This window comes from Schistocerca americana, unplaced genomic scaffold (assembly GCF_021461395.2).
Source record: "Schistocerca americana isolate TAMUIC-IGC-003095 unplaced genomic scaffold, iqSchAmer2.1 HiC_scaffold_117, whole genome shotgun sequence".
NCBI classification, from domain to species: Eukaryota; Metazoa; Arthropoda; class Insecta; order Orthoptera; family Acrididae; genus Schistocerca; species Schistocerca americana.
The window spans coordinates 3,626-75,714 of record NW_025725231.1 but is presented as its reverse complement, the minus strand read 5'-3'; the positions used below and the strand labels follow the sequence as shown (position 1 = coordinate 75,714).

The following is a 72,089-nucleotide window of genomic DNA, read 5'->3' as shown; positions in this document are numbered from 1 at the left end:
GCCGGTCATTCCACGCGTTACATATGCGGCTGAAATTAACGGATGTATAAAACAATCTTACCTATGGCGAAATGTCAGTACATTACGTCTTAACACAAAGATACGTGTTCAACTGCAAAACGACCCATTGGCACTATCATTCTCCGAGCAATTGCACAACATTGGAAATTGAACAATACCACTGCATGGAGACACACAATGCATCAAATTGCCAGACGATTTCTGGAACATGGTAAATACGAAAGATGCTTTGATTGAAAGCATATTTCCAGATTTACAAGCTAATTATGTTAATCATGCGTGGCTTCGTGAACGAGCTATTTTAGCCGCAAAAAATATCGATGTTGTCACTATTAACTTCAAAATACAACAGATATTGTTCAAATCGATCGACACTGTTACCGATCCTGAAGAACCAGTCAACTATTCTGTTGAATTTTTGAAGTCGCTGGATTTACCAGGAATGCCATCACATAACTTGCGATTAAAAATTGGCTCACCTATCATTTTGTTTCGGAATTTAAATGAACCTAAGCTATGCCACAGTACAAGATTAGTCATAAAAAAAGTTATGGGCATTGTTCTTGAAGTTACAATTTTGAATGGCAAATTTGAAGGTGAAGTTGTTCTCTTGCCACGAATCCCAATGATCCCGTCAGACTCTTCCATTCCATTCAGACGACTGCAACTTACAATTTGCTTGGCATTTGCCATGATTATTAATAAGTCACAAGGTCAAACAATGTCGATTTGTGGGTTGGATCTAGAAAATCCGGTCTTTTCACATGGTCAATTATATGTAGCGTGTTCTCGCGTTGGAAAACCGTCAAGTTTATTCATTTGTATTCCTCAGAATTGACTAAAAGTATTGTTCATCAACTCGCATTAAGATAAAATTAAACAAATATTATTGATTATAACGAACTGTTTTTATAAAAATTGATGATATTTCAAAATAAAGAATAATGATATTATTATATTATTTTTCTTTCTTTTCATACTTTGTTTAATATCCCAATCGCTTTAAATATCATGCAGGACAGCGTCTGTCGGGTCCGGTAATTAATAAATAAAATAAATGCCTTGATAAAGCGTAGTGCTCTGGTAAAGTACTACACATATGGATGCCGTGTCAGGAATGTAAAGGGAAGCTCACACGGCTGCAGAGCAGCATACGTCACGGTATAGAGACGAATGTAACAAGTTATGTCTCATTTAAATCGGAGGAGTATATTGTTGTGTACTCTCTTCTTGGTGGGTTTCAAGCAGAGGGGAGCGTGCATTCTGCGTCTATTCTGCAAGCATTAAAAGTCAAACAGAACGTTTATTAGGGTGCGTCAAATAGGAGTCTCACATCGTCTGTAAGGACGACCTTGTTTGATGGTTGTTCAGCTTGGAAGAGCATATTTAGTAAATATTACCAATTTAGTAGTATTCAGTATTTGCTACATACATGGATTTGCGTTCTTTTAGAAAACTTTCTGCGTAGTTGATGGTTCTGTCAACACCTTCACAGTAGACTTATTCCCTAAGGGAGTTTGTTATCAGCGATTAACAACAGTCTGGAAGCAACAGAAACCTTCATGAATGTAATAGTAGGATGTGGAATGACTTACACTGTCCGTCATCTAGTGACACTGCAAGGGGTGAGCTACTCAGACGAACAGACCTTGAGTGAAGAAAAACAAATGTAGACACTGGAATGAGCTCCATACACCAACTCAGATCACATTTGCTTGACACTATCCTCCACTCCACACGAGAATTTCTGCTCGTGTAGAGGCACGGAGTGTCTGTATTTAAGTATTTTTTGCTGCGTATCATCCGTCGAGCGAGCGCTTGTATGTGACTGTTACGTGAGGAGCTGTTGTATCAGCTGGAACCTGACTGACGTGCTGTCTGGATCGGAAGACCTGCCATTATTGACGGATTTAAGCTGCTTCGCCACACCGAGGATATCTACTTCTGAATTAGTCAGGGTGTCAAGTGTTGTAGACTCGGATTCAGGAATATTTACTTGGTCTTCTTTGCTGAAGGGATTTCGGGAAACTGTCTTTAATGTCTCCGCTTTAGTGTCACCGTCGTCGGTAACATCACGGTTGACACTGCACAGCCGCCCGCGGTGGTCGTGCGGTTCTAGGCGCTCCAGTCCGGAGCCGCGCTGCTGCTACGGTCGCAGGTTCGAATCCTGCATCGGGCATGGATGTGTGTGATGTCCTTAGGTTAGTTAGGTTTAAGTAGTTCTAAGTTCTAGGGGAGTGATGATCTCAGAGCTTAAGTCCCATAGTGTTCAGACCCATTTGAACCAAATTTAGCTCTCATTCGTCGAGTCGTTCAGAGATATTTCTCGCAGCGTCACTGAGGACTAACCTGAGATGGGCTTTTACTTACTAAATATTCTACAATGCCCCATTCCGAAATCACTGATATCTGGGAAGCATGTCAATACAAATGGCAAAATTTCACTTCGGTTCTTGGTTGGTGGCTGAGTTACAGAAAGTCTAGTGTCCGAAAGGACCTTGTCTGCTACTGCTGTGACGCAGCTTTTAGCAAAAGGAGGACAATGCAATTTCACAATCAGTGTTAGAAAGACGTATTAAGCCCTTCTGCTAATCTTAACGGGAACCGGTACATTAAGCAAAGACAGATCAAAAGTGTTTATTCTTGTGGACGTGAAATTTTTCACGCGACTTCAAACATTTTGATGAGAGTACAACAGTGACATGAGGAAGATTCAGCCCTATTTCAGTTTCTCTGCACCTGACTCAACCGATATATTGCTACCTGCTACGCACGTCTCGCGAGAAGGAGCGTGAAAGTGAAAATTAAGGAGAACGGAGGTCAGTTCTGCTACAGAGATAATTATGGAGCACGGAAGTCACACGGTGGCTTACTGGCAGTGATTCACACCGCGACTGCAACAGGAAAAGGCCGAAACAGCTGTCGTACTCAAAGTATCCTCTGCCACACACACCAAAATGCATCTGTGAAATTATCATATAATTTCAATTTTTTCAAATCAGTAAATTATTTCAGAAAGGCGTTACCTTGTGAATTCTCAAGCAGTTTTGACACAAAGTGAGATGCGTTACATTTTATGTTCATGCATAGTATAATTACGATAGCAGTTCTGGTGCAGTTATTGTTTACAAGTCTAAAGATAAAGATTAACAACATTCAGGACCAATATTTTAAACAGAGGTATCTGTTTTGCAGACACATCGCATGTATAAATTACATTGAAAATGACCTGCTCTCTCGCAGGCGAATTGGTTTATCAGCTGGCTATCCTGGATTTCGCATGGTGTAGCGTGTGCTTCACTTGCTCGCGTTCAAAATTTATTTGTTACACAGTTCTGACGCACTGGACTGAGATTGAAGTACTTCGATATCGAAATAAATTATAGCAATTTCTCAGATACCGACCACACACTTAAAAGCACGAGTTTAAATAAATACGTTTCAAAATGTATGGCGTCCGTTTCGACACCGGATGTCTGCCGTGAGTGCCGCTGTGTTTGATGATGGAAGAACGCAGATGGGGTTCTGGGCTGTCTTCCCTCTGCTGAAGACTGCCATACCGTTGCAAAGTGCCGTAACAGCAGTGTGGAACAGATGAAAGGCGTTAGGCGCGTTCCGAATTTTGGGAAGTCGCCGTTTTTCAGCAGGATGTAGCGCCGTCGCCGCTCGTCGTCAGAAAATCACGCCTGATTCTTGCATTTTGTAGAAGAGTTTGTCCACTTTAATTTTGTGTAGGGTTTTCAACTTTGAGAAACGCATAGTCTTTGTGAAATAAACGAAAATCTGAGAAAAGTCTGAAAATTTTGAGGCTTTCTGGATTTTTCGTTATGAAGCCGACCTCCTCCAAGGCATCGAGCACGAAATCTGGATTTAGTGGTCCAAAACACATAATTACAGAACTGCTGAGAAAAAAATCTCCCCCAGTTTGGTAGTAATTGGTTCGTTTGGTCATCTGACATAGGGTCGCTCTGGATAGTTACTCCTAACTTACAGTTTCCAGTAATTTGTCGTCACTAGTGTAGTTGTGCAGTAGTGGATTTCTTTTCCTGTGTATGCACAGTATATTACATTTATGTACTTTCACCGTCACGCTCTGCAGGTCACTCAGCAAATCGAAACCAGCGACGCTGTGCCAACTGCGGTGGGCCCCATGCGGCAATCTTCAGACAGTGCAACTCATAGAAACAGGCGCTGAAGCGTAAAGAAGACAAGAGCAGGGTACTGTACGACATACCACGCCCAAGGCCAGCGCCGAACCCACTAAGGAACGGCGTCACGTTTGCCACGGCTGCACGCCCTGGCGGAACGGCACAGGCCGCGGAACCTCAGCGCCCTACGCACACACGTGAAACATCCGCTGCAACAGCCACACAACAACCACAGGCAACACCTGAAACCCAGCAAGCATCGGTACCAACACCTATGCCCCCCAAACAACACGACCCCACTCCCGGAAATCACGTGCTGCGAAGAAACGCGCCATATACAGGAATACACACCCACACAAGAACTCCCCGAACCCCAAGCCCAGAGGAGGAATAGACGTACACGCAAACACAGGGCGGGGAACACGAAGTCACCACAACAGGCTACACAGCAACAGCAGAACAGCAACACACAGGAAAACAGTCAACAAGACACCGAGACTGTAACTCACACTACCATCCCCCTCACCACAGAAGTAACACACGCGCCACAACCTCTGCCACAAAGCACAAACGCCGCTCCTAACAACACGCCAATACCCGCACAAGCGGCCACTAACTCCACAACAGCACCTCAGGCTGCCACACCCAACACCAGCACACCACCTGGGGGAATACTGGAAACATTATTCCCCCGACACACGACCGTTCAAATCCTTACCAAGATGCTGACGGCCGTCGCTACACTCATCACCCAGCTCATGAGCGCCGAACCCGGGCAATACTGGGCTGTCATACACACTGCCATCACAACACTCTTTCACACTCTTGCATGAATAATATGCCACACCCGGCCCATAACGCAGACCCGCACACACTATCACAGATCCTGTTCTGGAATGCAGACTCGATCCACAACAAAAGGGCACAATTTGCCGCGTTCATGGAGCGCAAGGGAATCCTTGTCGCGCTACTGAGCGACACTAAACTTAAACCGCACAAACAATTAAACTTTCCTGGCTATTGTATCTATCGTACCGACCGACCGGGCGACGCCGTGGCAGGTGGAACTGCAATCGTCATACACAAAGACATTGAGCACACAAACATAGAGCTTCCTGAACTGGAAAAAATCGAGGCTACGGCCGTCAGAGTCAAGTTCAACGGAGCCTACACCACACTGATATCGGTATACAACAGCCCTGTAGCCATTTCAACACGCGATATCAGCACACTACTCAATGTTTCACCGCGAGTAATAGTCGCTGGAGATCTGAACGCAAAACACCCAGAATGGAATTCACGCATACGAAATCCCAACGGCAAAAAACTGTACGAACATTCGCTAGGCAGAAACTACATTATACTAGCGCCGACTGAACCGACGCACATTCCCTATCAGAGGGGACACAGGCCAGACGTGATACACATGGCCCTCATCAAGGGCATTACAGCGACACTCAACGTTGCCGTTGAAAACGATCTGCCCTCAAACCACCAACCTGTAATACTATACATTGAGGAAACACCGCAGCACACAGAACAACGCAAGATGTTGGACTACGGGCGTGCGAATTGGACATTGTTCAAGCAAACGCTTGATAGCCACATCCCACCTATACACGAAATTAACGAAACAGGACAAATTGACGAGGCAGTGGAAACTCTCACTAACGCCGTCCGGGACGCAATGGCAGGCACCATACCTGATCGCACCTCACAACAACGCTGTGCGGCCCTGCCCCAGGAAATCCTGGGCCTAATCTCAATGAGGAATCGCCTCAGGAGACAATGGCAGCGCACCAGGCGTCCGTATTTCAAACGGCACTTTAACAGACTACAGGGCATCATACACGATAAAATACAAACAAATAGAACACAACAGTGGAACCAAAAACTCGAAGGGATGGACACTGCGCGACCTGGCGTGTGGCAACTAGCCCGACACTTCACCAGGGAGAAAATATACACCCCAACGCTTCAAGGTGAAAGGTCTCTGTTGGATTCCTTTCATGTTAATTTCTTAAATCTGTTGTCATTTACGGCATAAATTCCTCTTCTAAATTTACTGTGGTGCTTCTGACTATCTGGGAAGAGACTGAGCAGTGAAACATGTTACTTTTACACATAAACAAGAACGATCTGTCACACTACTACACTTTAAAACACAGCTTACATGTAATTCATGTCACACAGTCTCATACGGAACCTACATCCGCTTTCTTTTATATACTGTATATAATAAGATACTGTCATCCCCCTTCCCTTCTGTGTGAGAGGATGAATGAGCAAATGTATTTCTAGTTGCATGCTTGGGGGTAGCAGACCAGCCTGTCTGCTAGAGAACAGTAGGACCAACGTCAGAACAGGTAGCTACGCTTTCTAAAAGCAGAGAGGTTTCTATCCTTAGTATGCTCCTGTCCGTCTCTTGTCATGTTGGTATAGGAAGCTGCCCCTCTGGCCACTTCCGTTTCTATTTGTGAGCCACCCCTCAGGTAGGAGCCCAGGGCAGTCTGTCCGTGGCGAGCGTCTGAAGTGGTAAGATCTCCGGCTAAGCGCGTGTCTGCTAAGTCCGCAAGACAATGGATTTCTTAAGTTCAGCCTAACTGAAAATTTAACCACCTTTATTTCAGGTTTATCTCTAAAATATCTAATGTTATCGTAAATTGCAACGCAGTGTAATTCGCGTGTGAAGTTCAGAATATCTTCCGGTAGTTGCTTTGTCACTACTTTGTGAGTAAAGTGGAACCACGTGTTGATCAGTTACTCTAACTAAGATCATCAATCATAAATGCGAATGCTTGTGTGATTATAACGTCTCGTCTTGACAATATTTTTCAATATACACTCCTGGAAATGGAAAAAAGAACACATTGACACCGGTGTGTCAGACCCACCATACTTGCTCCGGACACTGCGAGAGGGCTGTACAAGCAATGATCACACGCACGGCACAGCGGACACACCAGGAACCGCGGTGTTGGCCGTCGAATGGCGCTAGCTGCGCAGCATTTGTGCACCGCCGCCGTCAGTGTCAGCCAGTTTGCCGTGGGATACGGAGCTCCATCGCAGTCTTTAACACTGGTAGCATGCCGCGACAGCGTGGACGTGAACCGTATGTGCAGTTGACGGACTTTGAGCGAGGGCGTATAGTGGGCATGCAGGAGGCCGGGTGGACGTACCGCCGAATTGCTCAACACGTGGGGCGTGAGGTCTCCACAGTACATCGATGTTGTCGCCAGTGGTCGGCGGAAGGTGCACGTGCCCGTCGACCTGGGACCGGACCGCAGCGACGCACGGATGCACGCCAAGACCGTAGGATCCTACGCAGTGCCGTAGGGGACTGCACCGCCACTTCCCAGCACATTAGGGACACTGTTGCTCCTGGGGTATCGGCGAGGACCATTCGCAACCGTCTCCATGAGGCTGGGCTACGGTCCCACACACCGTTAGGCCGTCTTCCGCTCACGCCCCAACATCGTGCAGCCCGCCTCCAGTGGTGTCGCGACAGGCGTGAATGGAGGGACGAATGGAGACGTGTCGTCTTCAGCGATGAGAGTCGCTTCTGCCTTGGTGCCAATGATGGTCGTATGTGTGTTTGGCGCCGTGCAAGTGAGCGCCACAATCTGGACTGCATACGACCGAGGCACACAGGGCCAACACCCGGCATCATGGTGTGGGGAGCGATCTCCTACACTGGCCGTACACCACTGGTGATCGTCGAGGGGACACTGAATAGTGTACGGTACATCCAAACCGTCATCGAACCCATCGTTCTACCATTCCTAGACCGGCAAGGGAACTTGCTGTTCCAACAGGACAATGCACGTCCGCATGTATCCCGGGCCACCCAACGTGCTCTAGAAGGTGTACGTCAACTACCCTGGCCAGCAAGATCTCCGGATCTGTCCCCCATTGAGCATGTTTGGGACTGGATGAAGCGTCGTCTCACGCGGTCTGCACGTCCAGCACGAACGCTGGTCCAACTGAGGCGCCAGGTGGAAATGGCATGGCAAGCCGTTCCACAGGACTACATTCAGCATCTCTACGATCGTCTCCATGGGAGAATAGCAGCCTGCATTGCTGCGAAAGGTGGATATACACTGTACTAGTGCCGACATTGTGCATGCTCTGTTGCCTGTGTCTATGTGCCTGTGGTTCTGTCAGTGTGATCATGTGATGTATCTGACCCCAGGAATGTGTCAATAAAGTTTCCCCTTCCTGGGACAATGAATTCACGGTGTTCTTATTTCAATTTCCAGGAGTGTAGCAACTTTTCTTTATCTTCACCCCACGTGGGGTGTACTTTGCGGGACCAGTACCACGTGCTTATATAACTGTTTGACCCATCAGGTTAATAGTAAGACGATAGTAACCAGTTCGAGGTTTTTCTTTTGTAAATTGCTTTTCGATCTAATTTATTTTAATTATCAAAATTATTGTGGAGTTACATGCTTTGTGTAAACCAAGTTGACCACGTGAAGCATGTGGTGTAATCATCAAAGTAGCCCTCAGCAATTCTTTTTGGGAAGATTTCACAGAGAGTTAGTATGAATTTAGTATAACAGTGTGTGGTAATTACATGACGGACAGGATTGTGCTATGAACGTAACTTCTTTGGGTGAAATTTGAATCGGTTGGTTGTGGTTAATTTTCTCTTGCATATATTTCAACGTTCTTCGTGTGTTATTTTATGAATGCAGTGTTGTACGCAGTCTCCCAATCTTGGCTCCCTATTTGATGTCTTCTGTAAGAGTACAAACTCACATTTTCACAATCCTAAATAAGGCACCAGCTTATTTATGACTCATGTGTAATATGCTGAAATTTCAATGATCAATGTTAAAATAAATTTCCAAATATAAACTGATTTATTTCTTTTTATTTAAATTCTCTTTTATATATATATATATATATATATATATATATATATATATATATATATATCACTGGATGTCATATAACTATTAAAAGATTATAATTAATGTTAGGCTGGTTGGGAATTTGGTAAGCTAGACTAGATACCTGGTGAAACAGTAGCGCAGTAATGCAAGGTTAACTTCCCCAGACAGCTCACAGCTTTTAACCCGCTTTTATTGGCAATCAGTTCCGCTTACACCACAAATTAAAGCGACAACGTTACACATGGTGACCCTGTTCTGTTTTTCCGCTAGACTCTGGAATCTCTGAAACGTTAGATTGCGAGCATTGTATAATCTTAATTTTTTTCCCTGCAGCGCTCAAACAGCTTCTGCGTTGTTTCTGAGCAGACTTTCAAAAGATTCACGGCGTTGTTGAGCGGCGTTGTGTTGTTTGTCCTGTTTTGTTTTCTATATTTGTGTGTTTTATATGTATGTGTTTTTTTTCTCGCTTGTGAATTGCACTGATTTCGACCAAAGATATAAATTTGTTTTGCGTGTGAAAAAGTGCGTACTAGGTTGGGTACCTTTCGTGTGACTGTCGTAATTTTTGGGGGATGCATTTATTCTGATTAGTGCGTTGCATACCAGGTATAAATTGAACTAATGCAGACATGTAACCAAGCTAAAAGTAGACGGTCCAACAACTTAAACAACATAGACCAAGGGGATAATTTGATTTCGAATATTAACACGTCGGAAATGCAATGGGGAATACTTCAGAGGAAATGCAAAACAGGACGAATGGGCTCACAGCAGGGCCAGAAATTAATTTGCCTCCAACTAACCAAATTGATTTTGCAGAACTCATAAAAGCCTTATTGCATCAAAATAAAGAAAACGCAGAGAAATCAGAAAAATCGTTCCGAGAACAAAAAGAATCATCCGAAAAATCGATCCGAGAGCTAGGCGAACAAATGACACAGAAATCTGAAAAATCGATCTGCGAGCTAGGCGAACAAATAGACGAAAAACTAATCCAGCAGACAAATAAAGTCGACAAGTCGATGCAGAGACTGTCCGATGATATCTCACAAAGAATAAACAATCTGGCAATTGAAATAAAAAATGATATTATGAAAGAATTAGGCTGTACATTTGAACAAATCGATGATCGTCTACAAGCCTTAGAACAGGGCAAGCGGAGTCGCGACGCGGAATCGAAAGAGAGCGAAGAACAGCTACTTAGGAATTTCCAAGCGCTGAGAGAAGAATGCCAAAGCGAACACCAGCAGGTACTTTCCAGGGTCCAGGAGGCGGAAACGCATTGTCCCACATCCATTAGCAACACAGTAGCGGACAACGGTCGAGCGATTCACGCACTCGAACAGCAAGTAGAACAATTGAAGCAGACTGGTGCGGAGGACAACAGACAAATACATGATAAGATTGCGGCATTAGCGGACATCGTAGGCACGATGAAGGTGACGGAAAGCGAGAACAATACTACACCGGTAGCGGCCGCAGAGACCGAAGAAGTGCGTTCGCTTCTTAGATTTCAGAAGGGACAGTTCGAAGTGAACAGGCGGCACAAAGTTGTAACAGGCGAATTACAAGACCGCGTGGCGCATCTGGAAAACCGCATGGCGTGTGATTACGAACTCGCCAATAGCACTAAAAATAGCCGTACGAACAGTGCAGAGAAGGACTCTAGCCACGAGGGAGATTTTGACGACAGGGAAGAATGTATTTCGAGGGGCAGACATGAGAAAAATAGAAACATTCAAGTGCCTCGCCGGGAGGAAATGCGGGGATTTGATTTCAGACATTTCCTTACGGTGAGAAAGTTTGAGATATTTCGAAATTCGCAAAAAGGAATACATCCACGAGCATGGCTCGAGCAATTTGAGTTCTGTCTTCCCCCCGACTGGTCAAGTTCACATAAGATAGAGTATATGGGTGGCTATTTGGAAGGCGAACCGGCGAGTCGCATGAGGTCGGCAGCGCGTCACTTCAACTCCACTCGGGAGTTTCGACAAGCCTTTCTCTCCGCCTATTGGTCGGAAGCGGCACAAGATAGTGTCAAACATGGCATAATTATGCTACCAAATTTGAACCAGTCTGGTTTCGGCAGCCCAGCACGCCTATTCGATCTCATGCTCCAGGCGAATCAATTCTATACGATCCATACGGGCCTGCGGAACTAATTAGGATATGCATCACCAAATTGCCGATGCACTTGCGCCACGTCATTCTTGCGGGACGATGCAAAGAGGACGTGGAAACGTTTGAGACACTTCTCCAAGAGTTGGAATACAATACAGCAGAACGCCCGCCTAATCAAGCACAAAGTTATTACGGGGCACAGCAGCGCGACCGCAGTCGTGGCCGTATTACTAATCAACGGCGTGACTGGTCGTCGCGACGCGAACGGAACAATAATCGGGACAGGCCGTATAGAAACTGGGGTAACAGTCGCGAACACAGGTGGAACAACGGAAATGATCGAGGACGTGGACAGGATCGTGAACGCAACAGGTACGGCAACCAGAATCGATACTACGGTGAACACGGTGGGAATAGGACTGTAGGTGGAGCACCTCATGATGTGGAAATTCGGCCGGCTAACCCTAGACGTAATCCAGCAAATGTAAATGAACAAAACCGGCAATGACAAACGATCAGCGCAGAAGGCGCCCAATCGGAACAAATGAGCGACATGGCAAAGGAGTGCATACGGTATATAGAGAGGGAAGATATTAGAGAGGATTTGTAGCAAGAAACTACGAGTGCTAAAATTTCCGGCATAAATCCAGTCGTGACAGTTGCAGTAAACGAAATATGTTTTAAGCGTGTCATTGACACTGGAAGCCCTTTCTCGATAGTGAGCGAGGCAGCATTTCAAAAATGCGAAGGGACTGGGACTTGGCCTGTTTTTCAAGTGCGAGGAATAAAGGTGAAGGGCGCAATCTATGGTAAGAGCGTAAAAATCCGGAGGCAGACTCGGCTTAATTTTACCTGCCAGGGAAGAGAGTTTGAGTACAACTTCTTTGTGCCCCCAATGCTAAATGTGGCAATGATTTTAGGAAATGACTTCATGAATGTCCACCATGCAGTAATTGACATGGGTAGAGGAGTAATGACAGTTCAAGTTGGGGATCAGCCAATTAATTTAGTATTTGATGAATGCATATTACATGCTGAGTCAGAAATTAGTTGCCTAAAATTTCAAGCTCAAACCGAATCGCAACCCAGATTGGAGCTACTCGTGAACTATGTAAGTGAGTCGTGCGCTACGTATGGTGAGCAGGGGAAAGATGTTGTTTTTGCTGATGCACTGAGAAAGAGCATCGCGGGTGTCAGAACCACGGACAGGGAAAAGGAGAAATTGTATTGCCTACTTAGGAATCATGAACGGGTATTTTCTGAGACTCCCGGGGCGATTAAGGGTTTTACTTATCAATTCAGAGTACGTGACCATCAGAAGTTTTCTGTTAGACCATACCCTATTCCCGTGGCGTATAAAGCCCAGGTGGAGAAGGAAATAAACAAGATGTTAGAACAAGGAATAATTGAGCGGGCAGTAAGCTCGTACAACTCACCCTTGCTTGTCGTACCAAAACGCGACAACTCAGTTCGTTTGGTGCTAGACTCGAGACAGATAAACACAATTATTATGCCGGAAACGGACAGGTCTGAGAGCCTTGAGGAACTCTTACAACGCTTCCACGGGGTAAAGGTACTATCATCTGTCGACCTCCGTTCGAGTTTTTGGCAAATCGTGCTACACCTATCTTGCTGATTATATACAGTGTTCCTGTGTTACGGAAATTGTTTCCAATTCCGGCGTCTCCCGTTCGGACTAAACGTCTCATCAGCTGCGTTTATAAGGGGATTAAATGGCATTTTGCCTGATGATTTGAAACAGCGAGTGACAGTTTACGTGGATGACATATTAATTGCGGAAAAGTCGTGGGAGGACCATAATGACGTTCTGAACAGACTACTGGATGTTTTTGAGAAGGCAGGTGTAACAGTCAACTTAGATAAGTCACAGTTCGGACGAGAGAACATAAAATTCTTAGGCCATATTGTCTCAGCAAATGTAATACGACCTGACCCGGAGAAAATTGCGGCGATAGCGGAGTGTGCAATGCCGACAAATAAAAAACAGTTGCGAGCATTCTTAGGCCTGTGTAATTTTTATAAGCGATTTATAAATTTTAGTGTACTTGGTACACCCCGTCTATGTGGAGTAACAGGGAAAACGCTTTGTGGGTCTGGGATCAAGAGGCACAGGATGAATTTCATAAATTGAAAAAGGCATTGGTAGAGGCTCCCATCCTCGTGCATCCCGACCTGACACAAGAATTCTGTTTAATGACGGACAGTTCCTTGTCAGGATTAGGTGCGGTACTGTTCCATACGGAAGGAAATGATGATATTACAACTTGGAAAACAATCTCGTTTGGGAGCAGGGTGCTCTCTCGATGTGAAAAAAATTATTTCGTAACGGAACTCGAAGCACTCGCGATAGTTTGGGCATTCTCAAAATTTAGGTATTTCTTATTTGGGGGGACCACCAGGGTGTACACTGACCATCGTGCACTCCAATTTCTTATGAGCACAAACATCACGCATTGGAGACTAGGACGCTGGGCACTATACCTACAGGAATATAATTTCACTGTAGAATACATTCCGGGACAGAAAAATGTAACTGCTGACGCTTTATCACGCATTCCTATAGGTTTGGTTCACACAGAAGAAGGGGAACTCGGTGAAAACAATTTTAGCATCCTATACTTACAGAATGTAGCGTTCGAGAACTTTGTTACCACCTGTTTAGGGAGTACAGCGGACGAACAGGATAAGGACGCAGTATCGAAAGATATAAAGAAGAAGTGGGAGGACAAGGAGAACGTAGGAATACGCCAGTACTACTTAGTGCGCAATAGAATACTATTCAAGAAACGAGCCCCGGACGACTCCAGATGGGTGTTGGCGATTCCGGATGAACTCGTAAACAAAATTATATGGTACATACATTTGAGTTATGGCCACTTCGGAGCACAGAAATGTTGTGAAAAACTGAAGGAGACATGCTATTTTAATAACACGCTACGGCGTATTCGTTGTGTGCGGACCTTGTCAGCGAGCAAAGGCGGCCACAGTGACTTATGCTGCATCATTGCACCCGATAATACCAAGCAAACTTTGTGACCTCGCGGCCGTGGATCTATTTGGGCCACTAATACGATCTAAAGCAGGTTTTGCATATGTTTTCGTAGCGGTGGAGCTAACCTCCAAGTTTGTGTGTCTGTCTCCGTTGAGGCGAGCCACAGGAAGGGCAGTGGCAACTGCATTTGCAAAGCAGTTTCTGCATGACGTTGGGCGTGTGAAAAGGGTTATTTCGGATAATGAACCACAATTTACATCGCAATACTGGCAGCGGATGCTTCGAAGGAGAAGAATTAAACCTATATATATATATTTATCTATTTCACCCCAGCTCGAACACCAGTGAGTGTATTATGCGTGAATTAGGAAAATGATGTAGGTTATACTGCAGTCATGATCACCGATCGTGGGACATACAAATAAAAGGATTTCAGAACATAATTAATGAGTTGCCTAATACGTCAACAAAGCTTCCGCCAATCACTGTGCTAAAAAACAAGGAGCCCCCAAGAAAAATCAAAGAGGTGGTGCCTTGGCCACTAGAGCCGAGACTACGCCGGAACGCAATTGTTGACTTAGCTTTACACAACATCAAGCGTGCAGCAGAAGCCAGAGTCAAGGCGTATAAGAAAAACGTGAGAAAAACAATGTTTCATATAGGACAAAATGTTCTTATCCGATCACACAAGCTGTCTAACAAACGGTCAGGTGTCTGCAAGAAATTTTTTAATCTCTTTAACGGCCCGTATCGGATAAGGAAGATTCCCCATGAAAACCATACATTGAGTAGAAATGACAGTGAGGAGTAGAGAGGACGGTGAAGAGAAAGAATTGATTAGTTTACATTTGTGATAAATGCATTTTGAATAACATGTTGGTAAAAATAATGATAAAGATGTTTCTATGTGATTTATTGAAGTGATGTTCATGGTTTTTTTGTGTAAATTGAAAAGAGTAGCTCCTGAGGGAAGCAAGAGCTGTGTTGAATTAATGCAAAACTCAGGGGAATATCCGATCTGTGGGTATTATGGGTCTGGCAAACCCAAGTCGCCAGCTGTTGTAGCCTTGTTTCCGATTTTTTGCTTTCAGTGCTACTATCTATGTATTACTATTCTATATCTGTCAGTATAAATTAGGATCTCTTACTATAGCATGCGTGCTGTATGAATATTTTAAAATAGGAGAACTCTGAGAAAGGGATGAGTAAGTTTGGAATCTTGAAAACAGGATGCAATAATACGATTGTTTAACCACTGGCTTCCCAATATGCGATGATATGTTAATATTGATGATATATGTCTTTTTTGTTCTTTATAGCTGAGTATGTAAAGTGCTGTCTGTGAATTTCGTCAGTATATTGATTCCCTTCAAGGTGAAAGAAGAATTGTGGTTTGTTTAATTTACGTGGCCCTGAAATATTATTGTGGTACTCAAACACGAGCAGTTTTTCAGCAAATGAGGAATGGAACAGAAATATGGATCCTTTCTGTAGTCTTGATTGATGTTGAGCCAGAGCCTGAAAAGTTATTCTGCGTTAATACTTGCCCTAGAAAAGCGACGTTTATGTGTTTTGCTGATGCTGTAAGCATTACAGCTTACTGTTTTCGCTGGTGCGGGATGCACTGCAGCCTATATGAGTTGAAGTGAAGAAATTTCACTCTTGAAGGTAGAGGAAGATTAAATAATTTGATTATGAGACCGAAGGAAAGCTTGGTTGAATGTAATAAGGATGAAGAAAAACATTTGTCATTTAAACTACAGGAGGATTCGGATCTTTTGTGTCAGTTGTAAGTTGAATAGGATGTTAAGATGCAACTGTTTTACAGAATAGAGGAGACCACAATTTTGCCATTCATGAGAAATGAATCCAGAATAACCACCACAGGCGAAATAACTGATTTGGAAGCAAAAGCTAACTTACAGAAGAAACGAAATTGGAGCAAAATGGGTAAGAAAATGTAGTATAACCTGTATGATGAAAATATTTTACCCTTCTCAGAGTCATCTGTGTGATTAATTCTTGTGATAACGTAATCTTAGATGAAATTGTCTTACTGTTTTATGTATGAACATATGAGTATGATAAATGTATAATTACGAGTCTCTTATCAGGTGTGTCAACTGGTATAAATGTTTTGGCGTGCAAATAACCATTGTTCTTTTAACTGTGTATGTTTAAGGAAAGTTTCTCCATATTTTTCATGTGACACGACAAATGCCACAAGCGTCAGGAAGAGGACGAATTAGAACAATGTTGTAGTGGTATGAACACTGTGTTGAAGTAGCATTGAAGTAGCTTGTTGGATAAACTAGTAGGGGATTGGAGTAAAATTTTGAGTAATTCATGTTTATGGGTAGCTAGTTTGTAGAATAGACAACAGGCGTGCATGTGTGTGTGTAAATAGCATGTAAATCCTATGCTGTCCTGACCTATACTTGCACAAGGCATAATGCTATTCATTTTAGTGAATTAATAAGTAGCATTTCATTTATTAAAACGCAAGTGAACCACATTAGTGATGTGGATCTAGATATCATATTGTCAGTTCATTTAATTTTTATTTTTATCAAAAAATTGTGAAAGACAATACTAAGTGGTATTATGTATGACATTTTGTAATCACATAACTATGATGAACAATTTCTGTGAATGCAGTTGAGAACGTGAAAGCGAACCGGCTAAATTCTTACGAGACAGCGGGAGCAGCGAGGAGTAGGACTAGTTGTAAACTGGCGGGTTTCCCAGCAGGACACACTGTCAACCGGGGCACTTCGGGAGTGCGGTCGACAGCAAAAGAAGGGTACATGGCAAACACTTTCCCTTGCACCCGGAGCTAATGGCCGGCTGCACCAGTGCTACCCTTCAGGGAGATGATGACCTGAGATGGCCGAGCTGTCCTCCGCGCGGAAATCCTTCTGCTGTCAACGCACCACACGCACGCGACCGTGACGAGACGGCCGCAGCGAAACGACAGAAGACAGGGGATAAAGGGGCGTGGAGTCTTTTGACAGGTACTGTCCAGAGAAACTTGCAGACTTCAACGACGCCTGACAACATATCCTGGCGGAAGCCCATTGTCAAATGACAGAAAGTCATGGTTCAGTGTTCTCTGGTTGCTAAGGGTGGGACAAAGAAGAGCCATTAAGTGTCATCCTTGCCCACCTGGCATGTCAAACGAGGATACCGCATGAATTTGACAACACAAACATGGAACCAAATCGAGATGTACGTGACATGGGCCACCAAGAGAAACTTCATGAGAGGGCAGAGTCGCCGGGATTGCGTGCAACAGATGGGCAAAAATCCCTACTCACAGCTGTGGCGACGAAACCCCCCCCCGGCCCCCCTCTTATATTGTGCCTCGGAACAGTGGAACTACTGAGTGTGCCAGTGAACAATGATTATACAGTTCTTAGTCCAATGCATATACGTGTCTCCTTTCAGAGAAACTTTGATCGTGTATTTTGCAGGGGTTCGATTTATTGGTGTTTTTTTATTAGACTGACTCTTGTATTTTGCAGGTGTTTTATTTATTGATGTTTTTTTTAGACGTTGACTACTGTACTTTCAGAGCTGTTTTATTTCTCAATGTTTGTTTTTGTGTGTTGTATTAGATTTGAGATATTTTGTTTCGTAAAGTCGTTCCTTTGGCATTGCTTCGTTTATCAATCAGATAGCTATTCATGCTCATCGGACTGTGATCGATTAGTCTTTGCATGGGACATATTTATAGTGAGGAACCCCTTCAGGGCTACAATCACATAATTAATTGTAGTTTTAGTATAATGACACAGTGATCATTGTTTGCTAACTAACTGAAATATAGTAGCGTGATTAAGTTAGTGCCACAAAGTTATTTTAATTCTACAAATAATTAGTTTTATAAGATATAGAATTTTTTTGCGATATCCTTTTTGTAAAACATGTTTTTTCCGTTATCTTTTTTTTTGCTTTTGCGGATTGTGCATTGTAATGTTCTGTTTTATAATACTGATGTTATTTTCATGTTATCTTTAAATGCTGTGGCACCTTTGCTATTTTCATAAATTTTACTTGTTAATAAACTGTCATAAATTTTCCTGCGATCGGTTGGTTCTTGCAATCAGCAAATACTGGTGAACTCCATTAGGTTAGCAACCAGAAATTGTTTTCATATTAATGACACAACGACCATTGTTTTTACTTGCTGACCGAATTAGGTCTACACTATCTTTTACATAGGTGTTACAGATTGTTTTTTCCCTTTGAAATTGGTAGTTCTAAAGATGTGTTGAAATTATTGTGTTTTAGCAAGTAGCTGGTGGCCTTTTGCCTTTTCTTTACATTTTTGGTTTACGTTGAGTGTGAGAAGCCTGTTTGGGAATGTCCTAGCATGGCCAGAAAATTCCCTGCACAGTCTTTTCCCGGAGCGTTGGGGTTATGAAAGGTCTCTGTTGGATTCCTTTCATGTTAATTTCTTAAATCTGTTGTCATTTACGGCATAAATTCCTCTTCAAAAATTTACTGTGGTGCTTCTGACTATCTGGGAAGAGACTGAGCAGTGAAACATGTTACTTTTACACATAAACAAGAACGATCTGTCACACTACTACACTTTAAAACACAGCTTATATGTAATTCATGTCACACAGTCTCATACGGAACCTACATCCGCTTTCTTTTATATACTGTATATAATAAGATACTGTCATCCCCCTTCCCTTCTGTGTGAGAGGATGAATGAGCAAATGTATTTCTAGTTGCATGCTTGGGGGTAGCAGACAAGCCTGTCTGCTAGAGAACAGTAGGACCAACGTCGGAACAGGTAGCTACGCTTTCTAAAAGCAGAGAGGTTTCTATCCTTAGTATGCTCCTGTCTGTCTCTTGTCATGTTGGTATAGGAAGCTGCCCCTCTGGCCACTTCCGTTTCTATTTGTGAGCCACCCCTCAGGTAGGAGCCCAGGGCAGTCTGTCCGCGGCGAGCGTCTGAAGTGGTAAGATCTCCGGCTAAGCGCGTGTCTGCTAAGTCCATAGGACAATGGATTTCTTAAGTTCAGCCAAACTGAATATTTAATTACCTTTATTTCAGGTTTGGATCTAAAATATCTAATGTTATCTTAAATTGCAACGCAGTGAAGTTCAGAATATCTTCCGGTAGTTGCTTTGTTACTACTTTGTGAGTAAAGTGGAACCACGTGTTGATCAGTAACTCTAACTAAGATCATCAATCTTAAATGCCAATGTGCGTGAGATTATAACGTCTCGTCTTGACAATATTTTTCAATATAGCAACTTTTCTTTATGTTCAACCCACGTGGGGTGTACTTTGTGAGACCAGTACCACGTGCTTATACAATTTTTTGACCCATCAGGTTAATAGTAAGACGATAGTAACCAGTTCGAGGTTTTTCTTTTGTAAATTGTGTTCCGATGTAATTTATTTCAATTATCAAAATTATTGTGAAGTTACACTCTTTGTGTAAACCAAGTTGACCACGTGAAGCATGTGGTGTAAGCATCATAGTAGCCCTCAGCTGTTCTTCTCAGGAAGATTTCACAGAGAGTTAGTATGAATTTAGTATACCAGTGTGTGGTAATTTCATGACGGACAGGATTGCGCTATGAACGTAACTTCTTTGGGTGAAAATTTAATCTGTTGGTTGTGGTTAATTTTCTCTTGCATATGTCTCAACGTTCTTCGTGTGTTATTTTATGAATGCTGTGTCGTATGTAGTCTCCCAATCTTGGCTCCCTATCTGATGTGTTCCGTAAGATTACAAACTCACATTTTCACAATCATACATAAGGCACCAGTTTAGTTATGAATCAAGTTTGATATGCTGAAATTTTAACAGAACAATGATCAATGTTAAAATAAATTTCCAAATGTAAATTGATATATTGCTTTTTATTTAAATTGTCTTTTTATATATATATATATATATATCACCGATTATCGTAAGATGAGTACTAAAAGATTATAATTAATGTTAGTCTGGTTGGGAATTTGGTAAGCTAGACTGGGATACCTGGTGAAACAGTTGCGCAGTAATGCAAGGTTAACTTCCCCAGATAGCTCACAGCTTTTAACCCACTTTTATGGTCTTGAATATGAGCCCCGCTTTCAGAACAAATTAGTGCAATAACATTACAAACTCACGAAATCAGAAGCAAACTAATTTGTGGTGTCTTATAGTGGGCAGTGTGCAGTCAACTCAACTAAAAATGTGGAGTATGCAATCTATTGAGCAATTCTAATTTTCGTTGCTGTATTCATTTTTTCTTCATAAATTGAACAACATGGAACTTTAATTGAAAAATCATCCCAGGCATGCTTCTTGAGTTAGTCAACGTACTTTTCAGTAATATTCACTGAAGCCCCAAATAATCTGGCACAGGCGTGCGCATTCAAATAGACAGATATGTAAACAGGCAGAATGTGGCGCTGCGGTAGGCAACACCTGTATGAGACAAGTGTCTGGCGCAGTTGTTGGATCGGTTAATGCTGCTACAATAGCAGGTTACCAAGATTTAAGTGAGTTTCTACGTGGTCGGCGCCGAGCTATGCGACACAGGATCTCCGAGGTAGCAATGAAGTGGGGAGTTTCCCATACGACCAATTCACGAGTTTATCAGCAATATCGGTAATCCAGAAAAACATCAAACTCCGACATTGCTGTGGCTGTAAAAGGATCCTGCAAGAACGGGACAAAGGACCACTCAAAAGAATCATTGAACATCACAGAAGTGCAACCCTTCCGCCAATTGGTGCAAATTTCAGTGCTGGGTCATCAACATGTATCACCGTGGGAGCCATTCAACGAAACATCATTGATAAAGTATTTTGGTGCCGAAAGCACACTCATGTACCCTTGATGACTGCACGACACAAAGTTTTACGCCAGACCTTGGCCCATGAACACCGTTGTTGGATTGTTGAAGGCCGGAAACATGTTCCCTGGTCGGACGAGGCTCGTTTCACATTGTATCAAGCGGATGGGCATGTACTGGTATGGAGACGATCTCACGAATGCATGGGCCGTGCATGTCGGCAGGGGACTATTCAAACTGGTCGAAGCTCTGTAATGGTGTGTGGCGTGTGCAGTTGGAGTGATATGGAACCCTTGATAAGCCTAGATACTAATCTGACAGGTGACACGTACGTAAGCATCCTGTCTCATCACCTGCATCCACTCATGTCCATTGCACATTTCGGTGGCCTTCAGCAATTCCAGCAGGACAGGGTGACATCCTACATGTCCATAATTGCTACAATTTCACACTGGGAACGCTCTTCTAAGTTTAAACACTTCCGCTGGCCACCAAACTTCCCAGATATGAGCATTGTTGATCAAAGCTGGGATGCCTTGTATCATACTGTTCAGAAGAGATCTCCACCCCCTCGTTCTCTTACGGATTTATGGCAGCCTTGCTGGATTCATGGTGTCATTTCCCTCCAGCACTACTTTAGACATTAGCCAAGTCCATGCCACGTCGTTTTGCGGCACTTCTGCGTCGTCGCCGAAGCCCAACGCGATATTAGGCCGGTGTACCACTTTCTTTGGCTCTTTGTTGTATGAAACGGCCATACTCTTCGTTCACTTTCACTGAAAACTGTTGCAGCTGACAATCCATGTGACTTCAGATATTTTACCATTCTTCAAGTGCTCCAGGACTGAAAATTTATTATAAATCGCATTTTTATGTACAGAACAATGAATTCCATCTGTCGACCATTCCAATTTTCCGCCCTTTCATTGTTAGTTAAACCTTCTGCATGCATTGTAAAGTCTTTTTGTATCCAACGTAGTATCTGTCATTTATGGAAAGTCAGTATTCTCATCCCTCCTTTTTTGCAAACACTGACTGGACATCCTCCATGCAACGAAAAAGTAGCGAACGCTAAACCGCGCTTACAGCACGATTCTGCCGAAGAAGGAGAGGTTTGGCGACCGAAAAATGGCGCACAGTTGTGCTGAATGAAATGTCGCGCTGTTCTGCGAACTTTGAGAGGGTCCGAGAAAATCCGAACCTCGTCCCACACGTGGCATGCGCATGCTGCACGTGTTAAGTTTGCCACGCCGCGGCCCGCCTTGCCCTAGATCAGGGCTTCCCAACCTATTTACCTGGCGGACCCCTTCTTCAGCCGAAAATCCATTGTGGACCCCTAGTCAGTCAAGAACACAGTAACTTTAAATTTCAGAGTGAAAGCCATGGAACTGAAAGCTTCTTAATGTAAGTGCCACGTTCCCAATGACCCCCCCTTCCCCCCCCTCCCTCCCCAAGTATCAATAGTCTTTGGTTTAGAGATGAATGAAAAAACTTGAAGGTCAAAAGTCGACTTATGAAACAGGTAGTGCACTGACAAGGCAAGTTTAACGTTTAATGATGCCTGGGGCCGCATACGTACCAGCGAGCGCTGTGATTGGTCGACAAAGCTCGCTCTGCGCATGCGTAAAAGGTTTCAGCGCATCAAGCGCCGTGAGCCGGGGCACAAACGACCCCTGTATTGTTGCGAAACAGTCAATCAGAGAAGCCGTATTCTCTGGCACTAAACTGTGTATGCGTTCTCATTTATGAACCGCAAAGGCTGCTTGGGAATACGACCTGAAGTAAAAGTACACATGTTCTTCACACGAAAAGAAGTGATGAATTTGTTCACATTTTTATTTAATAATTTTATTCATTATTTTACATGATTTGGTGAAAGGTGGCCGCGGACGCCCTAAAAAGATCCGGCGGACCCCTAAGGGGTCTGCGGACCACACGTTGGGAAGCCCTGCCATAGATAAAAGCTTCCAGGTGGCGGCTGTAGGGGGCAGCACTTTTCATACTCAGCTGTTTAATGAAGTACACCATGTGCTGCTCAGTTACTCTGTGTAGCAGCGAGTCTGTGGTTTATCGACTGCTTTGGGCACTGAAAAGTAATCACATTGGAGTTCGAAAGAAGGGGGTCAAGAAATACTTCAATGAAGACGACGCAAATAAAGAAACAGCGTAAAATTTTCAAAACTAATATGTTCAGTAACAAATGCTATATTTGCTACTTTAAGAGCCCACTGAAAATCTCTAAGCACTGCTAGGTGTGAAGAATTCAGACTACTCAGGCACGAAAGAATTTTTATGTCACCATCTCTCACTTCAACGGAAACTAAGACACTGGTAATGTAGGCAATGCTTTCGGTAGGAAATTAAAACGTTTATATGGAACATTAAAATTAAAGAAATTAGTAAGCTGATTTGAGAAATTTCTACTAATACTTTGCTGAACGTCCTCGGCTCTGACCGCTGAATACAAGTTGTGAAGCGATACTATCAGTGGCCACTCAACACTCAATTCTATTTTCCACTGAACATCATAATCATTAATTATATAAGAGGTCCACAACAAAACTATGTTTCATTAATTAAATAAACGGCTTGATCAGCTCACATCCTGTTGTTGCAATCCAGAAATGATAATTATCTACATTACTCCCTAGCAGAACAAATGACTAACCTCCTATTGCGGTATTGGCTCCAATTAACCACCTACGTATCGTCTCTACAATAAGCTACTGTCTGCTGGTAACAGAAGCGCGAAATAAGGAGCGTTTGAGAAATACAAGGTGTATCCGGAAAGTACGTTCCGATGCTGGCACAGAAAACCCAATCATCACTAAGCAAACTACACTACTGGCCATTAAAATTGATACACCACGAAGGTGACGTGCTACAGACGCGAAATTTAACCGACAGGAAGAAGATGATGTGATATGCAAGTGATTAGCTTTTCAGAGCATTCGCACAAGTTTGGCGCCGGTGGCGACACCTACAACGTGCTGACATGAGGAAAGTTTCCAACCGATTTCTCATACACAAACAGCGGTTGACCCGCGTTGCCTGGTGAAACGTTGTTGTGATGCCTCGTGTAAGGAGCAGAAATGCGTACCATCACGTTTCCGACTTTGATAACGTTCGGATTGGAGCCTATCTGGATTGCGGTCTATCGTATCGCGACATTGTTGCTCGCGTTGGTCGAGATCCAATGACTGTTAGCAGAATATGGAATCGGTGGGATCAGGAGGGTAATACGGAACGCCGTGCTGGATCCCAACGGCCACGAATCAGTAGCAGTCGAGATGACAAGCATTTTATCCGCATGGCTGTAACAGATCGTGCAACCATGTCTCGATCCCTGAGTCAACAGATGGGGACGTTTGAAAAACGACAACCATCTGCACGAACAGTTCGACGACGTTTGCCCGGAGACCGTGGCTGCGGTTACCCTTGACGCTGCATCACAGACAGGAGCGCCTGCGATGGTGTACTCGACGATGAACCTGGGTGCACGAATGGCAAAGCGTCACTTTTTCGGATGAATCCAGGTTCTGTTTACAGCATCATTCGTGTTTGGTGACATCGCGGTGAACGCACACAGGAAGCGTGTATTCGTCATCGCCATACTGGCGTATCACCTGGCGTGATGGTATTGGCTGCCATCGGTTACACGTCTCGGTCACCTCTTGTTCGCATTGACGGCACTTTGAACAGTGGACATTTCAGATGTGTTACGACCCGTGGCTCTACCCTCCATTCGATCCCTGCGAAACCCTACATTTCAGCAGGAAAATGCACGACCGCGTGTTGCAGGTCCTGTACGGGCCTTTCTGGCTACAGGAAGTGTTCGACTGCTGCCCTGGCCTGCACATTCTCCAGATCTCTCACCAATTGAAAACGTCTGGTCAATGGTGGCCGAGCAACTGGCTCGTCACAGTACGCCAGTCATTACTCTTGATGAACTGTGGTATCGTGTTGAGGCTGCATGGGCAGTTGTACCTGTACACGCCATCGAAGCTCTGTTTGACTCAATGCCCAGGCGTATCAAGGCCGTTATTATGCCAGAAGTGGTTGTTCTGGGTACTGATTTCTCAGGATCTATGCACCCAAATTGCGTGAAAATGTAATCACATGTCAGTTCTAGTATAATATATTTGTCTATTGAATACCCGTTTATCATCTGCATTTCCTCTTGGTGTAGCAATTTTAATGGCCAGTAGTGTATTACTCTTGGTTCATACCGAATGCTGCACATATCGCAGCTCTATTGCATCGCTTGCCTTGTAAGAATGTCCTCCTTGTTTGGAGAGTTGAGTGCAAATACACTCCTGGAAATTGAACTAAGAACACCGTGAATTCATTGTCCCAGGAAGGGGAAACTTTATTGACACATTCCTGGGGTCAGATACATCACATGATCACACTGACAGAACCACAGGCACATAGACACAGGCAACAGAGCATGCACAATGTCGGCACTAGTACAGTGTATATCCACCTTTCGCAGCAATGCAGGCTGCTATTCTCCCATGGAGACGATCGTAGAGATGCTGGATGTAGTCCTGTGGAACGGCTTGCCATGCCATTTCCACCTGGCGCCTCAGTTGGACCAGCGTTCGTGCTGGACGTGCAGACCGCGTGAGACGCCGCTTCATCCAGTCCCAAACATGCTCAATGGGGGACAGATCCGGAGATCTTGCTGGCCAGGGTAGTTGACTTACACCTTGTAGAGCACGTTGGGTGGCATGGGATACATACGGACGTGCATTGTCCTGTTGGAACAGCAAGTTCCCTTGCCGGTCTAGGAATGGTAGAACGATGGGTTCGATGACGGTTTGGATGTACCGTGCACTATTCAGTGTCCCCTCGACGATCACCAGTGGTGTACGGCCAGTGTAGGATATCTCTCCCCACACCATGATGCCGGGTGTTGGCCCTGTGTGCCTCGGTCGTATGCAGTCCTGATTGTGGCGCTCACCTGCACGGCGCCAAACACGCATACGACCATCATTGGCACCAAGGCAGAAGCGACTCTCATCGCTGACGACGACACGTCTCCATTCGTCCCTCCATTCACGCCTGTCGCGACACCACTGGAGGCGGGCTGCACGATGTTGGGGCGTGAGCGGAAGACGGCCTAACGGTGTGCGGGACCGTAGCCCAGCTTCATGGAGACGGTTGCGAATGGTCCTCGCCGATACCCCAGGAGCAACAGTGTCCCTAATTTGCTGGGAAGTGGCGGTGCGGTCCCCTATGGCACTGCGTAGGATCCTACGGTCTTGGCGTGCATCCGTGCGTCGCTGCGGTCCGGTCCCAGGTCGACGGGCACGTGCACCTTCCGCCGACCACTGGCGACAACATCGATGTACTGTGGAGACCTCACGCCCCACGTGTTGAGCAATTCGGCGGTACGTCCACCCGGCCTCCCGCATGCCCACTATACGCTCTCGCTCAAAGTCCGTCAACTGCACATACGGTTCACGTCCATGCTGTCGCGGCATGCTACCAGTGTTAAAGACTGCGATGGAGCTCCGTATGCCACGGCAAACTGGCTGACACTGACGGAGGCGGTGCACAAATGCTGCGCAGCTAGCGCCATTCGACGGCCAACATCGCGGTTCCTGGTGTGTCCGCTGTGCTGTGCGTGTGATCATTGCTTGTACAGCCCTCTCGCAGTGTCCGGAGCAAGTATGGTGGGTCTGACACACCGGTGTCAATGTGTTCTTTTTTCCATTTCCAGGAGTGTAGCCTTCCAAAAACTGAAAGATGCGTTGCTCAATGATCGATGCTTACTTCACTTTGATCCTGACAAATCAGTTGTGTTGCAAACTGACGCTTCGTCTTATGGAATCGGTGCAGCGATTTCGCACAGAACAGGAGACACAGACAAGCCTACCGCTTTTGCGTCAAAAGTTCTGTCCAAGGCTGAGTGTATCTATTGAAAAATTCAGAAAAAGCTGCCATACGTGCTAGTCAATGGGCAAGTCCACTGGTTTTGCTCCAAAAACCTTCAGGTCTCATTCGCCTCTGTGTTGGCTTTAAGTCTACAGTCACCCGACACGCTGTGACTGGTATTTATCCATTGCCACTCCCAGACGGTCTCATGGATAGATTAGACGCTGGTCGCTACGTTTCAAACATTGATTTGCGGGATGCATATCTTCAAATACTAATAGATGGAACAGAGCGAGGTGGCGCGGTGGTTAGACACTGGACTCGCATTCAGCAGGACGACGGTTCAATCCCGCGTCCGGCCATCCTGATTTAGGTTTTCCGTGATTTCCCTAAATCGCTCCAGGCAAATGCCGGGATGGTTCCTTTCAAAGGGCACGGCCGCCTTCCTTCCCCGTCCTTCCCTAATCCGATGAGACCGATGACCTCGATGTCTGGTCTCCTTCCCCAAAACAACCAACCAACCAATAGATGAAGAATCACAAAAAGTATGTGTTGTGAACACTCATTTCGGCTTGTTTAAATGTTTGCGTTTGCCTTTTGGCAGTGCCTTCGCACCCCCATTTTTCAACGGTATTCTGAACAGTTGACTGCTCAAGTACCAAACCGTTCAAACTATTTAGACGATATTGTCGTCCAACTCGTACACCTGAAGAACACATTGCAAATCTACTTGCTTTGTGTGTCATCTGATGCATTGTAGACTGGGCAAATGTGATTTTCTTAAACCTGAAGTACAATATCTTGATCATGTCATAAACAATCTAGGTTAACATCCTCTTCAGTAGCATTTGTTAGCCATACGAGACCTCCCAATACCTCGCAACGTCGCAGAATTTCAGTCAGTTTTAGGAAAAATGAACTACTCTTTTCGGTTCATACCGAATGCTGCGTAAATTAGGTGCATGTTTGGTGGTATGTGCAACTTCTATAAAACCCAGCCGGGTTCTAATGCCATTTATTGTATGTCATCTTCTCTTGCGGTACTGCCACCACGTTTTCTTATTCCATTTACTTCCTGCCTTACTTCTCCCTGAGCGCCAGCAGCAGCGCGTGTCGATAAGTGCAATGTCATACCATCCGTGGAGCGACCGATGGTATTTCCGGGTCGTCGTATGTCTGGCAGTCTGTTGGAGACGGACCAGCAGTGCAGTCGGGATGCAGCAGCAGTGAAGTCGGGGACGGAGCGGCGGTGAGACGCCGACAGCCGGTGCTCGCCAACCACTGGCGTCACACATGAACTGTCCAACGGAGGGGGATTGGAGAGGGACGACCGTTGGTTGGTCGTCCGGTTGGTTGTCTCATCGGCCGACGTATGTTTAGTCCTTTCACCATTTCCAGGCCTGGGCAGTCGGTCAGTTGACATGGAGCAGCAGGGAAGTCCCCGTCGCACGGAGTAGCGTCAGAGCCACTGGCGGCATGCACGCGCTGTTGGAGAATGAGACGCTGCTTTCAAGTGCTACAAAGTTCGTCGCCCACCGAGATAGCTCGTGAGAGTTGAGTCCTCACTTAACATACTATCGATCCTCAGCTGTTTACATTTGTTGGTTTGATCCTAGTGGTCGCTTTTGGGACATTCTTGTGAGCAAGAACGTGGGTGTTTTCAAGTTGTCTAATATTCCAGCCATCTTCCTGTCGAGTTTAACTTAATTTAGTTTCTGTTATTGAAGTTGACGAGCGGTATCTTCTGCCTTGTGGCCTTTGACGTTCCAGTTACCTGTCCTGGTCGTTGACGTAATTTTAGGCAGTGTATTTTCCTCGTCGTGTTGTTGCTGTCTAGCACAGTGTGTAGTTCGGCGGCTGCGGTGTTATTGGTCGTCGTGGGCGCCAGTACTCTGTGTGTCGATGTATTGAAATCTTGTGGTCGTTTTGCTGGCTGCATGGAGCGGAACTGACCTTGTTCATTGGTCGGACGGCTGTCTGTCGGCTTCGTTGCCGTCAGATTAAGAAGTCGTTGCACAGGCTGCCTGTCTTACCTAAACGGGCGTTAGCGTTACAATCCCAGGCCAACCCTTGGAAACTTCTGAGCGCCGTTCCTTGTGTGTTACATAGTAATTTCCCTCTTTGGGTTTTTAGTTACTTGGTTAATTGTGTGGCATTCAGCTGAGTATCAATATCTCTCAATTAATCTTCTTGTCTTGCCCTTAAGGCATGAGATTGTTATTCTTTTATATGTGGCCTTTATCCCAATTTTACGCGAGATGTTTTAAGGTAAGGCTATCTGCCTAAAAGCTATTAAGCAGTTAAACATATTTTGTCGGTATGTGGCCTTCAGCCGAGTATTAATATCTCTTAAATTAAATTTCTTCTCTTGCCCTTAAGGCATGAGATTGTTATTCTTTATAGGGCCCTTCCATATGAAATGTTTTAAGATACGGCCCTCTACCTTCTAAAATCGAAAATTTTCTTTCTAGGGATTAAGCCGTTAAATTATTTGTAGATGTGGAGCCTTCAGCCGAGTTTTAATGTCTCGTAAATTAATGTTCTTGTCTTGCCCTTAACGCATAAGATCGTTATGTTTTTCTTTTAAGATAAAGCCTTCTGCTTTTTGATTTAAACTCTCCTTATTTCTTAATATGCAGATTCGAGCCAAGTTCAATTAAAATTAAATTGCTAAGGCCTTCAGCCTGTTTGGATTGAAGATTTAGAAAATATTCTTGGGTGAAAGCTCCAAAGAAGCCTGTATTTCAATTTCTTACTTAGGTCTTGTGTCTTGGATTTTGAGTATGGCCATCAGCCGATCTAAGGTTAATCAAAGGAGGTCGATTAAAGTTTTGAGTGGTTTGCATCCTTGTTGTAATATTGTATGAGTTGATGAGTAAAGTTTGTATTATGAGTGAACCTGACAGCAACTTATTTTGGCCCCTTTCCACAACCTAATCTGCTCTGTCCTGCTAGCCCTGGCATTTCAAAAACTTCTATTAATTTTATCCTTTTATAGAAGTTCCACATAGCACCAAAAATGCACCTAAAAAGCATTTTCCACTAATAAATTACTGTAGAAACCTGGTGTTTATTAGTAATCGAGAATTATTCAATTTCTTTTGAATTTTCGGCAAAAGGAGTGCCCCTCCTTTTACCTGTAGTAGTCTATAAGCATTCTTGTTGTAATGGTACTGGGGTCGTTGTATGTACCATGTAAATATGGGTGCAAAGCAAGACTGCAGGATTTTCTTAATTCTTTACCTTAAAAGTAGCAGAGGTCGCATAGAAAGCTTTATTCATTTTACTCCAGATTAGTTTGCATTAGATTGAACTTGATCCTAGGATGTATGTGAGCCGCTGGTGGTCGATCCGCTCGGCTAGGGCCAGCGGCGTGTCCCCAACGTCATTCCTGACTTCCCTGTCGGCCCCTGCCTCCAGTAGCGCAGTCGCCGCATCTGCGTGTCCACGCCGTGCTGCATCATGCAGTGGTGTGTGCCCAGTGCTATCCCTGGCGTTGGGGTCGGCAGAGGATGCTGCCAGCAGACGCACCACAGCCGCATTTCCTATCCATGCAGCCAGGTGCAGAGGTGTGTTCTGCCAGCGGTCCCTGGCGTTGACATCTGCTCCATCCTCCAGCAGACGCCTCACCACCTCCACGTGTCCCCTGGTTGCTGCCCAGTGCAGTGCTGTCCGCTTGTCGTCATCCTTCGCCTCTACGTCCGCCCCCACTGCCACCAAAGTTCGCACCTTGCTCACTGACCCCTCCTTAGCTGCCACGATCAGCATCTCGCCCTTCTCTTCACCGGAAAGATCCCTACAACAAAAGAAAGATACTTACAAAATTGCTCCCAACACACACGTCTGAGGACGAAACACTATCGCAGAACTGTGATGAGTTCCAACAACTCATCTCTCCAAGAAGTTTACCACAATAGACTGGTGTCCAAAATTAAAGCAACAAACTGCGATTTCCCCATCGTGTGTCTAATTCTCAATGTTATCATGCCAACTGTCAGCAGATGCCTGAACCATGGTGTTCTGCATGGTAGCTGGCATTCCAGTCACTGAACAACAAAATGGGGTAGTGTTTGCTGGGTAGTCCCACATCCACAATCGCTGTAGACAGAGTTACAGACGGTGGAGTATGGTACAGAGAAGACGCCTACCAGGCTCCCTGCGCTCTGTTGTTTCTCAGATGTGGGGACAGTTTGTAGAGACAAAAAAATGTATCTCAAAGACATGGGCAGGACCCAACACGTGTGATACCAGAAAGGGAGGACCGCTATCTGGCTAAAAGGGCATCACAGCACCGCCTTGCTACTGCATGGAAACTGCCATCTAACCTCGCAGCATGCACTGGGTGTGTTGTATCGAGGTAGACGTTATACAGAAGGCATCAGCAGAGTGGCCTTTATTGTCAGAGACCTGTTGTATATGCACCTCTGACACATCTTCACAGAAAGAAATGTTAAAGTCGTCAACATGCCACCTAGATGGCCGAGCAAAGGTTTCATGTCCTTTCCACAGGTGAGTTCCAATATAGTCTGGAGAGTGATTCTCGACGGATTTGCATATGGAGGGAATGCGGAACACGATTTCGGACACCTAACAGCTTTGTAAGAGACTGACATCGAGGAGGACCCCTGATGGTGTGGCCACAGATTATATTGACCACTCGAACACCTCTTCATGACATTGTATGGGTCAATCGGCTAGGTTTAGCTCCTGTCAGGTATCGCGACGAGATCTTGGGACCTCATATGCGGTTTTTGCGAGGTGCTCTGGCGTAGACTTCGTATTGGTGGACGATAATGCTAAGCCTCATAGACGTCAAGTGATTGACGTTTTCTTGGGAATTGATGATATTGCACATATGCGGTGGTTCGCTCGATCTCCCAATTTGAATCCTATAGAGCATGCCTGGGACACACTAGGGAGATGGGTTGCATCACATGAGCATCCACCAACAATTCTATAAGAAACTTCCTGGCAGATTAAAACTGTGTGCCGGACCGAGACTCGAACTCGGGACCTTTGCCTTTCGCGGGCAAGTGCTCTACCAGGCAAAGGTCCCGAGTTCGAGTCTCGGTCCGGCACACAGTTTTAATCTGCCAGGAAGCTTCATATCAGCGCACACTCCGCTGCAGAGTGAAAATCTCATTCTGGGAATTCTATAAGACTTGCGAGTAGCTCTGCAGGAAGAATAGTGTAATTGCCTCCACATGAGATCGATGACATCATTCACAGCTATCCCTGTCACTGCCAGGCTTGTATGAGTCAGAGGTGGTCACATCCGATGCTGAACACATTAACCAGTTGTCGAATTGTGCGTGCAAATCGGTTAAGTTTTTTTAAAAAAGAAGAACATTTCTATCTACCTTTGTGCATTTCGTAGCTGTTTATGTTTTTATATATTACATAGTTTCTATTTTACTATCACCTGTTTGTACTATTTTATCGCAAAATACACGCAACTTTGCAAAATTTCCATTTGTTGCTTTAATTTTGGACACCACGGTACATTAAATTTCACGCGCTTTTTATACCATTCAAATTACTAGCCGAGCTGCATGTTGGCTTCGTAAACATACTAAAGACCTAGTGATTGGACCGAAACGTCGGTTTTAGTTTATTATTGTTGTTAGTTTTTAGCAATGACGCGGCATAATACCCAGAAGAATTTTAATCACTATGACACCGGAACGTTCTTATAACACTAAAGACCTGACAGCATTTAGGTATATTGCTGTTGTTGTTGTGGTCTTCTGTCCAGAGACAGCTCTGATGCTGTTCTCCATACTACTCTAGCCTGTGCAAGCTTCTTCAACGACAAGTAACTTCTGCAACCTACATCCTTCTGAATTTGCTTTGTGTATTCATCTTTTGGTCTCGTTCTACGACATTTATCCTCCACGCTGCCCTCCAGTACTAAGTTGGTACTCCCTTGATGCCTCTGAACATGCCCTACCAACCGATCCCTTCTTGTACCACAAATTCTTCTCCTCTCCAATTCTGTTCAGTATCTCTTCATTAGTTACCTGATCTACCCATCTAATCTTCAACATTCTTCTGTAGCACTGCATTTCTCCTCTATTCCCTTCTTGTTTACATCGTTTCTTGTCCATCTATCACTTCTATAGAGGGCTACACTCGATACAAAAACTTTCAGAAAAGACTTCCTGACACGTAAATCTATACTCGATGTTAGCTAATTTCTCTTCTTCAGAAACACTTTCCCTGCCATTGCCAGTATACATTTTATATCCTCTCTCCTTCGACCAAGATCAGTTATTTTGCTTCCCAAATAGCTTTACTCGTTTACTACTTCAAGTGTCTCATTTCCTAATTTAATTCCCTCGGCATCACCCGATTTGACTGCATTCCTTTATCCTCGTTTCGCTTTTACTGATGTTCATCTTATATCCCCCTCTCAAGACACTATCCATTCCATTCAACTGCTCTTCCAGGCCCTTTGCTGTCTGTGATTGAATTACAATGTCATTGGTAAACGTCAAAGTTTTTGTTTCTTGTCCATGGCTTCTAATTCCTAATGCAAATTTTTCTCTTGTTTCCTTTACAGCTTGCTCAACATACAGATCGAATAACATCTGGGATAGGCTGCGAGATACGCTACACTCTCAGATCAAAAGTATCTAGACACCTCTATGTAATGTGTGTCTGACCAACAAGTGTAATGAGAGGCCGATCCGCTAGTATAAAAGGAGGCAGAGAGACTTGTGTCGTCAGTACAGAACCAGAAATAGCAGAATGGGTCCATCAGGGGGGTTAGGGACTTTGAATGTGCACTAGACACTGGATGTCACCTGAGTAACAAATGTACCAGGAATGTTTCGACCCTTACACAGTAGCCCTAGGCGACTTTTGGAGACGCTGTTGTGAGTGGAAATGCAGAGCAACAACCATAGCAAAAGGTAGAAGAGGCATGTACTGATGGACAGGAACCATGAAGCTTTATGGAGGGTCGCTGTAAAAAATCGCATCAAGCACTGCAGCCAGCACAACGACTGTGCATAGGGAGGTAAAAAGAATGTTGTAAAATGGTTGAGAACCCCCTCCCCCCCCCCCCCCCCAATGAGGCACACATTTCTGCAGTCAGTGCTACGCAACACTTAAATTGGTGAAAAACGTGACGCCACTGGACAGTGGATGAATGGAAACGAATGGTCTGCACAGATGAACCACCTGTGGCAATCCGATGGAAGGCTCTGTTTTTGGCTGATAACTGTTACCTGCCATCTTGTGTAACGTCAGAAGTGAAGGAGAGAGGAGATGGCGTTAAATTACCGGCATATTTCCATGGTTATGGTATCATTCCTCTGTTGAGCTTAAGAGAACACTAAATTCGACAGCATTGCAAGCACGTTTCCCAGCTTTGTGTACTGCACACTGTAGATCAACATTGTTTGCGTTAGCAAGACAGTGCTTCTTATCATAAATCATTACCTGTCAGCCAAGAATTTTTGGACAACAGCATTATATGAATGTACTGCCCGTCCAGAATTCCGAGCTAAATCCAATGCAATTGCTCTGGGATGAGTTAGAAGCTGGCTTCGCTGGAGACTGAAGCGCCCAACGTTGAGGAATATTGGGTTCTCATTTCTCCATATAATTTCACACCCATTACTCAAAGTTCCCTCAGCAGAATAAAAGCCTTGATAGAGATGAAACTTTAACAAACCCTTTATTAATTTTCTCTAATAGGTGTCCATATAACGTCGATGAAACTGAATGTCTACTGAGAAACGGGCCATGTTATTTACATGTGACATAAACACCTAAATTTTGATACTACGAACTGCGTGTTGCACGCTCAGGAATAATATGTAGCACTTCCTTTATGAAGTAAAGACAATTAAGTACAGATACATTCTATTAATCTGTCAAATAAGATTATTTTAGCCAGTAGTTTTCGACTCGGTTTGATGTGGCCTGCCACGAATTCCTCTCTTGCACCAACCTTCATCTGAAAGTAGCACTTACACCCTACACACTCAATTAATTGTTGGATGTATTTCAATCTCTGTCTTTCCCTTCAGTCTTTACGCTATACATCTCCTTCGTCTTGCCAGTGCTTCCGTATGACGCTGATTCTGGAGAGTACCCCCTCATTCCATATCTGACAAGTCCACCTAATTTTCAACACTTTTCTCTAGCACCAGATTTCACACGCTCCTAGTCTCCTCAGTTCCGTTTTTTTTTTGCCACTGTCCACCGTTCAATATCATACGAAGTAGTAATCCAAACATAAATGTTTCATAGCAGCAGAATTATGTTGGCTAGTTGTACCCATATTGCCTTTGCTACTACGCTTCTCATGCCCTTCTGGCTTTGTATATCAAGGGTTATTTTGGTTCCAGAATTTCTTAATATCGGCTACTTCATGACCACCAATTTAAGTGCTAAGTTTTCTGACATCTGCTATTTCTCAGTAGAATTTTCTTTTAGTGATTCATTCTCAATTCACATTCCTTGCTCACCAGACTCTCCATTCAATCAACAGATCCTGTAACTCTTCACTTTCGCTGAGGATAGCAATGTCATCAACCAATTTTTTCATTGGCATCCTTTCACCGCGAATTTTGATTCCACCCTTGAACTTTTATTAAATTTCCATCACAGCTTCTTGAATGCGTAGATGGAATAGCAGGGACAAAAGACTGCTCCTGTCTTACACACTTAATCTGAGCGCTTTGTTATTTATCTTCCAGTCTCACTGTTCCCTCTTGGTTCTTGTACATGTTGTAACCTACCTGTCCTTCCCTGTAACTTAATCATATTTATATAAGACTTTCGAAGATCTTGCAGAGTTATACAATGTCGAACGCTTTTTCTAGGTCAAAAAACTTTTTACTTGCTTCCATTATAACGTACAACTTTCGAACACCGTGTCTGGTGCCTTTACTTCTCCTAAAGTCAAACTGACCGTCATCTGATAGTTTCTCAGTTTTCTTTTCACCTTTTTTGTATATCATTCTCGTCGGCAGCTTGGATGCATGAGTAAGAAAGGTGATTGCGCACTAGTCCTCACACTTATCTGCCCTTGCTATCTTGGGAAATATGTGGATGATATTTTTGTAAAAGAGTGATGGTATGTCGCCAACTCACAGATTCTACTCTCCAACTTGAATTGTCGTTTGGTTTCCACTTTACCCAATGAACTTAGTAGTCCTGATGAAGCGCTAGGTACCCTGTCAGTTTTATTTGTTGTCAAATCATCCAGAGTTCTTTAAACTACTGGCTCTAATAGTAGATCCTGTATATCTTCCCTGTCGACACATATTCCTTCCTCTATCAAATCATCGAACAAGGTCCCTATTCGTAGAGGCTCTCAGTGTAATCTTTCCACCTATGTGCTCTGTCTTCTGAGGCTGGCAGTGGAATTCCCATGGTGTTTGTAATTTTGATTTTTCTATATTATTTATCAGTCCTGCAAAAGAGTGTTTCTTTTTAGTTTTTTCACAATTTTTCTGCAGTTGTTTCACCTAGTCTACGCGGCACGTCCCACATGTGTCATTTCTAAATGGCCTACACTGAGGTGACAAGCCATTCAATAGTGGTGTGCACATATACAGACAGCGGCAGTGTCACACACACAAGGTACAAATGTGCAGTGCATTGGCAGAGCTGTCATATGTACTGAGGTGATTCGTGTGAACGGGTTTCCGTCGTGATTATGGCCACACAGTGGGGATTAACTTTCAACACCAAATAGAAGTTGGAGGTAGATGCATAGGACATGCCATATCGGAAATCGTTAGGGAATTCAATATTCCAAGATAGACAGTGTCAAGAGTGTCCCAAGAATACTAAATATCAGGCATTATCTCTCATCACAGTCAATACTGTGGCTGACGGCCTTCATGTAACGACCAAAAGCAGTGGCTTGTGCATGTAGTGGTCGGTGCTGAGAGACAAGCAATACTGTGTGAAATAACCACAGAAATCAATGTAGAATATACGACGAACGTATCCACTAGGACAGTGCGCCAAATTTGCCGTTAAGTGCTGTGGCAACAGATGACCAATGCGAGTGACTTCACTATCAGTATGTTACCACCCGCATTCCTTTCCTGGTCTCGTGACCATAATGGTTGAATGCTAGACGACTGGAAAAGCGTGGCCTGGTCATATAAGCCTCGGATTCAGTTGGTGAGAGCTGATTGTAATGTTCAAGTGTGGCGTAGACCCCACGAAGCTATGGACCCAACTTGCCAAAGAGGGACTGTGCAAAATGGTGTTGGCTCTGTAATGGCATGCTCTGTGCTTACGTGGAAAGGGCTGGGTCCTCTCGTCCAACTGAAAGAATCATTGACTGGAAATGGTTATGTTTGGCTACTTGGAGACCGTTTTCAGCCATTTGTTGACTCAATTTTCTCAAACAACGGTATAATGTCCGTGGGCAACAACTGTCCACGATTGATTTGAGGAACATTGTGGACAACTGGTGTAAATGATTTGGCCACCCGGATTGCGCATCATGAATCCCACCGATGATTTATTGGACATAATAGAGAGGTCAGTTCTTGTACAAAATCTTGCAGCAGGAACACTTTCGTAGTTGTGGATGGCTATAGAGGCAGCCTGGCAATATATTTTTACAGGGAACTTCCAATGACTTCTTGGGTCCCCACCACCTCGAGTTGTTGCTCCAGGTTACGCACAAGGAGGTCTGACATGACATTAGGAGGTATCCCATGACCCTTGCCACCTCAGTGAATGTAGCTGTATTCCTGTCTTCCTCTGAACATTTACATGCTTTCTTATTTTGTTGATCAGTTGCAGTCTTTCTACAGTTACTCAAGATTTCTTCGAAGTTAGCTTCCCTTTATCTGTGTTTATCTGTCCACCAACTGTAATTTTACGTTCTAGAGATGTCCACTCCTCTTCAATTGAATAGCCTACTGTGATATTCCTTACCGCCGTTTACACATCGTTCATTAACTTCAAGCACATCTCATCATTTCTCATTACTGCATGATGCTACATCCTTCTATGCTGATTCTTCTGGACGATTCTGTTAAACGTCACTCTACTCTTCATAATTATTAAATCTTTGTGTACATCTGGGTACACCTTACGTTCCAATATCTGATGTCGTAATCTCTGTCTGACCATGAAGTAATCCAGCTCGAATCCTTCAGTGTCCCTGGGTATTTTCCAAGCATATTTTTCCTCACATGATTCCTGAACAGAGTATTCGTTATTACCATTTCAGTTTGACTGCATAATTCAACTAGACTTTTACCTCTCTCATCACTGTGCCAAACCCATAATCCCCACGACAATTTCTTCTTTTCTTTCCTCTATAATCGCATTTCAATTCCATGCTTCCTCTCTTTTCTCCTTTTCTTGTGTCGTTGCCATCTGTACCTGAACTACTGTTGTCGGTGTTCGTTTGATGTCGAATCGCCATCCGGTGTGGCCGAGGGGTTCTAGGCGCTTCAGTCAGGAACCGCGCAACCGCTACGGTATCAGGTTCGAATCCTGCCTCGGGCATGGATGTGTGTGATGTCCTTAGGTTAGTTACGTTTAAGTAGTTCTAAGTTCTAGGGGACTGATGACCTCAGATGTTAAGTCCCATAGTGCTCAGAGCCATTTGAACCATTTTTGATATCGAATCTGGTGAGAAAAACTCTGTCATTGAGCAGTTCACAGTAGCCCACACACTCTCCTGCTTTCCTATTTATGACGAATCCCATTATACAATTTGCTGTTGATATTACCCCAATGTGTCTTATGACAAATCCTTTGCTTTCTTTTATTTCACATCAATGACCCCCACTGTATCTACACTGGGTCTTTGCAGTTCCGTTTTTAGACTCCCTAGTTTTCCAACTACAACCAAACTTAGGAATTCAAAGCTCCAAGTCATAGAATGTTATCCCTCTGTAACTTATTCTACGGTCACTTCTACCTTGACAGTCCATTCCCAGGGATCCAAAAGGGTAACTTGTCCAGAATATTTTCTCAATGCAGATGGTGTCACGACAAGGTTCTTCTGGAGGTTTCACCCTAAAATATTTTCTAAATCCTCAACCGAAAGAGGCTGAAGGTCTTAGCAATTTAATTTAAATGGAACTTGGCTGGAAGCTGCATACAAAACCATAGGGAGAGTTACCATCAAAAGGCAGAAGGAGCTATCTTAAAATATTTCATGCAAAAGGGCAAGACAAGAACATTAATTTAAGAGATATTGAAACTTGGCTGAAGGAAGCACACCAGTAAATAATGTAATGGCTTAAGCCCTAGAAAGAAGAGTTTGAATTTTGAAAGACAGATGGCTGTATCTTAAAAATTTTCATACAAAATTAGGCTGAAGGCCCCTATACAAAAATAACAATCCCATGCCTTAAGGACAAGGTAAGAACATTAATTTTAGGTGATATTGATATTTGGCTGAAGGCCACATATCAAACAAATTGTTCAACGGCTAAAGGCCTAGAGAAGAGTTTCAGTTTAAAAGGCACAAAGCTTTTTCTGAAAACATTTCATGCAAAAGGGCAAAACAAGGAAATTAATTTAAGAAATATTAAAACTCAGCTAAAGGCCGCACATCAACAAAATAACTAAAAGCCAAACAGGGAAATTACTATGTAGCACACAAGGAACGGCCCTCAGAAGTTTCCAACGGTTAGCCTGGGATCGTAACACTAATTCCCGTTTAGGCGAGAAAGGCAGCCTGACCAACAGTCTCTAAATCGGAAGGCAACCCAACCGACAGTCAGCCGAAGAAGCAGGCACCTGATTTCGGTCACCGGACCAAAAACACTACAACGAAATTGCCAACGAGGCGAAGAGACCATTAACACTCGTCTTCAAATATTGTTGTGTTAATAGGCCCAGGCACAATAACTACTGACATATATGAACATCGCAACGGCTGTAGAACTACACGTCGTGGGGGACCGCATCAACTCGGTAAGAAAACATTCACTCGCTGCTCTGTCTTAGCCGATCAACTGGCTACTGCAGTAAGCAGACAGCATTACAGAACTTCTACATCTACATCGATACTCTGCAAATCATATTTAAGTGCCTGGCTGAGGGTTCATCGAACCACCTTCACAATTCATTATTCCAATCTCGCATAGCACGTGGGAAGAATGAACACCTATATCTTTCTGTATGACCTCTGATTTCCGTTGTTTTATCTTGGTGATCGTTCCTCCCTATGTAGGTTGGTGTCAACAAAATATTTTCGCATCGGAGGAGAATGTTGGTGATTCGAATTTCGTGAGAAGATTCCGTTCGCCTTTCTTTTAATGATCTCCAGCCCAAGTCGTGTATGATTTCTGTGACACTCTCTCCCATATTTCGAGATAATGCAAAACGTGCTGTCTTTCCTTGAACTTTTTCAGTGTACTCCGTCAGTCCTATCTGGTAAGGATCCCACAACGTGCAGCAGTATTCTTAAAGTAGACGGACAAGAGTAATGTAGACAGTCACCTTAGTAGGTCTGTTACATTTTGTAAGTGTCCTGCCAATAAAACGCAGTCTTTCGTTATCCTTCCCCACAACATTTTATATGTGTTCCTTCCAATTTAAGTTGTTCTTTACTGTAATACGTAGGTATTTAGTTGAATTTACGGCTTTTAGATTAGACTGATTTATCGTGTAACGGAAGTTTAACGAGTTTCTTTTAGCACTCATGTGGATGACCTCACACTTTTCGTTATTTAGGGTCAACTGCCACTTTTCGCACCATTCAGATATCTTTTCTAAATCGTTTTGCAGTTTGTTTTGATCTTCTGATGACTTAATTAATCCATAAATGACAGCGTCATCTGCAAACAACCAAAGACGGCTGCTCAGATTGTCTCCAAAACCGTTTATGTAGATAAGGAATAGCGAAGGGCCTATAACACTACCTAGGGGAACGCATTGCTCAGTCGAACTGACACAGGGTACACAGTGTTGCACGAAACGCTGCCACAAGAAACTCGAACACTCGTAAAGGGAATGACTCATGAACAACTAGGACATATCACAGGAGGACACACACACACACAAAACCGAAGGACAGTCGGTGACGAAACACGTCGTCTGACCACACGACCGACCAGCAGCCAACCAAGGTCATTGACACTCAAACCACGTGTATCAGTAATGGTCGGGCGAGTCTTGCCTATCCGGTGCTCACTGCAGCTCCAAACCGACCGAACCCGATGTGTGTCGGGAAGTGGGAGACACGGCGATCCTGGCACAATGGCTCTGACCCAATCATGCAGAGGAACTCTTGCCCATTGGCCAAGACGTTCCGTACAAGAAGGAACCGAACCACATCCAGCAAGATGAGCCAGTGATGAGGCCCAGAAGCGGTGAAAAGATCAAATATATGTCGGCCGATGAGACGACCAGCGGTCGTCCCGCTCCAATCTCCGTCCGTCAAACAGTTCATCCTGCGTCACGAGCGGACTGCGACTACTGGCGCTCCTTCCCGGACTTCACTGCTGCTGCGTCCCGACTGCATTGCTGGTCCGTCTCCAACTCAGCCGACTTTCTTCGGATGGTCGACGTCCCAGAGACGCAGGCTCGGACCCAGCCACGTAGAGGGAACACAGCCGACATCTCTGCACAGGAAGGAACCGACAGAAAATACACCTCGTCGATGAGGTGACCGACCGAACGCCCAACCAACGGTAGCCCTCGCTGGTACTAGCTGCGCGGACCTCCCTGAGGCTCAGTATCTGACTGCACCTACGTTTCGACTGCACTTCTGCCGCGTTGCAACTCCAACCGCTCCAGGTCCGATCACCCTCATTGACTACCAGACACACGACGACACGGAAATACTGTCGGTCGCTCCAGAGATGGTACGACAGTGCACGTATCGAAAGGCCTGCTGCTGCCGCTCACGGACAAGTAAGGTAGGAAGGTAGTGACGCTAGTAAGTAGAATAAGTAAACGAGGCGGGAGTATTGTAATAGAAGATGACATGGAATAAATGGCATGAAACACGAGCCATACACGGCTCAGGCGTTCCCACAGACCCTGTGAGAGAATATCTCGTTACAGTGTGGGGAGAGTAATCGTGGAAATGCAAGACAATGCAAGTTTCAGAAAGTCCTGGTCGTGTGGTGATGCATCCTAATAGTGAAGGGAAGGTGATTGCTAGCCATAAGCAACAATCAAGATGTAGCCGCTACAGAATTAATTCATAAGATAGGAAACCATCCCTGAAAACGGAAACTGCCTCTAACACACCAACACATTTGCTATCTTTGGGGATGTATTCAGTATTATCGCATCTTACAACAAGTAATTTCATTCAGCTGCTCAGTTCTGTTAGGAATTGAAAATACGACAAGTTGCAAACCTGTGGAAGAGTGCAGAGAATCCCTTGCATCCTTGCCTCGTCGAACGTCGCAGTTTACAAAAGCAGTAACTTTAAACGGGTACTATTACTTCTGCTTTGTGAAAAACAGGAATCAGCGACATTCCATTTCTTTACTTTAACACTATGCTATCTCCCCAACATGTCGCGCTGTAGTTGTGGACAGTCTGCACAAGAAGTGACGGAACTCACCGCAGCAGAGAGACGGCGGCGTCATCAGGCTGTGGAGTCGTCTGGGGAGTGGTGGGGGGCGCAGCTGTGGCTGGGCTCCGGCCGTCGTCGCTGTGGCCACTGTGCGGCTGCGAGGAGGGGCCGGTCCTGCTCTCTCCAGCGCTCGGCGTGCTGCACAGAAGGAACACTGCTTCGAGAAGGGTTTCCACATTGAGTCCACAGTGGTCAGATTACCACAGACCGTACTGCTGAGGTACTGTCCACACACAGATAATGGAAAACACACTGGCAACTACAGTAGCGAGCCCACTAAGATGACTCACTCAGAATTCAGATAATCAGTTTACACACTGCTTCTCCTAATTTTCTCATACCTGTAGCCTAGAATATTACACAGTATTTGGTACAAAATAAAGCATGAATATAAGGCTCGTACGAAGCTCAACAATTGTGTTTATGACCGCTATGTGTTGACATAGTTTCAAAGCACAACAGCATAAATCACAAAGGAACTGGAATGACAGTTCCCCTTCAATGCACTTAATGTGTTGCTGCCGTCATGAGATGGTGTTTGTAGCTCGTGTGTTAAGGGGGGGTTGAACGTCAAATGGGCAGACGTGGAACAGGTGAGGCACCACAGGACACTTCAATTTTCACTGTCTATACTTTTACAAATAAATTCGTGAAGATGTGTCAGCACGAGCAAGAAGTTCTAGATTCACACTCCTAACAGTGGAAGTTCAAAAACATAACAAAATAATTTTATTTTATATGTGACATTTCATAATTTTTTTCACTTACTGTTGGCTGCATTTATTGCTATAGGTACACTTCCCTTCATAAGCATGAGAGATACTTCGATGAATTTCGCACGCCATACAAACCAGTTATAGGTGTATGAAACTAAAAAATGTATTTAATTCATGAAAAAATTAATTAGGTGTTTCATTTTGAACTTCGTCTTTAGAAACAATTCAAATTTTGTAGTTGAATATTTCAATTATTACCATAATTTTTAATAGATTTGAAAAACTCTAGAATTTTGCCCTAAAGAATTTGTGTTTACTAAACATACCAGGTTAGAAAGTAATAGGATATTTATTTTGGATGTTGTATGTACCTAAGTACAGAAATCTTTGTTTTGCGGGATGTGGCAGTTAACGTTTCTCCTTGTATTTGTTATTCATTTACAGCTGCCCACCTCCATAAGAAGGTCCTTTTCAATTTTCCTAAACCAATTTTCTTTCTTTTCACATTTCTATGATACACTCTTCTCTCATCCCCAAAAATAATTTATCTGTTTCACTACACTCTCTCTCTGTCCATTGCATAGAAAGCTTTCATGGAGTTCCCTCCTGGCTTCATTCTCAATTTCTCTAAAACGTATTTCCTGCTTTTCGCTCCATCATTAGGACACGAAATTGGATCATAAACACCAATAGCATTTATTCCCGCAAAATATGGCTTTTATGACTCTTTCCTATACACATTGTTTAAAATTTTGATTTGGGTTTTGGGTACCACCAAGAAGACATTTCTTCAATAAGTTTTCATTTGTAAGTCTCTGAACATAGGTTTGATGGCTTCCATTACAGCAGTTGGTAGATAATTCCTGTGATGATATTCTTCACTACCAGCACTAAGAGATTGCTGTCCTGAGCCACTGGTGTCATATTTGTTGCAGCACCCTTAACTGTGTATATGTTGCCCTGGCGACGTTGTTTAAGGTTGAAGCAACGAATTCTAGGCATCTTGTGCGATAATATGCCACAAACGAACACAAAACATTCTGTGTAAATTTGACCCGATTTTTCAACCACGGAAAAAATGTTATGTACTGTCTCAACCTGTGAAGAATCATTTCATTTCGTCAGCCATTCTGGATACTTCGGTTCTTGTTGAGGCACTGTATACTTAAAGATAGACTCTACATCATAGTCTTAGATGGAGGTTATCTTTCCAGTCTTACCTGATTCACTGTCTACAGACTCTACCCTTCTCTTCTGCTGCTGATAAACCCCATAAATTTATGTTCATGTATGTTACTCGTATAGCAATGCACCATCAACCTGCTTCCACTTCCATTCCCTTCAGGATTAATTTGGAAGATATCTAACCAACAGTGAAACTAGAAACTCTATCCACTACATCAATATATCCAGTATTGTATTGCAATGTATTGTATGTTAACTGGGGACCTACAAACGAAGGAGAGGATCCATTCCCACCACAGCCGCAGTGGTCTAAAACCCCACGACGACTACTGCAGTCCACTGCAGCCCTCCGCCACCCCACACCGAACCCAAGGTTATTGTGCGGTTCGAGCCCTGGTGCACCCCCCAGGGAACGTCTCACACCAGCCGAGTGTAACCCCTATGTTTGCGTGGTAGAGTCATGGTGGTGTATTTGTACGTGGAGAACTTGTTTGCACAGCAATCACTGACATAGTGTAACTGAGGCGGAATAAGAAAAACCAGCCCGCATTCGCCGAGGCAGATGGAAAACCGCCTAAAAACCATCCACAGACTGACCAGTTTACCGGACCTCGTCACAGATCCGCCGGGCGGATTCGTACCGGGGACCAGGCGCTCCTTCCTACCCAAAAAGGCGTGTGTTAGACCACACAGCCAACTGGGCGGGCTAATATATACAGTAACTTTGTAAAAGAACTTAGCTTAGCAAACATTCCCCATACTACTACACTGAGCAAACATTTGGTATGAAAATAATCTACACAGTCAGTGCAGATGATTACATGAAGATTCAAAATCCTTACATTAAATCTGTAAATTGAACGCCATTTCCTCTCAGAATCCAAAGAAAGATGGCGACATCGATTAAAACAATAAGTTTACTGTTAACCATCACAACCTCTGCTTTTAGAAACTAAAATATTTTTTCATCATGACACTTCGCTAACGCCACCCCCTCTAATTTGTTTACATATATGACTATGTAGTGACAGAACTCAGGACATGAAAGAGACGGTGGTACCATCTTGTGCGGGGTTGAGTGGGGACCTGTGGTCTGCGCAATTGTGACGAGTGTCTGGCAGTAGTTGCTGTGCTCGCTGTGTGGCTGTCCTGCTGTGTACAGTGGCTGGCACGCTATGCAGATGTATACTGCTTGGATACGTGTATTCACACAGAGACCAGACGTCATCTGCCCATCCACAGATAATGGGACAAATACAGCCAAAGACAACAGCAGGTCCACTAATTCACTAAGATAAATGACTTACCGGTGAGACAATCAGTTTACACGCTGCTTCTCCTGAGTTCCTCATACCAGCAGCTTAACATACCAAACAACAATTACACAGAGATTAGAAATGCTGTAACTCTTAGATGTACTTAATATGCTATTATGTCCATCAGATGGTGTTTGTAGGTAAATTGCTTCAGACTAGGCTGTGGGGGGAACATATAGTAAATATGATGACAGATGCTTCTGAAATAACCGGTGAAGGAAATTCAGAGAAAAACGTTTTATCGTATTTGTCATACTACGAAGGAACTACAGTAAAAATTTGGCTTCCATTAAAAACTTTATTACAGAATTGAAACATCAGCCAATAGATGTATTTGACACCAATGAGCACTCACACGAAACAGGTGAATGTTGAACACTACCTTACTGGAAGGATGAATGAGCCTATGGGTATGATCAGTAAAATAAGCAGACACATAAATTTTATATACACTCCTGGAAATGGAAAAAAGAACACATTGACACCGGTGTGTCAGACCCACCATACTTGCTCCGGACACTGCGAGAGGGCTGTACAAGCAATGATCACACGCACGGCACAGCGGACACACCAGGAACCGCGGTGTTGGCCGTCGAATGGCGCTAGCTGCGCTGCATTTGTGCACCGCCGCCGTCAGTGTCAGCCAGTTTGCCGTGGCATACGGAGCTCCATCGCAGTCTTTAACACTGGTAGCATGCCGCGACAGCGTGGACGTGAACCGTATGTGCAGTTGACGGACTTTGAGCGAGGGCGTATAGTGGGCATGCGGGAGGCCGGGTGGACGTACCGCCGAATTGCTCAACACGTGGGGCGTGAGGTCTCCACAGTACATCGATGTTGTCGCCAGTGGTCGGCGGAAGGTGCACGTGCCCGTCGACCTGGGACCGGACCGCAGCGACGCACGGATGCACGCCAAGACCGTAGGATCCTACGCAGTGCCGTAGGGGACCGCACCGCCACTTCCCAGCAAATTAGGGACACTGTTGCTCCTGGGGTATCGGCGAGGACCATTCGCAACCGTCTCCATGAAGCTGGGCTACGGTCCCGCAGACCGTTAGGCCGTCTTCCGCTCACGCCCCAACATCGTGCAGCCCGCCTCCAGTGGTGTCGCGACAGGCGTGAATGGAGGGACGAATGGAGACGTGTCGTCTTCAGCGATGAGAGTCGCTTCTGCCTTGGTGCCAATGATGGTCGTATGCGTATTTGGCGCCGTGCAGGTGAGCGCCACAGTCAGGACTGCATACGACCGAGGCACACAGGGCCAACACCCGGCATCATGGTGTGGGGAGCGATCTCCTACACTGGCCGTACACCACAGCTGATCGTCGAGGGGACACTGAATAGTGCACGGTACATCCAAACCGTCATCGAACCCATCGTTCTACCATTCCTAGACCGGCAAGGGAACTTGCTGTTCCAACAGGACAATGCACGTCCGCATGTATCCCATGCCACCCAACGTGCTCTAGAAGGTGTAAGTCAACTACCCTGGCCAGCAAGATCTCCGGATCTGTCCCCCATTGAGCATGTTTGGGACTGGATGAAGCGTCGTCTCACGCGGTCTGCACGTCCAGCACGAACGCTGGTCCAACTGAGGCGCCAGGTGGAAATGGCATGGCAAGCCGTTCCACAGGACTACATCCAGCATCTCTATGATCGTCTCCATGGGAGAATAGCAGCCTGCATTGCTGCGAAAGGTGGATATACACTGTACTAGTGCCGACATTGTGCATGCTCTGTTGCCTGTGTCTATGTGCCTGTGGTTCTGTCAGTGTGATCATGTGATGTATCTGACCCCAGGAATGTGTCAATAAAGTTTCCCCTTCCTGGGACAAAGAATTCACGGTGTTCTTATTTCAATTTCCAGGAGTGTGTATATATATATATATATATATATATATATATATATATATACACCTACTGAAATTAAGAATTTAGATTCGTTACTGTGTTCAGAGTAATCATATTTATCAGACTGTGATTATTGGATGTCATGGATGCAATATGAGTGAAAACCACGAGAAAGAGGTTACATAAGGCTATGCACGAAATATATCTATGTGAAGGCTCATGAAATCATGCTTTTACGTAGAAATTAGGGAAAGTCCATTGAGTGTTCTCCAAGTAAAGAGAAGATACAAGCAAACGTCCGGAAACTGAAAGGTCGGCACTGAAGTCAATGAACGTGTCTGTGTGTGTGTGTGTGTGTGTTTGTGTGTATCTCTCTCTCTCTCTCTCTCTGTGTGTGTGTGTGTGTGTGTGTGTGTGTGTGTGTATCTCTGTGTGTGTGTGTGTGTGTGTGTGTCTGTTATATCAGTGTTTATTAATTGTAGATGGTGTTTGGATGACATGGAATTTACAATTGGTGCATATGAAGCAAGTGTTGTCATGGTAAAAGACAAGAAGCAATTCAAGAGTTTTGTGAACCATGCTACATGTAACAGCGGTGTTTAATGGCTGTAACTGTTTGGAAATCCAATGCATCAAATGAGTGAGAACTACGTTACTGGAGATGTGGCAGTTTCTAGTTTTGACAGCTGTAGTTGTGTTAGGTGTGTGAGTGTGTCTGTTGGTTAACGTTTGTGATTTCTCATGAGGGGCAATGAATATACCATTGACATAACAAGAGAGGCTTCATGTATATGCATGTGACATGGATGGATAACTGTGTGTGAACTGGTTGTCATTGTAAGCAGATGAATAGCTACAATGCAGTAGTGTACATAGCTTGAGGCAATGAAGAAGATAAGGGTTAGGTCTAGTGACATGCATGCTATTTAAGTTAGTAACTGCATTTCCCAACTTTGCTTCTAAATAATTCAGATAAAATTACATATTTAATGTGTGAATAATGGGCATCTTGCAAAGCTAGCTGTGGCGATAAGCATTTTGTTTCAAACATTAATTTTCGCTTATAATTATAAAATACAGTTCTATAACAATAAAAATAAATGTCATTCAGTGTAAGGATTATTGTCTTAAGTATAAGAAATCCAGTTTTTTAAGCAACTCAGTAAGTAGTGCATAAATATTCAGATATTTTTAAAAATAAAAGTAATTTATAATAATTACTGGTCAGAAGCATTGTAGACCCGCCACATTAGCTGAGAGCGCTAATGCGCTGCTTCATGGACTCAGGTAGGCGTTCCAGCCCCGGATCGAATCCGCCTGGCGGGCTAACGACGACAGATGTGGTTTTTGTGCGCTTTTCCACATCCCCCTAGGTGAATACCGGGTTGGTCCTCACGTCCCGCCTCAGTTACATGGCTCACAGACCTCTGACCACTTTCGCATTATTCCACGGACTACACTAGTCGCAGACAGGTGGGGTACACTAATTCTGTCCAGGGGGGTACGGGATGGTGGCAGGAAGGGCATCCAGCCACCCCTTAATCTAACATTGCCAAATCCGATTAACCATGCTGACCCTGCATACCTGCAGGACGAAGGCACAAGCAAAAGAAAGAAAGATAGTGAGAAGCATTGTAGTAAGTATTTATTATTTGAAATGTTTATAACAAAGAAAAGAAGGATCTAAAAACCTCTTACATTTTTTAATTGTAACGTTTCTTGCCTTCAGAATTATGAAATTCCACCGTGGGAACGATCTAATTGGGAGTTTATGCATGAAGGCCAGAAACGGTATGCCTATGAACAATGGCTAATGTCTCGTGTTCGACGTGGTTTGCCTATAGATCACGACCGCCCATCGACATCTCGTTCAGCTGGTATTACACTGATGTCATTGTCATCAGAGGTCCGAACGATGTTGATGAATTTAGTAGACGAATTGCTTCTATCGCATCAGTCTACCCTGGAGAAATTATCATATGGAAACATGATGACGACCACATCCACCTCGTCCACGATTGCACGTATTCCTCTAGACGACGTAGATGCCGATTTAGGGTTGACCCATTTATTGCCACCAGAATTAAGAAATGTCCCCAACGAAGGAGAGCAATCACAGCCATGTCCGACCTCGACTGGTTCAATATACTCATATATTTCTTCCTGCAAAAAAGGCCAAGTCGGGGACAAGTTTGGATTAGAGGAACCCATAAGAGAGTGCCTGGTGAGTTTGAAATTGTACAATAGGTCAGTTTCATCGAGGGATCCCTCTCAGTATTGGAAAGGGAAAACCCTCGAATTAATAATCAGTTGCAACAAGAACTCACCAGAGATGGCTCACGTAAATGGCCTCATACAAAGTGCAAGCCAATCTCTGACTACCAAAGGTGCAACCCTGAAACGACGGCAAAAAAGGTACTTTCCATATTAATGTCATACAATTGCATACCACCAGAAAATTTAGTAAATGTAATATCATCTGCTCATCCATATTTTATTAATTTGATTGACCCTAAATTCAAACGATTTTTCGATATGGGTTTAGAACTGTATAAAAAAACCATAAATGAATTGGATTTATATGGTATAGAAAATTTATTGTGTTCTGGTTCAGAAGATAATATTTTTTATTCTCATTCCACAAATGTTTGGGAGTATTATTATACTCTTCAGGATTCTCTTGCTTGGCTAAATAAACTTTTATTATTTCAATGTGCAGATGATACTGACGAGGTTACAAAATTTTTAACAAATCTAGTATCTTGGATTAATAAGAAAGGATTGTATCAATGGCAAGAATGTGAAGGTAAAAATATATATGAGCCAAATAAAAAGTTAAACACATTATGTATTGTCGGTCCACCAAATAGTGGCAAAAATTGGTTTTTTTATTGTATAATTTCTCTTGGTTTAAATGTTGGTCATATTGGGCGTTGTAATAATAAAACAAATCAGTTTGCATTGCAAGATGCTGTTAATAGACGTGTCATTGTTGGTAATGAAATTTCTTTAGAGGAGGGTGCAATTGAGGATTTCAAAAAAGTGTGTGAAGGAATTGCATGCAATATTAGAGTGAAGTACAGAGGAGACGCTATATTAAGACGTACTCCGTTATTGTTAATTTCAAATTCACAACCAGTTATTTGTTCTCACCCAGATTTTAAAGATATTCGTGTACGTACAATTAGGTGGAGAAAGTTTGATGAATTAAAAAATGCTTGTAAAAAGCCGTATCCTCTGGCTTTCTTTCAGTTACTTCAAATGTATAATATTGATTATTAAATAAAAGAGAAGAATCTGTACAATGTATATTTTATTGTCAATTATTACAAGAAATAAAAATAAATTATAATTGTTACATTTCAAATTACACTTGTTTAATTTCGTATGGACACTTATAAACAGATGATTCCTCATTCCTTTTTACATTAGACATATAAATCATATCAGATACTTGAACATTTGATACAGTTGCTCTAGGGTAATGTGTCTCTAGACCATCTGCATAAACTGAACGTTCTGCAATAACTTCAAATAACATTTGAGTATCAGTATATTTTGTAACATCACTATTTAAACTGCTTGTGCTTAAAGCATATGTAGGATTAATGCCTACATGTAGGCTCGGTTGAAGATTTGTATCATGAAGTCCAATATTATACCCTGTGGAAGCAATATCAGCTTTTTCTATTAAATTATTATATCCTGGTGATTCTGCATTTGTTACGGGACTAACAGCTCCCACTAATTGTTCTTCCGTTCTTGCTGGTTCAAAGGGGGTTAAAGAAAAACTATCACATGACATAAAAGGATTAGAGTGCTTATCAGCATTTATATTATACCTTTGAATTACATTTTGAGCAGTAGTTGTAATAGGAAAAATATCGACGTTAGCTACTTTTGGAATTTTCGGGAAACCTAATGTTGGTGTATCTTCTTCTTCATGTGCCGTCTCCTCTAAGAAGGTTGGCTGTCATCATGGCAATTTCTGATCTTGATTTGGCTGATCTAAGGAGTTCTGACGTTGAGCAGTTGTACCAATTTTTTAAATTGTCAATCCAGGATGTCCGTCTTCTACCCCTCGTTCTCTTCCCACAAATTTTCCCTTCTAGTATTATTTGCAATATTTTGTAATTTACTCCCCTAATAACATGGCCTAAATATTGTAACTTCCTTACTTTAATAGTTTTAATTAATTCTTTTTCCTTTCCCATTCTTCTTAGGACATCTTGATTAGTAATCCTCGACACCCAACTAATTCTAAGTATTCTTCTATATGCCCACATTTCAAAAGCTTCTAAACTGTTCATGTCCTTCTTTTTCAATGTCCACGCTTCCATTCCGTATAATAATTTTGAGAATACATAGCATCTTAGCAACCTCATTTTTGTGTTTAAACAAATGTCTCTCGAACAGAATGCATTTTTCATCTTATTAAAGATACTTCTGGCCTGTCCTATTCTCGATTTAATTTCTTCTGAGCTTTCAATCTCCTCATTTACAATTGTTCTGAGATATTTAAATTTATGTACTTGATCGACTCTTTCCCTATTGATTGTAAGATTTTCTTGTTGGTGTGTTTTAGATATCACCATGAACTTAGTCTTGCTTACGTTAAGAGTCAAGCCAAATTCTTCACTTTTTTCTGCGACTTTGTCAAGAAGTAATTGTAGATCTTTGAGGTTTCCAGCTAGTAGTGCAGTGTCATCAGCAAGTAGTGGTAGTGACACTGTATAAGTATAGTCAACAATAACACTTCCTGTTCGTGCATCTGCATCTACTTCAGAAACACAAGACTGTACGCATTTCCAACCCCAATTATGTAAACCCTAATCTTTTGAGCTAGAAACACACGCATAATAATATTTCAAATTAATGGGTTGTCCAAATTGATGTGCAGGCACTTTTGTAAGAAAGTCTGCTTCATCATTTCTATAACCATACCATGACTGCCAAATGGAATGAAACTGTCGTTTATCATCTATGGCAGTTGTTTCCATAGGTGCATTTGCAGTAAAAGCTGTAGGCTTTACATTAATACCGGGTATTTTCAAATTAATACCTACACTTGTTATCATATTCTTATTTTGATTTAATGTTGCAAGTTCTGTATCACTTGAATTAGTCGGAAAAGCAATTCTAGGATTACGTGCAATTACTTTTACAGAAGAATGAACAATTCTACTACCATCAGGTAATAAATCGAATTCAGAAGGTGTCATATACAAAAATGGCCGATCAACGGGAATTTCAGCTAAAGGAGTAACCATACATACTGCCTTTTCATGTTCAATCACTTTATATGCTAAACCATATGTGAAAAATCTATGTACTTTGCGATATCTTGTAATATTACCAGTATCTAATATAGAAGGAGCAGGTAACGGATCAACACGAGTATTAGGAGAATCACCCAGTACGTTAGCAGATGGTGCTGCAGTGCCTGTTAACGTTTTTTTTTTCTTAGATCCGCCAGAGTGACCTGCTGCAGCCTGTCGTTTACCTGAATCTACCTGCATTGGCGAACTCATACCTTCGTCACTGTCAGAATATGGTACTAAACGTTGTGGTTCAGAATGTTGTTGTGTTTCTTCTGGTCCTTGTTCATCTTCGTCTTCTTCGCTATCTGATATTTCGTGGTCGACGTGATGTTCGTCTACAGAACTTGTTCCAGTGGCTGAACCAGATGTTGATGGCCGGTCGTGATCTATAGGCAAACCACGGCGAACACGAGACATTAGCCATTGTTCATAGGCATACCGTTTCTGGCCTTCATGCATAAACTCCCAATTAGACCGTTCCCACGGTGGAATTTCATAACTCTGAAGGCAAGAAACGTTACAATTACAAAATGTAACCAAAAAATATCATAAATAACAAAAATTATATTTACATACCTGTTTTTTCGGCATTCGGTTGTTTCGGGTACAAAGTTTTTCCAATACGTTGTTCAACAGCTGTCTTCAATTTCAGACCGTACTTTCCCACAAATGAATGCCAATTGCGTGTATGACTCCAGTCAATAGCGAAATCTATTATAGCTTTTGCATCCAACTGTTGAACTCGTTGTCTAAACTCTTCTTCTGTAAATGGTCGTTCTCTTGCTTCCTTTAACAGATTATCGTATCCTACGTCGTGCTCTTTAGCAATGGCATCTGCTCCACTGCGCGGTGCGCCTATATTTATAGGATTTCCCGGTCCTACGTAATCACTGCCAGGTAAAGTATATCCTTTGTTCTGTACACGTTCAACTAGTTTTTTAACGCCGTAAGCAGCACCTGCGGCGGCAGCAGTTGTCGTGCCAGCCGCTATCGCTATCTGCCCTGAACTTTTAACACCAGCTGTGCTAATTGCGGCCCCGTCCGTGACACTCTCAGATAACAAGGGCACAGTTTCGCTAGATGTTGCTATATCTGCACTCTGGTGACCTCGGCCACGATTTCGTGGTCTATTTGGGCGGCGCCGTCGCACTCCAAGATTACTTTCTTCTGGCCTTGATTCTGGCACCCGTTCAAATTCAACTGTTTCCCCACTCGTATCCAAATCGTCGTATGCTGAATTATGTCCATACCGTATACGATTAGCAGCATCCTCTCTTTGCACTGTTCGAATATCATTACTACTACGAGAACGATTAACATTTGTTAATGGAATTCTTTCCGCCATTTCAATGTCTTCCTCAGGTCCTGGATATAAAACACCTCCGTCGTATTGTATATAGCCATGGTTGCCCGTACTTAAATACTGATTTACCCAAGACATTTTGCTGACTAAAATAAATAAATCATTACCGCCTTTTATATACATTACGTTATCGAACAGCATGTGTCAGGCAACCTTTTGCTGGCGTGGGTGCTTGCTCAGATAATTGTCCTTAAAGGACAAATTATCTCGGCGGGACAGTGACGCCGCCATCGCGACCTTGGGATCCGGGGGCCCCATTTTTTTTTATCAGTTGCTGACCCTCATGAATCGAAACATGACTGCGTCGCGTCGTTTCATGATTCGAGGGTCAGCAACTGATAAAAAAAAATGGGGCCCCCGGGTCCCAAGGTCGCGATGGCGGCGTCACTGTCCCGCCGAGATAATTTGTCCTTTAAGGACAATTATCTGAGCAAGCACCCACGCCAGCAAAAGGTTGCATGTAATTGGAACAGGCCATATATGGAAAATCCTAAGATCTATCAGAACAAAACATTGCAGGACTAACCTTTACTGAAACCGCATCGAAAATTAAGCGAAGATTGGTCAGTAGATATTTGACAGCCTCTAAGAGGCAAGTATGGCGTTTTCGCACATAAGAGTGCCTTTCATTGTTGTTGCGCAAGGGAGTGCACCGAAGTATGGCAATATCATGAGAAACAACACAGTAGAAGTGGGAAGGAAATGTGAAGGAAGACAGAACGTTATGCAGAACGGCCTGAAGTGGCAGTGCTGTTGTGGAACCCAGTCTCCTTTCTTGTGAGGTGTTCATGCGGTGTTTAGGTTCTTACATGACCTTCTTTGCCGGCCAGTGTGGCCGTGCGGTTCTAGGCGCTTCAGTATGGAACCACACGACCACTACAGTCACAGATTAGAATCCTGCCGGCCAAGGTGGTCTAGTGGTTCTAGGCGCGCAGTCCGGAACCGCGGGACTGCTACGGTCGCAGGTTCGAATCCTGCCTCGGGCATGGATGTGTGTGATAGGTTAGTTAGGTTTAAGTAGTTCTAAGTTCTAGGGGACTGATGACCACAGAAGTTAAATCCCATAGTGCTCAGAGCCATTTGAACCAAGCCATTAGAATCCTGCCTCAGGCATGGATGTGTGTGATGTCCTTAGGTTAGTTAGGTTTAAGTAGTTCTAAGTTCTAGGGGATTGATGACCACAGATGTTAAGTCCCATAGGACTCAGAGCCATTTGAACTTTTTTTTTTTTTACCTTCTTCAAGAGAAATGTCCCATATATGCTCTGACTGAGAACGACACCAATTTCCTTCAAGCATAGTATACTTCACAAAAGTTACTTCTAATTCCCCTCGACTACATGATTAGAGTGACCTAAGTTTTGTAACAGAAATGGTCACTGAATCCCTCATATGTATGTAGAAACTAAAAGGGAGATACACAACACACATAAAACGTCCAACAGACGAGGTTATTGCCGTGTAAACACTCCGCTATAGGCTGCGCATTATGAACAGGTTCTTGAAAGTGTTGAAAGATGCAAACGCCATTCCCAAATTGCTCTTCAACAGTGGAAAGAAAGAAGGTACATAAAACATCTATGTAGGCCTGTGCTGTGATAGTGCCACGCAAAACCTCCATGACAAATACGTCCACATCATTAAACCAGCGCCTCCGAATTTTACTGTTGTCACTACACACGCTGGCAGAAGACGTTCATGGGGCATTCGCCATCCCCACACCCTGCCATCGGATCGCCAGATTATGTACCGTTATTAGTCACTCCACACAACGTTTTTCTACTGTTAGATCGTCCAATACTTACGCTCCTTACCCCGAGCGAGGTGTCATTTGGCATTTACCAACGTGATATGTGATTTAAGAGCAGCTGCTTGACCATCAAATCCAAGTTATCTCACCTCCCACCTAATTGAGACAGTACTTGCAGTGGATCCTGATGAAGCTTCGGTTTCCCGTGCGATGGTCTAGATAGATGTCTGCCTATTCCACATTAAGACCTTCTTCAACTGTCGGCAGTCTGTCAGTCAACAGACGTAGTTGGCCTGTACGCTTTTGTGTTGTATGTGTCCCTTCACGATTCAACTTCACTATCACATCGGAAACAATGACCGAGGGATGTTTAGGAGTGTGAAAATATCGCGTACAGACGTATGATACACGTGACACCCAATCACCTGACCACGTTCGAAATCCGTGAGTTCCTCCTAGCGCTCCATTGTGCTCTCTCATGAAGTCTAATGACTACTGAGGTCGCTGATATGGAGTACCTGGCAGTAGATGGCAGCGCAATGCACCTAATATGAAAAACGTATGTTTTGGGGCATGTCCGGATACTTTTCATCACATAGTGCAGATGTTTCTCTGTTTCAGGTAAGGAGCGACTGACTTGCTCCACTTCTTCACTTTCACTTTATACATCATAGCGCCATTTATAGGTACCACATTGTCAGTAGCGGGGTAGACAGCAAACGAGTACAAAGGTTACTTTGAAGTAATTGCCCTAGGTACCAACAGTACATGTCACTGCATCTCACTCTGATCTGAGCCGCCCACCATTGTGTCCATCACTAGAATGGCACCTGCAGTGTCCACAGCTCATTTTATTTGTTCTTTAAACACATGATGACGTAAATAATAGATTGTTGTACACATGCAATTTAATGGAAGTGACGACTGCAATTAGGACCTAAATAATTCATGAAGTTATTAAAATCTTATCTATTGCATGATTTTTGCGGGCTAACCTATCTGCTAACATACTGTGTTCTGTGCAGAGATTTGATGAAACTGTTAGGAGAATTCAACGAAAGCATCGTGTGCCATCAGAAAATGCTATTGCTATTTCCAGTGTCAATGTTTAAGGGTCTACTATGCAATGGCCTGCAGACATGCATGCATGTTTGAAGAAACAGGTACAGCTGTGACCTACAGCTGCTTGAAGTACAAGAAACGTATCCACAATAGAGAATACTATGACACTCTAACTGTACAGTTTACTGGTGACGTAAGAAGCTTGATGGACCTGCACTGGAAACCGAATTTCCCACTTCCTCTATGCGTGCATGCTTCATTGATCGACCCAAACCTGCAAACATCACCATCAGTTTCCATGTCTTGCCGTAGAACGATCACTGTAACACAGGAAGAAACTTACTCATTCTTAGTGCGGCCTTTGCCTGGGCATGTAAATACTACTTAACATGCTTGCGCTTAAGAGCCTTCTATGGCATATCCTTCAGACAAGGATGCGTGTCTGAAGGAATGGACACTGCTGCAGTTCACAGATCTACAAAACATAAGAAATGTGTTCGCAATAGAAAATACGATGAGATTCCAGCTCTACAATTTATTGGTGACATATGAAAATCTGCGCCAGACTAGGCGCTGAACCTGGATTTCCCACTATATGCCTTAACAACTTCTGCTATTCGAGCGTACTTTGATCATCCGGGTTGGAATCTCAGTTTGGAGAAAAAAAATTGCTGTTTTTATACAGTGGATTGGTAGTCCGGGGCTCGTATTTGAGCCGTGCATGGCTCATGTTCCCGCTGTTTTTAACGTACTTCCACCTCACTACGGTAATTTAAATTACTACTGTCACTGAGTTGTTGTTTTGCCTGACCGTGAGCGGCGTTAGCAGCATGTATCGATATACCCCCTCTCGTAGTACCTTTGCTCGACTGCTGTTACTTCCCGGTTGTTGTCTGTCGTCAGCTGTTCGGCTCTGGAGTTCGTGACGGGAGTTTGGGTCTGCCAGTCGGTTGGAACGCGTGTGGAGCGCAGTCCAGTCATGCCAGTCGGGGGTCGCAATGCGGCATTAGTGCAGTCGGGTTGGAGCAGCAGTAAGGTGTGCGTCGACATGGCTCGCCCGACCAAATGCCGCCACGCATCACTTGAGCCGGGCAATGGTCTATCGTCGGTCGGTCGTCCTACCAGATGACGCGTTTTGGCTCGCCAATCGTTCATGAGTCGGCTGTGGAATTGTGCATCGACTCCCGATTTGTCTTCCTGTGTGCTTAGTTACCGTTGGGTATCGTTCAGGTCTTCGTGCAAGTGTTTGTCAGGTTGTGTGTGTAGTGGCGTTATTTCCACTGACGAATATTTTAGATGTTGTCGGCATTCCAAGGTGGTCTGGAGTGAGTCGGTTGGTTGTTGCAGACGAGGGAAGGTATATCCATGCGGTGCAGTCTTCTGGGGCCGCTGGCAGCCCCTGGCGAGTGTCGGAGCGTGTGTGGAGCTGTCTGATCGCTACGCGCTTCGTGGTTCACCGACCCAGGACGTCAAGGTTGAGGAGCGGTTCCAACTACCCAAGCCACGTCCATTTATGTTGTGCTGGTTCGCTTTGATGGTTTGCTGTTGGGGAGGTGTTCCGGTGAGCAACATCGAATGGTTCTACTGCTGAGAGTTAGCTGGCATGCGGTGCAATTAACTACTTTGGTGGGCTACGATTTGAGTGCACCAGCGGAATTTTCCTCACCTGTTGTCACAGTCCAACATGGTGTGTAATTTTGACAGCTACTACATACGCCACTGTCGATTTTCACGTTTGTAACATTGCCGGTTTGAGTTCTCATGTACTGATTGACGGGAAGCAAGTCGTTGTGTCGGTCGGTCCGTGGCTGTCCCCTGGTGGGGTTCCAATGGATCAAGTATAGCTGGGCTCACCACGCGTCTCACCTAAGTGAACGAGGGCAGACCGACCTCTCTGGAGACCATCTGAGTGCCACTGGTTTTTAATTATCTGTTGTCAGTTATTTTAAATTTTAGGCTTATGGTTATTTGTTTTGTTTTCTTAAAATTTTGCAAAATTAATTTTTAAATTTATCTTTCAAGCTTAAACACTGCAGCCTTCTGCCTTTACAGATTAAGGTTATATAATTTGAAATTTTGAAGTTTAATTGTGGCCCTCAGCCATTGGTACTGCACCTTGCATACGTTGCCCCTTTAAATTATTTTGTTGCTATCTTAACTGGATTTTTATCTTGCTGGTTTGTAAGTTTTTTTGTTGTTAAACATGCTGACTTTCTGCCTTTAAAAGTCTATGGTAATATATTCTGAAGTTATGAAATTAGTGTCCCTCAGCCATTTCTGTTGCACCTTACATATGTTGCTTTTTTGGGGGTTTTAAATTATTTTATTGCCATCTAAACTGAATTTTTGGTTTTTGTAAGGTTTCCTTTTCGCCTTCTTCCTTTAAAGGTCTATGCCAACATATTCTGAAATTTTCGAATTTAATTGTGGCCCTCAGCCATTTGTATTGCACATTGCGTATGTTGTTTCTGAATTATTTTATTGTTTTCTTAATTGGATTTTATCCTGTTAAGATTTCTTATTGGAGGCCTTCATCTATGAAGAGTTATATTCGGTAAAGATTCGGCTATGTGCCATTTTAGTTGTACAGGTTATTAATGTAGAATGAATGACAGTTGGAAGCAGTAACTGACTTCAACCCTTGGCCCTTATCTTATTACCTGTTCTGCCCAGAAGGTTTAGCAGGCGTATCAGTATTGTTAGCCAATCAATAGATTGTTTTAATACCTAGGAATCGTATTTTTGTGCAAAGATACACGTTTTTAAATAGAACAACACCTATTGACATTAACAGACTAAAAGTAGCGTAAATCAGAATGCCAGTGGTGATTGTTTCAGGAGTCGTTTACGAGATACCGAATTTTGAAATGTTCCAGATCAGCACTTGTTTGAGGCATATATCCTGCTTAGTTGCTAAGTACAGTTTCTTTATATTTGCTTACATTGTGCTTGCGTGTTCTTTGAGAGCATTTCAACATGCTATTCAGTTAGTGTGTGACAGTCCAATGGTAACAACGCTAACATACACTATCTGACCAAAGGCATATGCACACCCCCAAAAACATTCGTTTTCCATATTAGGTGCATTGTGCTGCCACATACTGCCAGGTACTCCATATCAGCGACAACAGTGGTCACTACACATCGTGAAAGAGCAGAAAGGGGCACTCTGCGGAACTCAAGGACTTCGACTGTGGTCAGGCGACTGATGTCTCACTTGTGTCATACATCTGTACGCGATATTTTCACACTCCTAAACATCCCTCGGTCATTGTTTCCGATGTGATAGTGAAGTTGAATCGTGAAGGGACACATACAACACAAAAGCGTACAGGCCAACTACGTCTGTTGACTGACAGACTGCCGACAGTTGAAGAAGGTCTTAATGTGGAATAGGCAGACATCTATCTAGACCATCGCACGGGAAACCGAAGCTTCATCAGGATCCACTGCAAGTACTGTCTCAATTAGGTGGGAGGTGAGATAACTTGGATTTGATGGTCAAGCAGCTGCTCTTAAATCACATATCACGTTGGTAAATGCCAAATGACACCTCGCTCGGGGTAAGGAGCGTAAGTATTGGACGATCTAACAGTAGAAAAACGTTGTGTGGAGTGACTAATAACGGTACATAATCTGGCGATCCGATGGCAGGGTGTGGGGATGGCGAATGCCCCATGAACGTCTTCTGCCAGCGTGTGTAGTGACAACAGTAAAATTCGGAGGCGCTGGTTTAATGATGTGGACGTATTTGTCATGGAGGTTTTGCGTGGCACTATCACAGCACAGGCCTACATAGATGTTTTATGTACCTTCTTTCTTTCCACTGTTGAAGAGCAATTTGGGAATGGCGTCTGCATCTTTCAACACTTTCAAGAACCTGTTCATAATGCGCAGCCTATAGCGGAGTGTTTACACGACAATAACATCCCTATAATGGATTGGGCTTCACACAGTCGTGACCTAAATCCCATTGAACACCTTTGGGATACTTTGGAAAGCCGACTTCGTGCCAGGCCTCGCTGAACGACATCGGTACCTCTCCTCAGAGCAGCACTCTGTGAAGAGTGGGCTGCCATTCCCCAAGATACCTTCCAGCACTTGATCGAACGAGAGAGTAAGCTGTCATCAACGTTAAGGGTGGGCCAACACCATATTGAATTCGAGCATTACCGATAGAGGGCACCACGAAATTACAAGTCATATTCAGCCAGACGTCCGGATACTTTGATCACATAGTGTATACCAGAAAATGGATATCAATTTTAATGTGCAGGCACATCTAATTAAACTTAGTGGAGGACGTTTTATACTTGGCAGTACACACACTCAGAGCTGTGAAACGTAGATGAGTGGCTTACCTGGTGTCTGTTGGTGTCTCTGCAATCAGGTGAGTCAACTCCACAACAGTTTGTGGGTCGTTGACTAAAGCCTCAGCCCAGCCCTGCGTTGCCACCACATGGAGCAAGTGGGCCTTTATGAAGGCGACGGCGGCCTGCTTCAGCCTGTTAGCAGAGTGCCTAATCGCGAGAACACCTGCGGCTGCCGCAGTCTCGACAGACAGCTGGGCGGCCACCTGTTGCTCGCAATGTTCTTTCAGTAACGACAGGCCGTATACGTCGGCGGCGACCAGCAGCTTTGGGGCCATGCTGGGCAGCTGGGGCACCTGCAGGGTGTAGAGGTATGCCAGCACCTGGCGCAGCACAGGACCCTCTGTGTCCGAGTGTACGAGCTGGCTGCTGCTGCCCTCTGCAGTGACGCTACGGAACATGTCCGCAAACACGGGACTCCTGGCGGCCAAGACAGCCCTGTGAGCCACGAGCCGCGTGTCCCCGGCCAGCAGAGTCACCACAGCGCCGTCCCCGGCGTCCAGCAGGGCGCCCAGATCCTGGGCTGTGGCCTCCTCAGCCGCCCGAACTCGTCCCACTGTGAGGGATTCTGGAACACAGTGTCACTGATCACTTCTTTGCCCTCACACAGTACTCTCTATACATGTATGAGCCGCAATCAAGTCTGTATGAACCTGCAGTTAGGATATGTTTCCAATCACATGCCAGTTGCAACATGATATCTTTGCTGTGTCAGACTGATGCCGAAAGTGAATAGGTAAAAATTATTAAAGATACTTTATAAGGGGGGATGTAACGGAAAATGATAACAAATATTTAAAAATCATTACCGTCATATTTATTAATGTACAATCTAAAATGTTGTATGCATAAAGCAAAAGAGCAGTGTTTCAACAGCAAAATATAATAAAATATGCATGATTAATATTTTGCCAAAATTTGAATTTTTCATTTTTTATTTTCTTTTTTATAAAAAGCCATAGCTCATATTCTAACGATGCAATTAATCTGAAAATTTTATTGTAGTGTCCTGAAAAGGTTATAAGACCACTGAACCACAGTTATTAATTGTGGTACAAATTGTATCATTAAAAGTTTTTAATTTTGCGCATTCAAATTTCCTTTTTCTACATACAATCATCTAAATATCCGAAAGTAAGTGGTGGATCCAGAATTTTTTAGTTCCAACGAGACAGCAGAGCGTTGTTAACAGTTCCTCAAAATTTCATAGCATTAGAACATATACTTTTTGAGGCAAGGCTTCCAATAAAATAAAAAAAATGTAAAACAGAGAAAATGATGTTCAAAGATTTTCTTCTCATACTTCTAAATGTAATAAGCTTACCTCAATTTTAAAATCCTCCATACTGATATTCCTCATCCTCCAGGTTTATCTTCTCTCCTCTTAGAATATGCATGGCCTGTATTTGCAGGTAAGACACTGATCTGTTAGCTTTCTTGACCCTGATCTCGTCGATGGTGTAAAATGCTTTATTTGTATACACAGCAGGATCTGTACCAAATCTCTTCAGAACTTCAATTCTGCCATTATTTCCATTATTGTAACATATAACGGCATCATAGACACCTATTTTAAGTACTTCAAGTCCACAGAAAGTCCTTTTTGAGCATGTAATCCAAATTAAATTACTGAGGCTTTCATATGCAATTTTGTGACTTTCCGTGAAGACAGTTCCTCAATAAATCAGGGCTTGCAAGAAACTTGAATGTGGGATTAAATGCTTTCATAACATATTCTGGTAATGAGTGTTATGGGAATACATTTCATTTTATATTGTTCAACTTACACTGATCGTCTTTTAGACACAGATGGTACACTGGTGCTTTGTCACTGGATAAGCTAAGAGCTTAAGTTCTTCACTTCTAATTTCTTCCTCTTTTTTTTGGTAACCCGATTTCCATGAAACCTCCATTTCCTAAACATAGTTTTGCCACCACCAATTATGCATAAATGTGGACTCCCACGTAAAGATTTGTGAATTCAACCTTCCACCTACTAATATGTATTAGTATTGTCAAAACGTAAATGAACCACATGCAAGAAAGTTTTCAGGCAATGATATAGATGTCAGCCAAAGGAATCGAAAGAAAATAGCTTTGACAGTGACAAATATTCCACTGAAGCAACCAGTTTCCCAGTTGTTGGAAAAGGCACCGGCTGTGTAGAGTTAATCGGTTTAACAATTTAATGGCATTTCTAAAACCGCTATCACGATAAAATTCACACACAGCATAGAGTAAACTGTGTAGATGAAGAAAATAATATTTTTGAAAAATCCATTTTTGGACCAAAATCTATTACATCCTCCCTTAGAACTTTCCTATTTGCTTGTACAAAAAGCCCAGAAGGAACAGACCTCTTATCGTTAATCTCTTTCTACAATTACTTGTGCAGAATATGAAAATGGAGATCTAGCACAATACTAAGAGCGTCAGAAGGTAGTGTATTCAACACACAGTCCTGATTTCTGCAGTTATTTAAGGAAACAACGATATTTTGCGCCTGAAATCTGTATACTCTGCCCTTAACCGCTAATCCAGCATGTTTCTCTGCAGGAACTGATACTCACAGGGTATCAACTAACTGCTATCACGGTCTGATATGACTTTCTAGAAACATAACATCGAGATGGCGGGCATAGCTAGATCCAAATCCTGACATTCTCCAATCTCACAACACCCAACATTGCGTGGAGTAGAGGCATAATTAGCCCCCCTCCCCCAATGGATAAAATAAAATTTATGAGGGATGAAAACAAATGTGTCTAAATGTGTTTCGCTCACAATACTAAACTATTTCCAAAAGATTACTTTTATTATTACTATTTCATAATGATGTGATAGTTATTGCATAAGTTACCATTAATTAATGGTTATTTTCAAATAAAGCATTAACGAATTACACGATGTGGTGCAAATAGAGGTTGCCAAGCGAATGTATGGACTTCATCTTCCACACATAATCCTCCAGCTATTCACAGTAGTTTGTACTTTGTACCATGGACCTATGGTAAAGATATCGAGGCACACAAATTGCATACGGTAAATGTCTCACAAAATGCACAGTAGTTTGTACCATGCACGTATGATAGAGAAATCGAGATACACAAACCACATACCTTTAAATATCTCCATAACAATAAATGAAATAAATTAAACTTTAACTCAAGACATATTATGTAGTGGCCCCTGTTCTGTTGTAGGGTGTATACAGTATTATTATTATTACTATTATTATGATTATTATTTGTAGCACCTAGTAAGACACAAAGCATTAGTAAAATGAAATAGTTCGATTTCTGACAGTACAGGAGTAAGGAGTCCAGCAATCAAGTGATTCAGAAAAAGTAAGTAGAGTGCAAGGATTTTAACTTGATTGATTTTAAATAAGGCTGTAGGTGAGGGTGAAACAAGTGTCATGAGAGAGAGAGAAGTGGTGTGGAGGAAGCATGTTTTGCAACAAGTATATGCCTTCACTGAACTTTCGTTTTCAAGGAGTAGTAGATGCAATGAGAAAGGCTACACCATACTACGAAAAATGGTCGTTACAAATAAGATGTACCAGACATGTCACTGACTCATTTGTCAGGGTCATGGGTATGACGCCCTGAGTCCACCCTGATGCATGGAGCCCAGTCCTGCCACTGACACGCTTCTCAGAGCCAAGTGGATGAGTGGTGACAGATCATGGACTTCCTGTAGAAGCTGCTGATAGACCAGTGGATAAGCGGCGACAGATCATGTACTTCCCATAGAAGCTGCTGACAGCCAAGTGGATAAGCAGTGACAGATCATGTACTTCCTGTAGAAGCTGCTGACAGTCCAGTGGATAAGCGGCGACAGATTATGTACTTCCCGTAGAAGCTGCTGACAGCCAAGTGGATAAGCAGTGACAGATCATGTACTTCCTGTAGAAGCTGCTGACAGTGTAGTGGATAAGTGGCAACAGATCATGTACTTCCCATAGAAGCTGCTGACAGCCAAGTGGATAAGCGGTGACAGATCATGTACTTCCTGTAGAAGCTGCTGACAGTCCAGTGGATAAGCGGCGACAGATCATGTACTTCCCGTAGAAGCTGCTGACAGTCCAGTGGATAAGCGGCGACAGGTCATGTACTTCAAGTAGAAGCTGCTGACAGTCCAGTGGATAAGCGGCGACAGATCATGTACTTCCCGTAGAAGCTGCTGATCGCCAAGTGGATAAGCAGTGACAGCTCATGTACTTCTGTAGAAGCTGCTGACAGCCAAGTGGATAAGCGGTGACAGATCATGTACTTCCTGTAGAAGCTGCTGACAGTCCAGTGGATAAGCGGCGACAGATTATGTACTTCCCGTAGAAGCTGCTGACAGCCAAGTGGATAAGCAGTGACAGATCATGTACTTCCTGTAGAAGCTGCTGACAGTGTAGTGGATAAGTGGCAACAGATCATGTACTTCCCGTAGAAGCTGCTAACAGCCAAGTGGATAAGCGGTGACAGATCATGTACTTCCTGTAGAAGCTGCTGACAGTCCAGTGGATAAGCGGCGACAGGTCATGTACTTCAAGTAGAAGCTGCTGACAGTCCAGTGGATAAGCGGCGACAGATCATGTACTTCCCGTAGAAGCTGCTGATCGCCAAGTGGATAAGCAGTGACAGCTCATGTACTTCTGTAGAAGCTGCTGACAGCCAAGTGGATAAGCAGTTACAGATCATGTACTTCCTGTAGAAGCTGCTGACAGTCCAGTGGATAAGCGGCGACAGATCATGTACTTCCCGTAGAAGCTGCTGACAGCCAAGTGGATAAGCAGTGACAGATCATGTACTTCCTGTAGAAGCTGCTGACAGTCCAGTGGATAAGCAGCGACAGGTCATGTACTTCCCGTAGAAGCTGCTGACAGCCAAGCGGATAAGCAGTGACTGATCATGTACTTCTTGTAGAATCTGCTGACAGCCAAGTAGATAAGCAGTGACAGATCACGTACTTCCTGTAGAAGCGACAGCGAGAGGTGATAGTAATTCAGGTATTTGTGGTATATCTGACAGATGACTGTTGAGAACTCTCCAGAAACACCCATGCACAGCAGATCCCAGTCGACTGATCCTAGCTTATAAATGTCAGCTGACTCTTCCCACTTTCAAGGATAGTTTACAGAGTGTGGCTGCAGTATGGTTGGTGTAATGTCTTACAGAACGGCAAACAAGTATCGCTAAAGTAATCCTTCTATTCTTTTTTATACTCTGGACCAGTTAAGTTCCAAGGATAGCTAGTTACCATTAAGATCTGAAGCAGTCTGTACACAAATCGAGATTTTCTTTACGGCAGCAGTAGCACCTTCTATATAAGCTACTAATTTCCTGAAAGTGTTTAGATGTAGTAATCGAAAACAAAATCAAAATCATCGTTAGTTTACAGCAAATGCAGACAACAGAACACAACATGTTACTTACAACAAGCACTACACACACACACTGGTTTTCTATGACGTACCAATACACATCATTGGTAACTTACGGAAATTCTCAAAAATTTACGTTTATTCACGTTGATACACAATGAAATATTGGGTAAATGTTTCTTTGAATGGGGTTGCTAGTCCAAAGTTTTTATCGAGGAGAAATGTTAAACGCAACTGACGTTATAGCACAAAGTACGTTTCCCGTGGCACACAGCGTACGAAAATACTTAATGTATTGCAACACAAGCTCGGATTTTGATGCAGTTGACACAAAGAACATGTTTAAAATTGATGAGAAGTTTTGGGACCTGAACTTTAGAGGCGAATTAATCTGACACGTCTGATTTTACTCGGACACGAAGGAAACAGAGGAAATTGTGAGTAAATAGCCATGGGAAAAAAGTGCGGCGTGGAGCACAACACAACTAAAGGAGTGTTGGTAAACTTTTGTGAAAATTCCATGTACAAATCCTAGGAGTCGATGAATGGGAGTATACGGAACAAAAAATGTCTAATGATGTCCAGAAATGCATGCTAGGCACCATTTATTGAATCATACTTTGTTACAGAAGCTACAGTGTAATTCCATGCAGCCATGGTTACAGTATTCACGGTTTCCTCCTAGAGGGTGATACTGTTTCTCGCACATCATGACCTAGGATGCAAGAAGTCATGAAGGACGTACCCTAAATGATCGGACACTAGAGTTGTAAGAAAATTTAATCAGCACTGTGGAAGGCGACCGCCATATCAGTAGCAGGCAGTTAGCCCACCACTACAGGGTATGCCAGACGACCGTGTAGAACATTCTCCATGACGACTGTTACTACCCTTATCAGTTAGAGCGTGTGCAGGGCTTACTAGCGACAGACTTTCCACATCTGTACCAGTTTTGTCACTTGTTTCTTCACCAGGTAACCACGATTCCGGGATCTGTGTCATTCGTCCTATTCACAGATGACGCCATCCTTACGTGGAGTGGTATCTTCAGCTTTTACAACAGGCATCTGTGGGATGGTATGCAGAAGGCCCATGGTATGATGACAGCGAATCATCAGCATCGTGGCAGCCTGAATGTCTGGGCTCGGATAATTGGCTACCTATTTTGGGACCAGTCTTCCTCCCACGTCGCCTGACAGGTCGGAAAAATCGGCGTTTCTTGTGGGTGACTTGCTGGAAACAGTGCACTGATGATTCTAAGGGTGATGTGGCTGCTACACGATGGTGCTCCAGCCCACTTCGCCATTAACGCCTGGACGCATCTCAATCGCATCTTCTCAGGTTGAAGGATCGGACGAGGAGGTCCAGTTATACGGTCTGCTCGTTCACAAGATTTCAACACGCTACATTTCTGGTTACAGGGTCAACTAAGGAGTAGCGCGTATGAAAAGTCCATTCCAGATGTGGAGACACTGGGGCAGCGTATTCATCCTGCCTCTGACACTGTTCGGCTGCAGCCTGATCGATGTGAGCGTGCGAGACAGAGCACGCTACGGCGCGTATACACGCATGCGTTGGAAACGATTTTCAGCACACACTGTAATTGTCGCTGCGTGGTACAGCGCGAATTATACGGCAGTCTTTGTAACAGTATGTGACTGAATAAAGATTCTCTAGCGTGGAAACCATGCATTTTCGGACACAAGTTCGTTAGACATTTCTGTTCCGTATCCCCTCATCGATCAATCCCTAGAGTCTGTACTCTGTGGTAAAAATCACCCAGTATGTGCAACATGACGACTAAATGGCATTCCAACGGGAGCTTTCTGCAATACCAAAGGCAATGATACACTGATACCCAACGGTGTTGCGTAGTTCGGTCGCAGAATTCTTGTGACTTCCCCTTGAACAAAGCAGATATTCCAACAAGTCCACGCCGGCGTGTACCACGGGTAGGTCACGCCCGACTCTGCCAGTTATGCTACTGGAAAAACAGTAGCGTCTGAGGTACGTATTGCCTATCATGTAGGAGCAACGAACAGTGCTGAATACAAGTTTGTGTGACCCTTGGACGAGAGAGATTTCTGAACAAATGAGATATCACATAATTTGTGATTAATTTAGTGTACAACTATCTTACATCGTCTTTCGCCGTTCTAAAAATAGGTAGCAATGCAGTGTGTTTGAATACGACCGCCACGCCACGGCGAGAAGCAGGCAACAAGTGCCGCAGGCAGCTGGAGGGAAGCTTGCGCACGCTCGCCTCCCCACGGCGCCGGCGAGGACGTCTCAAAACACCAGATAAGACTACCGTGATTAAATAAACTAGTACCAAAAGAACCACGTGGACCATGAGGTGTCTATAGCAGCAATGGATGAAACACTTACCTTTGTTGGTTGTTAAACTATGTGCGGTGACTTCGGTATAGAATTCTGAAAGAGAAATTCGTAACAATCTCAATGAAAAAATTAAAAATATATTTTATTTCTTATGGTTATCTACTATCATACCCAGACTCATATGGATCGAACAAAGTAAAATTTTTACCTGTAACAGAAATTGGGTGGCTGCAGCCAGTAGATATGACTACCGCCACAAAAATGCGGATGAACCAACTAAAGCCTCTGCAGAACATGGCGGAATGTCTCAGGTGTCGCGACAAGTAAGGAACTTTTCTGTCAAAATAACCTCACCAAACTTGCGGTCTGCTGAAGAACCTGAAATTTACGGAATAAGTGTAACCTAAAAAGACATTTTCTAGCAGCTAGCTTCATAATAAATAAATTAGCGTAAATTAATCTTGATTACACCATTTTACGAGGCGGCTGCCACTCCGTTGTTCCGAATATACTGGGTGACTCACGAAGATATACAGTTGTTTTAATATGTTATTCTACAAGTAAAATCAAAGAAAAAAGTTCATATAAACATAGGTCCGCAAATGTTTATTTACGCAGTTACGGTTAATAAAGGTTTTTGCCTGAAATTTACCAACTTCGCTAATATAAAGGCATCGCAAAACTGTACGAAGTTAAAGTAAAGCACGATTTCCATTTATCTTGTTGTTGTTGGTCTGGTGAATCTAATAAAACATGTCCCAGGCGTGTATCTGCAGTAATTTTCCAGAACATCCAGAAAAGAAAAGAAGTAATTTCATAAAGTTTTCAATTTATAAACTAGTTGGCCCAATTTGTTTTATAAATTCCAGATGATTCCGCAAAGTATTTAACAGAAGTTGTAGAGAATTTGATTTTGGAGAATAATGCTAATAACGTTGACTGAAACTCTATGAATGTGTCAGATAATCTGGTTTAATTAATACCATAGCACACGTGAATTCCTGTTAAACCAGAAGAGACAAAGCTCACTGTTAAGGAAGTTGTACAGTGAATAAACAATTTCTTAATACATTCAAAATAAATGTTCAAAAATGTCTCCACCGAGTTCAGTGCTTTTACCTGCACGTGTAGGAACAGATTTTGTTGCTCGTTTCAGTTTCACAGGGTTGTTCTCAATTTCGTCTATTGCATTCACAACGTGAGCAAGTAATGCCTCACGTGTACTGACTTTGTCCTCACAAACTATGTCTTTCATCCATCCCATACAAAAATACATTGGCGTTAAATCGGGCGATCTGGGTGGCCGCAGACGTGTAGCACCACGACCAACCCATTTCTGAGGAAAATGATCATTTAAACGTTTAGTAACGGCGTTGGCGAAATGTGGAGGCGCACCGTCATGTTGAAAATACATTTGCAATCGCGTAGCTAGTGGAACACCTTCGAGGAAGCGGGGCATTTCTTGTTGAAGGAATTACAACTACGTCTCGCCTGTTAGACGTCGTGGGAAAATGTTTTGTTAGATTCACCTTATTAATAACAACAAAGTAAATGGAAATAGTATTTTACTTTAACCTCGTACAGTTTTGCGAAGGCTTCATATTAGCGAAGTTGCTAAATTTCAGGCAAAATCTCTTATGAGCCGTAACCCTGTAGCTAAATATTAGTGGACCTATGTTTATATGAACTTTTTTCTTTAGTTTTACTTGTAGAATATAATGTTAAAATGTTTGCATACCTTCGTCAGTCACCCTGTATACTGGCTGATCAGCTGAACTGTTTACGTCAGTTTCGAAACCATTTAAGAGATCGTTATCAGGTTTGCAGCTGCTTAACTGCGAGGAACTGCTGGATGAGCGACGTCCTACTCGTATTAACTGCAGGGGACGGGGATCAGCCTCTCCTTTTCAAATTAAATTGCAGTATGTGTCAATACGTGGAGATGTATTGCGCAGAGCTGGAGGAGGACAGGGGGCTGTGTCTCGCCTACAGAAGTGTCGTTAGCCGGCTAGGCGAGCCTCAGGCGGCTAAGGACACGCCAGTGGGTACATCCGAGTGCGGTGCTGGTGGGAACTGTGCCCTATGAAACACAGGGTGTGTCAAAAAGTGTCACCCGATTTCAAAAAGATCATAGCTGTTATGGTATTTGAGATATGTGAGCCGGCCGCTGTGGCCGAGCGGTTCTGGGCGCTTCAGTCCGGAGCGGCGCTGTTGCTACGGTCACAGATTCGGATCCAGCCTCGGGCACGGATGTGTGAGATGTCGTTAGGTTAGTTAGGTTTAAGTAGTGTTAAGTGTAGGAGACTGATGACCTCAAATTTTAAGTCTCGTAGTGCTTCGAGCCATTTGAACCATTCTTTGAGATATGTGGGTGAATAACACACACCTGGAAAGAGCAAACTCTCGAGTTTTACATGGTTACCACTAGGTAGCAGCGGTGTGCGCCACCTTTAGTTCTCCTAATAGAAAAACGGTGTCGGGACAACGGAAAGCGTTTTGCGAACTGCGTGTCAGTAACAACCTTTCAGCGTGACTTTCGTACTGTATATGATGTGGATCAAAAATGGTTCAAATGGCTCTGAGCACTATGGGACTCAACTGCTGTGGTCATAAGTCCCCTAGAACTTAGAACTACTTAAACCTAACTAAGCTAAGGACATGACACACATCCATGCCCGAGGCAGGATTCGAACCTGCGAGCGTAGCGGTCGTGCGGTTCCAGACTGTAGCGCCTTTAACCGCTCGGCCACTCCGGCCGGCTGATGTGGATCCTCCTACAGCACACAGCAGTAATCGATGACGTGAACTATGCCGAGAAACAGGTTGTTTGTGTAAAGGCAAATCGCCAGGTCATCCCAGAGTGTCTGACACACACGTCGAAAGCATCCGCCATAGTTTCACAAGGAGTATGCACAAATCCGTTCGCCGTGCATCTCGATAGCTTAACATACCCCCGATGTCCGCCTGGCGTGTGATGCCTACACCTTTACTTACGAAA

At 43.6% G+C, this 72,089-nt stretch overlaps 2 protein-coding genes across 2 annotated transcripts; both read right to left on the bottom strand.

Annotated features, from left to right (window-relative positions):
- Nucleotides 1–30,160: 30,160 nt before the first annotated feature.
- LOC124562659 (speckle-type POZ protein-like) lies at nt 30,161–69,469 on the bottom strand (the record flags this gene model as incomplete). The annotated part of the gene is given in 5 exon segments (XM_047130948.1): nt 30,161–30,696; nt 42,430–42,579; nt 61,366–61,942; nt 69,140–69,184; nt 69,300–69,469. Coding segments are annotated over 5 exon segments (1,353 nt in total). The 3' UTR covers nt 30,161–30,203.
- On the bottom strand, nt 52,101–54,345 carry LOC124562658. Its single transcript, XM_047130947.1, has 2 exons — nt 53,407–54,345; nt 52,101–53,216 (listed from the first exon to the last, which is right to left on the bottom strand). The coding sequence occupies exons 1-2, from the start codon at nt 54,332–54,334 to the stop codon at nt 52,339–52,341; spliced, it is 1,806 nt and encodes a 601-aa protein (XP_046986903.1). The 5' UTR covers nt 54,335–54,345; the 3' UTR covers nt 52,101–52,338.
- Nucleotides 69,470–72,089: the final 2,620 nt, after the last annotated feature.

Bases quoted from the DNA above. Each gene is read 5' to 3' on its own strand.
- LOC124562658 (XM_047130947.1), bottom strand. From the start codon at position 54,334: ATGCTGTTCGATAACGTAATGTATATAAAAGGCGGTAATGATTTATTT. The intron at 53,217-53,406 runs GTATGTAAATAT...GTTTGCCTATAG, and splicing joins ACCGAATGCCGAAAAAACAG to ATCACGACCGGCCATCAACA.